General features: G+C 43.1%; 3 protein-coding genes across 4 annotated transcripts; 1 reads left to right on the forward strand and 2 right to left on the reverse strand.

Annotated features, from left to right (window-relative positions):
- The first annotated feature begins 11,524 nt into the window (after nt 1-11,524).
- On the forward strand, nt 11,525-21,780 carry C1S (complement C1s). Of its 2 annotated transcripts, none has more exons than XM_079142190.1 (12): nt 11,525-11,689; nt 12,544-12,653; nt 12,905-13,112; nt 13,320-13,497; nt 14,341-14,466; nt 15,296-15,495; nt 15,880-16,033; nt 16,402-16,517; nt 16,917-16,995; nt 18,019-18,147; nt 19,170-19,244; nt 20,635-21,780. In XM_079142190.1, the coding sequence occupies exons 2-12, from the start codon at nt 12,631-12,633 to the stop codon at nt 21,432-21,434; spliced, it is 2,088 nt and encodes a 695-aa protein (XP_078998316.1). In that variant the 5' UTR covers nt 11,525-11,689; nt 12,544-12,630; the 3' UTR covers nt 21,435-21,780. The 2 variants fall into 2 exon arrangements, with proteins under 2 accessions (XP_078998316.1, XP_078998317.1); XM_079142191.1 differs by having other exon boundaries at nt 12,547-12,653.
- Nucleotides 21,781-34,604: 12,824 nt separating this feature from the next.
- Nucleotides 34,605-44,650, reverse strand: C1R (complement C1r). The gene is made up of 11 exons (XM_079140386.1): nt 44,501-44,650; nt 43,574-43,802; nt 41,974-42,166; nt 41,522-41,668; nt 41,225-41,421; nt 40,790-40,937; nt 40,445-40,566; nt 38,726-38,804; nt 38,203-38,358; nt 35,946-36,020; nt 34,605-35,482 (listed from the first exon to the last, which is right to left on the reverse strand). Coding segments are annotated over exons 1-11 (2,118 nt in total). The 5' UTR covers nt 44,503-44,650; the 3' UTR covers nt 34,605-34,712.
- A 2,754-nt stretch (nt 44,651-47,404) lies between these two features.
- Nucleotides 47,405-60,318, reverse strand: C1RL (complement C1r subcomponent like; the record flags this gene model as incomplete). The annotated part of the gene is given in 6 exon segments (XM_079140387.1): nt 47,405-49,656; nt 52,149-52,223; nt 52,370-52,495; nt 53,881-54,070; nt 60,251-60,294; nt 60,297-60,318. Coding segments are annotated over 6 exon segments (1,230 nt in total). The 3' UTR covers nt 47,405-48,883.
- Nucleotides 60,319-67,003: the final 6,685 nt, after the last annotated feature.

Consider the following 67,003-nt stretch of genomic DNA (forward strand, 5'->3'; position numbering starts at 1 on the left):
GGGAATTGGACTACTTACTCTCTACTGTCACAAGAGTAGAGATGTCTCCAAAGAATGGTCTGAGTTCCCAGAAGGGGGAACTTGAATCAGGCCCAGTGGGGTTCTTGTCATACATAATGGAAAAGAATTTCAAGTTGGGTGTGGTGATCTGCCCCTGTGAACCTAGTGACTGTGGAGTCTGAGGTGGAAGGATTTCAAGTTCAAAGTCAGTCTCAGCAACTTAGGGAGGCACTGTCTCAAAATAAAGATAAAAAGACTGGGATTATGGCTCAGTGGGTAAAGCACTCCTGGGTTCAATCCCTGGTATTAAAAAAAATTTTTAGCACATGCCAGTGAAAGGCATAGACAGATTTATTTAGGAAAATAGTTGCATATTCAAAGAAGAATGGGGGCAATCTCAAGAGCGATGTCATTAGGATAAAGCAAAGAATACACATTCAAGGAAGAATGTGGACTACCTTGACTGGTGTGCAGTGTATTTGCAGGGGGGCAGTTGCTAGGACTAGATGTGGGACCAGGGTGGAGCTACACAGTTTCACAACAGTTTTTCCTGTGCTTGTGCATTTGAATTACAAGGCCACAGATCAAGTGTCCAGCCAAGGGCATGTTATTCTGGAGCTGCACTTGTTATTAGGTGCTGTTTGCATCTCAGTGGCCCACAGGTGTTTCCTTTGAGACTAAATTTCTCTCTGTCTCCTTATCCCAAATACCTATTTCACTACCACTGAGCTACATCCCAATTTTTTATATTTTATTTTGAGACTATGTCTTCTAACTTGCTAAGGCTGGCCTTAAATTGTAGCCAAAACTCAGTCCTTGTCCCCATTGCCAATCCAGTAATGAGGACATGGTTTTGAGGAAAAAGGAAAAGAAGGTTTATTGCTTTGCTAGCAAAGGAGAAACATAGGGAACTCCTGTCCCAGGGGCTTTGATTCTGCCCATCAGGAGGAACAGGGGGCTTTTAAAGAGGGATTCAAATACTACATTCCATGTGTTTCTGTTGGAGTTATAATTCACTTGTTAATTTGGGAGATAGTCTTCTCTCAGATCTTCTGGTACCGTCCTCAAGTGTGGATTACTTCATTCCTATGGTGGGTGAGTGCTCAAAGACAGATAACTAACTCTGTCTAGGATGGGGAAGAAAGGCAATGCATTTTCCCTTGAGATTAGGGATGGGGAGGGATTAGGGAGGAACAGAGAAAGAAATGTTTCCATTTTAAAAAGAAGTCCTAGTGGCAGAGCAGCAAGGGTTACATTCAAAGAATAAAGAGAACCACTGTTATATTTTCCCATTGTCAATTTCTTTTTCTTTTTAAAATTTTTTTATTGATTTTTTTTTTTATTTTCACAGACTGCATTTTGATTCATTGTATACAAATGGGGTATAACTTTTCATTTCTATGGTTGTACACAATGTAGATTCACACCATTCATGTAATCACACATATACAAAGGATAATACTATCTGTCTTATTCTACTATCTTTCCTTCCCCCACCCCCTCCCATCCTATTTTCCTCTACACCATTCAAAGTTCTTACATTCTCCCCTCCCTGCCAACCCCCTCGTTATATATTATCATCCACTTATCAGAGAAAATATTCAGCCTTTGGTTTCTTGGGCTTGGCACTTAGCATGATATTTTCCAACTTCATTCATTTACCAGCAAATGCCATAATTTTATTCTTCTTTATGTCTGAGTAATATTCCATTGTGTATATATACCAGTTTCTATATCCAGTCATCTATTGAAGGGCATCTAGATTGCTTTCATAATCTAGCTATTGTGAATGGAGCAGCTATGAACATTGATGTGGCTGCATCACTGTAGTATGCTGATTTTAAGTCCTTCAAGTATAAATCGAGGGGTGGGATAGCTGGGTCAAATGGTAGGTCCATTCCAAGTTTTCTGAGGAATCTCCATGTTGCTTTTCAGAGGGGCTGCACCAATTTGCAACTCCATCAGCAATGTATGAGTGTGCCTTTTTCCCCACATCCTCACCAACACTTATTATTGCTTGTGTTCTTGACAATAGCCATTCTAGTTGGAGTTCCACATTCCATTTCTATGGAAAAATGGACAATATCTCTAAGCTTTTTCCTGCTGAAAGGGGGGCAAAGTTGGGGGAAGTAACCCAAAGTCCTTTTTCTCTATCAGGTGGATTGTGGACAGTTAAGGGTTCAGCATTAGAGTAGTTCAGAGGTCCACAGTGGCTGATGGCAAGTGACTGGACAAGGCATACATAGGGCAGTGATCATGCTAAGATAACAATAAACAAGACAACAAAGCAATACTTTTTTCATAAACAATTAGCACAAAAGCAATTAGTATTTAAGCCAGTCTGAAAACCAAGAAGACAGTAACTTATAATCATATCAGTGAAAAAACAGATGAAGTTTATCAATATGAGAAGTTAAGAAGATTTGTAAGTCTATGAGATCAGGCTCAAATTAACTCAGGACAAATTTGTGACTCTAGAGTCCTTTGTGATCATTACTAGGCATTCTCACACAAGAGCTCTTCCTTTATAGTCTCCAGCTTTACTTAATTTTAGTAGAAATGACACAAGTGTACATCTTAAGTTACATTTAAACAAATCCATTGTTCTTTCTTTTAATTGTTCATGTAGGAGTGTGCTTAGGCTATATTCTCCCGCCAGGTGTTTAAGACCAAGTTTGTCAAAACTGGACTTGTTCCTATCCTTAAAATTCAGGTGAGATTCCTCAGAGATCACTCTTGAAGAGGTATGTGAAGCCTCCTGGCTCCTTTAGCTTTCTTCTACAAGTGGTGCCACCTTCCAGGATGGCTTCTCTTGGATGCATCAGGGGCATCTCCAATGACCCTTCTCTTTGCAGAATGTGTACTGGCTGACTTCCTGTTCACTGGGGTCCTCTCAACCTCACTGATCAGCCGATCTGGTGACTCACCAGAGTTTCAGGGCCCAGAGAGGGTTCCTGTCATTCTCTGGGTCCTGGCTGACCTTAGGGGGCAAGGGCAAAAATGTTAGCCATTTTTTCCTTGGCCCTTTTACTTCCTTGATTAACTCAGGTAGTACTTTGATTTTTCTTAATCCATACATGAAAGCACATGAGAGAATACAAAAAGAAAAAGGAAATGGAAGGAGATCTTGTGGACTAGTGAAGCTTTATTCAGCACTGGATGGGCATATCTTCCAGGGCAAAATGGTGGCAGGTCACTGGAGGATCTGGGTTTTATATGGCCTTAGCAGAGTCAGGTCATTGGAGGAGCTAGTTACATGTGGCAGGCCCTCTTGGCAGGCAGGGTCAAGTAACGGACAGAGTTTAGGGTAGGGCAAGAGGACAGGTAGGTAACCATGTCCTTCATTCCAGATTCTGAATTTTTGCTTAGTTAATATCATTTGGTATTTTCCTTGTAAATTTTATAACTGTTGCTGGTTAATGTTTTGCAGAGTTACTACCTGAGTTAATTTGAGATAAAAAGCCATCACCTATAGGACAGATAAGGTATAATGCTGACTTGCAATACTAATACTGACCCCAATTAAGTGATAGGGTGTACTGTAAAATTATAGATATTGAAGTTATAACCTGTTACTCCCACTGTTAAGACTTGTGAAACTGGTCTGCTGAGAGTTTAAAACCAAAAACTTGGAGACCAAAGTCAAGGTTCCATGAACCTTCTGCAACTTACTTAAACATTCAAAACTTGTTTACATCCTTAGTTTTGTCTTCTTTCATCTTGGAATTTAGCCCAAGAATATTACTTTACCAAACAAAATACTTTCTCATCCAGAAACATTTCTTTTACCATCCAGATTTCCATTCTGAAATATATTTCCAAACCTATAACTTTCTTTTATCTTTTCTGGGTTGTGGCCAGCACCTCCACTCCCCGTGGGCAAAAGGGCCTGGAAGGAAGGACAGAGGCCAGGTTCTCTTTGGTCACTTTTCTACAACTCAGGAAACTTTCCTGGGATTTTTCTTTTCCCAGTTTAGGGTTGGTGTCCTTGACCCACAGTGAGATGATCTGTGGTTGCCTGGGGCCAGGCTGAGAAACAGTGCTGGGACTGCCAGCACTGGGTTTAAAAGATTGAAATCTTTTAACCCTTTCTTCTGGTGTCCTTCTATCCTTGCACGCCAGAGGCAGTGCCTTTTGGCACCTTCAACTTGGTTCCTGATGGTTCACACCTCTTATTATGCAACTGCATAAACGCATGTACATACAGAATCTCTTTCATAAACTACCCCTGAAAGACCAACTTCAGCTTCAAAATTGTATAATAATCCAGAAAAACATTCAAAGGCCATATTGTGTTACAGTAAACTGTCTTTCTCTTAGACAGGCTTATACCCATAGGTGGCTCATTAAGCCAAGATCTCTCTGCTGAAGAGACTATTTACTGATAAGATCAATGCAGCATAGTTCATGTCTTAAAGGGCAAGTAACAGGCCAAAAAAAAAAAAAAAAAAAAAAAAACAAAAAAAAACCACACACACACACACACACGCACACACACACACAAAACCAGAAAAACCAAAAAACAAAAACAAAAATAAATAAAGCAAAGTAAAACAAAAACAGATAAGAGAGGATCACCAAAACCAGGGTTGACAGGAACATTTAAAACAGACAAACCTGCACGTAAAAATTTCTTTTATTTACTTTATGTTGGCATTGGATCTGCTATTTTGCTGCCGCCATTATTCTGTCTCCCCCATACCATTTTACAACCCAGATTGTTAGCCTGTGAACCTCCCCACCAACCATCCGTTTGTTGTTATTAGCCTGCGAAATTCCACTATTTAATAGCTCCCCCATTTTCTCGCTCTCTCCTGGCGCTCTCTCTCTCTCTCTCTCTCTCTCTCTCTCTCTCTCTCTCTTTCTCTCTCTCTCTTTCACCCTGCAGGGAGACACTCTGCCTGTTAGCTTAATAAAATCTCTTGCGTGAGTTCCCACGTCCGGAGTAGTTTCGGGGTGCATCACTTTACCTTTGACAAACCAACTCTAACTGCAATATTGTATAATAATTCAGAAAGCTATTCAAAAGCCAGATCATTACTGTAAAACATCACCTTACACAGGTTTATACCTGTAGGGGGCCCTTTCTTCAATTTACTTTACCTCTGACAGACCAACTTTAATTACAAGATTGTACAAAAAAGAAAGCCAGAGAGAAAACCAGAGAGGAGTCCAAAAACCACAGGCAACAGATGGGAACGTTTAACTTGACCAGTCAAGGTCTTTCCTGTAATATAATATAAAGCTGCTCTCCCACCCTTTACGCTGCAGTCATTTTCCCACCTCCCAACTTACAACCTAGCTTGTCAGTCTGTGAACATCCTAGCTCCCTATTGGTTCATCAGTCAGCCTGCAAGTATTCTTCTCTGTTATTGGTCCTTGTTAGCCCATGAAATTCCACTACTTAAGAATAGTTCCCCTGCCATTCTCTCTCTCTCTCTCTCCTCCTGGCTTTCACTCTCTCTCTTGCATGCATGCTCTCTCTCTCTCTCTTTTCCTCTCATTTTCTCTTACCCTGCAGGGAGATACTCTATCTGTTTGCTTAATAAACTCTCTTATGTGAGTTCCTGCATTCGGAGTAGTTTCTGGGTTCTTACATTGGTGCTGTGACTTGGATGGGCTCTTCTACCACCGCTTAGGTGGGTGGAATCCCATCTATCAACCCAGACCCCCAGATGCTGGTCTCATCTTCCATTTGCCTGGACACTCTCTACATTCACCACTGGCCTTCAGATTGGTGAGTTTTCCCCTAGGTCAGCTTAAATACTCCTCTGCTGACCTAAGACTTGACCGTTGATGGTCTGGTACCCTCAAGGTGGTTGAGGAATGGGTGGTTCCCCCATCCACAACTTTTGCAGTTACGGCTGGCCGCCTTAGTTGACCTTATCTGACAGTGGGGCCCTGATCTTTATGGTGGAGATTCTCTCTTAGGGTTGAGGCTCCACTTTGCGCTCACTCTCGTTCTTGAAAATCCTGACGTCAGGTCCTCAACTCTCTTGGCTTTTGCCTGGCCCACATTGATGCTTGTGTGATGACCCCATCACTGTGCTCCCTTCTCATCTCCAGCCCACTACTCTGACCTCGGGACACCCTGGACACTGACTCGGCTGTATCGGTCTCCACCATGGGATCCAGGTCCTCTATTCTGGCAGATTCACCCTTGGGGTGTCTACTAGACGATCTTAAACCCCTTTACCTGACCTCTGGCCTAGGTAATCAATCCAAAATGGCCACATAATGGCTCACAGCTTCTGTGAGTGAGTGGGCAGATGGAAAGGGAGTCCTTATCTTCAAGTCTTTTCTTTCTTGTGCTTTTTTGCTCTTCCTACAAACTTGAATGCTTCCTTTTGGCTTCTTCTCCCCCTCTTGATCCCTCCTCCTTCTCCAACTTTGACTCAGCTAACAACCACTCCCATACTGGTCTGCTGTGGCAGAGGCCCCCGGCCACTGCTTCTCCATCTCCTTAGCCCTGTTCTGTTTCTGCTTCCATTCTCCTACCCAGCCCACCCAGTCCTCCTGCCATGAGGTTCTGTGCACATATTCTCGCCCCCCATGGGAAGTGGCTGGTGTGGAGGGAGTAACCCTAACCAGCTCAACAGTCAGTGGTATGTCACAGTAAGGAGTATGATGTAGCAGCCCCATTACTCAAAAGTAGCGGGAGATAATGTTTCATAATTTTTTACATCCAAACCTGACCTGATTCCCAACCAGGAAAAAAGTTTAAAAGCCCTAGGTAATTCCCTCTGCCTAGCCTTGCTGAATCCTGCATTGGAATGTAGACTGCAGCTGGCTCAGTGAGGGACCAACCTGAGATTGAAGTGAAAAAAAAAAAAAAAAGTGTCCATTTTAAATTTCTCCTGGGCTGCAACACAGAACACTCTATCTCTCCCTCTCACCCCTTCTCTTTCTCACTCTCTCATGCTATAATTAATGGCCATTATAATTTTTCTTCTAGGACTCTTGTTTTTCTTAAATGCTATATTTTTTTTAGCTCACAATTTTGATCCTACATACCTAGGTTAATGATTTTTGATCAGTTCTTTTTATCCAACTCTAGAGTTATTTTTGAACATCTGTTACATTGCAATGGAGGTAAATGTTATAAGGCCTTTGCTTTTGTTTTATGTGTTGTCTGTCTGTGTGAAACTAAATATAAGCATGCATAAAATGAAAATTTAAAAAATGGAAACTGTTACCTGTTTTGCAGAGGTACTGCTTCAAGAACACAGAACCTAGGTAACTTGTGATAATAAGCCATCACCTACAGAACAGATAGTATATAATGGTAATTTCCAGTCCCAATATAGACTCCAGTTAAATAAAAGGGTAAATAACTGTAAAGTTATAGACATTGAAGTTAAAGCCCAGTATTCTTACTTTATGACTGGTGAGACTGGCTTTCTGGATGGTTAAGATCAAATTTAGAGATTGAAATTAAATACAGAGGCCAAGAAAAGCCAGTATTTGGATCTTGCCCTCAAAGTCAGCCTGAATCCAGGGAACAAGAGAACCTCTCTAAGGAGCTTTGCAACTCTGGGCCACACAACCTCCCTATCAGGGAAACTGATGAGACCACTGGAGGATGAAAAGTCAATTAGTGCACCTGCTGCAGAGGAGGGTCATTGAAAAAGGTAGACATTCCTGATGCTTCCAAGGGAAGCCACCTCATTGAGGAGATCCTGCCTAATGTATGGCACTATTGGAGCTAAGAAGCTGCTCTCAAGTTCCCCATGAGTGACCCTGTGGGAACTCAGCTGACTCTTAACAAGACAGGAACAGGTCAATTTGACTAGTTTGATCTTAGATGCCTAGCAAAACAGTTAAAACCAAAATACAGCACTCTTGGGCATTTAAAATATACACTTGTGTTAGCCCACTAGAATAAAGACTGGAAGCTACAAAAGAGATTCTTAGGCAAATGTGCCTGATAACTATCAAGAGAAACTGCCAGAGTCAGACGTTTTTTGTCAGTTTAAGGCCTACAGACCTTCCTAAGCTACACAGGTAGACTTAATCTATGTTTGCTAGTATGATTATCTAGCCCCAAGTAACAGAAATATAGAGATCTCTACTAAACACAGGTTATACCAATAAAAGGATATTTTACAAAAATCAGATGACATTAAGTAGCTTAAAGTTCCCAAATAAAGGCCTTGTCCTCTCCAGCCTTTGTTAGGCCTTGTTATGGGAACAATTTCTCAGTTCTTCCACTTCCTGGTGAGGTCTTATTGACTTCTGTCATCTTCATGATATTCATTGACATGTTCCAGATTCTGCAACATTTATTTTGTATTAATCTCATTTCAGTACTCATGTCTTTTTGTTCTTCTCTCATAGAAGCACCCACCCCGAGATGCCTTTACAACCTGCTCTTCCCCAGCCAGACTTCTACCATGGACCCCTCGATTGACCCATTTTTAAAAGGGAACTCCAAACTGCTTGCCCCACACTGCCCCCTTCCAGCTCAAAGCAGCCAGAGTGGTTGTTGCCCCCTTTCCTAAAACTAGAGGGGGCAATGAAGCCAGAATTGGGGACAGGCAGTTAGTGTAGAAATAGGGGATTGGTCAAATTGAGGAAATGTAGTCCATGAAAGCCATCTGCCTCTGGAAGTCTGGAAGTTGGAGACTGCCCCTGGGAGAATGGAATGTCAAGGATCTTTGGAGCCCATTGATTACCAAATTTCCCTGCCCTTATCAAGGACTGCAAGCAAGGAGCTGCTAATTAATGCCCCCTGGGCCCTTGCCTGGCTGAATTACTTTGGCTCTCCCCCTGTCCCATCCGTTTCTTACTTTTTACATCTCACCTGCAAAACCAGGCCTACTCAAGTAGGCAGGAAGGAGAGATAAGGGGGGAGAGAACTAGAGAACAAAAGATCTTCTTATAAAAACAAAAAAGGGGGAATATAATATAAAGCTGCTCCCCCGCCCTTTACGCTGCAGTCATTTCCCCGTCTCCCAACTTACAACCTAGCTTGTCAGTCTGTGAACATCCTAGCTACCTATTGGTTCATCAGTCAGCCTGCAAGTATTCTTCTCTGTTATTGGTCCTTGTTAGCCCATGAAATTCCACTACTTAAGAATAGTTCCCCTGCCATTCTCTCTCTCTCTCTCTTCTCTTCGCTTTCATGCTCTCTCCTTCTGGCTTTCACTCTCTCTCTTGTGTGCACACACACACACACTCTCTCTCTTTTCCTCTCATTTTCTCTCTTACGCTGCAGGGAGACACTCTACCTGTTTGCTTAATAAACTCTCTTATGTGAGTTCCTGCATCCGGAGTGGTTTCTGGGTTCTTACATTTCCCAAAAGACTACCTGTAGGATCAATTCAGTATTTGCCATGTCTTTAAAGGGGAAATAACAGATACAAACAAAAAACAAAAATATGGACAGGCAACCAGAGGGAATTCCCAAGCCCAAGGCCAACAAACAGATGAGAATTTAGGGCAGATTAGAAGGGAGTAAATATCCCTAGTTTCTCAAGTCCAACTTAATTGTGACTCCTACACCAAATGGCACCACAGATGTCCCCACAAAGAAGGACCAGATGTTCCTGTTGCCAAAAGTGTAGGCATTGTCCCTGATGCCAATTCAATAATGATAACACAGTTTTGAGAAAAAAGAAAAAGGTTTATTGCTTTGCTACCAAAGGAGAAGCACAGGGAACTCCTGTCCCAGAGGCTGTGATTATGCCCATCAGGAGGAACAGGGGGCTTTTAAAGAGGTGATTCAAAGGTTACATTCCATGCATTTCTGTTGGAGATGTAATTCACTTGTTAATTTGGGAGATAGTCTTCCCTGAGATCTTCTGGTATTGTCCTCAAGTGTGGATTACTTCATTCCTATGGTGGGTGAGTGCTCAAAGACAGATAACTAACTCTGTCTAGGATGGGGAAGAAAGGTAATCCTTTTCCCTTTGAGATTAGGGAGCAGGAGAGATTAGGGAGGAGCAGGGCAAGAGGAAGAGAAAGAAACATGTCCATTTAAAAAAATAAGTTACAGTGGCAGAGAGCAAGTGTTATATTCAAAGCATAATGTGGACCACTGTTATAAAACTTTGTATCTTCCTGCCTCAGCTTCCTGAATCACTAGGATTACAGGCATGTGCTACCAGGAGGGGCTACATTATTTGTTTTCCCTTTTTGAGTTTAGCACCAAAAACTCATTTGGCAACAAAACCTGACCTTAACAGATTTGAAATAATTTCTAATCTTTAATTATTCTTTTTACTCTGAAGATCAATATGTTTAGCTTCAGGAATATTACTGTTTGATAATAGTGTGATCCCAGTCCCTATATAGTAGTGGTCCATTTTATGCTTTGAATATAGCCCTTGCTGCTCTGCCACTGTGACTGATTTTAAAAAGGATATGTTTCTCTTCCTCTATCCTTCCTCCTCCCTAATCTTTCCCCATCCCTAATTTCAGGGAAAACAGGATTACCTTTCTTCCCCATCCTAGGTGGAGTTATCTGTCCTTGAGCACATACTCATCACAAGAACTAAGTAATGCAGACTTGGGGATGGTACCACAAGATCTCAGAAATGACTATCTTCCAAATTAACAAGTGAATTACAACTCTGGACCAAGAACACATGGATTGTAGCCTTTGAATCACCTCTTTAAAAGTCCCCTGTTCCTCCTGGTGGACAGAATCACAGCCTCTGCGATGGCAGTCCCCTGTGCTTGTCCTTTGCTAACAAAGTAATAAAACTTTTTTTCCTGTTTCTCAAAACCATGTCCTCATTATTGGATTGGCATTGGGGACAAGGATCAAGTTTTTGGTAACACCTGGAGCAAGGCAACGAAGGAGATGTTACTTAATTTTGGGTCCACATACATCATTGCCTTAGTAAAATCCTGCTTCTCAAAGCAAATCTGGTCCCATGGTCGAGAGGTAGGGTTTTATTTTATTTTTAAAATTCTTTTTAGTTGTAGATGAACACAATACCTTTATTTTATTTATTTATGTTTATGTGTGCTGAGGATCAAACCCAGTGCCTCAAATGTGCCAGGCAAGTGCTCTACCACTGAGCCACAACCCTAGGCCTTGCATTTTATCTTGACTGGTGCATAGCATCAAGATGTTTGGGAAGAGATTTTAGGAAGAGAAAAACACATCAGCCCACATCAGCTTAGGCCTAGGTATAAATCATTATCCAACCATTAAATTTGCCTTGAAGGCAGGGATGGACTGCACTTCTGACAACCCCTCTCTCTTAATTCATGATTCACAGTGTGAGAGTTGAACTTTCTGGGTTTGGCTTTTTTCTCTTAGTATCAATTCCCTCCCTTTCCCATAAGTCACCTGACTTCCCTTAAAATTTCTGAAACACACCCTTTGGCTGGAAAAGAGCATTAGGCAATCTGTGAAATTCCCCATTCCTCCTTTCTTCTCTGGAACTCGAGCCTGGGAGGAAGATGCAGTTCTTGTTTCAAAAGCAGAGGGAGCTCCAAGATCAAGGCTGAGTTACCCTTCCTCTATGTCATGGTCGCCCAGCCCCCTCTTTGTTTAGATCAGGGAATTTCGGACATGCACATTTGGTTAGGGAATCTTATGAACAGAATCAGGACAGGGAGGTCTGCCGGAGGTTCCTGCAGAGGGAGCATCCTCCTGGGAGCCAGCAGAGTTGCCCAGCATGACCACTGGCAGGAGCGAGGGGGCTGACCCACTTGCTCCCATCAGCTTCTGAAGGTAAAAACTTTACAAATGAAGAGCACAGCTTTGATGGAGGGGAAAAGAAAGGCAGAGAACCACACAGAAAGCTTTGGGGCAAAGATGGAGGGATGGAAAGAGTAGAATAAAAAAAGACAGAATTTAAGACAACCCATTTCTCCTAGGCTGATCCCATTCACCCCCACTTTACTCCACCACAGTACCATTGTTTTCAGGATTAAAAGCAATTTTGATTTTTCTAGGAACTGTGGGAAGATATCCTCTCTACTTAGTAAAGGAAAAAACAGACTGACTAACTTTGGAAGATTCTGTTTCTTGTCATTAACTGCCCCTTTTCTCCTTCCTCTTGCAATCCTATCTCAGAGGCGGCAATACTTTCCCTCTCAGACAACTTCTCTCAAGGTCCCTGCCCTCCCCTTGAAAGAATCTCATTCCTCCATCAGTGGTCATTGGGGACATCAACAGAAACCCATGCTATGCTAACCATAGTAAAGGGGACTGACTTGAAGTGATAAAAGTTTTCTCGTGGAAAAGAAGGGGAACTGTCTTAGCTGGATGGTCAGGTGGGCACCTGAAAACCTGAGTGGAAATGGGGCTATTGTTCTGTGAGGGCAGGAACGAGAATGATAAGGGGGCTTAGGGGTGAGGAAGAAAAAAAGAAGAAAACTGGGAGAAACTATTTGCTTTGGAGAAAAATTGGGAGAAGGTTCAGAGCAGCAATGGGAGAAGGATAAGATTTAGTTCCAGTCTAGAAAATTAGTTGAAGTCTGACCAAGGAGGGTGTGAGAGGCCAGGTGTCATATGGTGGAGATTAGTGGCGTGGCTCTTGTTAAACCTATGTGTTATTCTTATGGTGCTCCTCACCACCAAAGCAGGTGCCTGTGTTTGTCAGACAACTAGCCAGGCTGGCTACTGTTTTAGCTCCAAAGTCCAGAGGAACAAATAACTAGTCCAGAGACATGGACACGTCGCCAGATATGTGGTAAGTGATTGGGGGTCTACAGAGACGTTCATGGATCACTTCATTTTCTCAAGAAAAGGATTTTGATTTGACCTAGGCCTTTTCTTTATTCCAACCTAAGATTTTCTTCCATGGCTTGATGGGTGTCTTTTTCTCTTTCCCTTTCTTCTCTTTGTGACAAATGCTAGACTTCTATACAAGGCTGTTGGTAGCTGGGTTGCCCACATTACTATGCCTTTTTTTTTTTTTTTTTTTTTTTTTTTTAATTTCAGGTGCATTGTCTTGTTTTCTCTTTTGGCATGGGTTTATGCTGAACCTACCATGTATGGGGAGATCCTGTCCCCTAACTATCCTCAGGCATACCCCAATGAGATAGAGAAATCTTGGGATATAGAAGTTCCTGAAGGGTATGGGATTCACCTCTACTTCACTCATCTGGACATAGAACTGTCAGAGAACTGCGCATATGACTCAGTGCAGGTATATGATGAACCATGCAGAACGGTGATAGAAGACCAGGGCTGGGGTGGAGGAATGAGAAGGATGCATGAGGGAAAGCCACAGGCTTGCAGGGAACTGGAGTCAGGTAGTTCTATGGGGGTCAAGTTTCTACTCTCTCTGTTCTTTTTCTCTCACCTCCATGCCAAAATATTCCCCTTCATAACATCATTTTTACTCTTCTCTTAGATAATGTCGGGAGGCACGGAAGAAGGGAAACTCTGTGGGCAGAGGACCAGCAAGAATCCCAACTCCCCAATTGTGGAAGAGTTCCACATCCCATACAATAAACTCCAGGTGACTTTTAAGTCAGACTTCTCCAATGAAGAGCGGTTTACTGGGTTTGCTGCATATTATGTTGCCACTGGTAAGACTCACCCTTATATGATTTACTGATCCAGTTACAAGATTAGAAATGGTAAAAATATTGTACAATGCATTAAATGAGGATTCTATTTATAACTTTTACAAAGTATTGACTTGGCCTGACTCCTTCCATGAATTACCTTTGTGAAAGACAAACACGATTGTAATTTAGTGGTGATGATATTAATGGTGGTAGTAGATAATAAATTTTGATTTACTGAGTATCACTATGAATTGAGTACTATATTAGAAAGTTTTCTATATTAACGTAATCTCAACACTTCAAGGTAGGTGTTATTATCTCCATAAAAAGATAAAGAAAGTGAGAACTGTAAAGTTAATCACTTGCCAAAAATTACACAAGGATTATTGGATACACAAGTCAATACAAGATATGGCATTCAAACTTTCAAATTCTGGGCACTTCTACATCTGTCTCCAGGTTAAAATGAAGTTAGAACTTGTCACAAAATCAAACTTGCTTAGATCTGACAGAAGGACCAATGTGGTATAATGAGATAGATGAATCAATGATTCCTCCCTGCAGAAAACAATGTCACATGTTTAGCCTGCAGAGTTTTGTCTCTAGCATTGAAATGCTCTGTATGCAAGAAAAAAACAGGGATCTTTGGGCACTGAGAACTCCCTTATAGCAGTTCAATGGCAGGGCACAACTTTAGAATCATAGTTCAGGAAATAATGTAGAAAAATAGCACTCTAAAAGGCGGTTCTTTGATGATCTGTAACAGTCTCTCTCTTTTTTTTAACCCTTATGATTTTGGATTTAAACTCATTCCTCCTTCTAGACTTTTGTCCTTGACTTCAACCTTTTTCTACTTTACAGACGTAAATGAGTGCACAGATTTTGCAGATGCCCCTTGTAGCCACTTCTGCAACAACTTCATTGGTGGTTACTTCTGTTCCTGTCCTCCAGAGTACTTCCTCCACGATGATATGAGGAATTGTGGAGGTAAGCTTGGCATTAAGAGAGGTTCATGTTCCATGGGATTTGGAACAGATTGAGACCTCAGAAAAGGCTTTGTCTATCCTTCCAATCTTAATTAGGCTCTCCTTTCAGGCATCTATTCTTAGTTACCCATAAACTAAGGGGGAGACCACAGGAGGGGAACAAGATAAGTTGTGTTAATCATTTTTTCATTTCTGTGACAAAATACCTGAGATAAACAACTTAAAAGGAGGTAATGTGGACTGGGGTTGTGGTCCAGTGGTACAGTGCTTGCCTACCACACGAGGCACCAGGTTTGATCCTCAGCACCATATAAAAAAATAAAATAAAAATAAAGGTACTGTGTCCATCTACAACTAAAAAATTTTTTTTTAAAAAAGAGGAAATATTTGTTCTGGCTCATGCTTTCAGTCCATGGTTGGATGACTCCATTATTTTGGGTATATGGTGAGGCAGACATCATGGTGGGTAGCATGTAGTGGAGCAAAGCTGCTCACATCATGGCAGTCAGGAAGTGGAAGAGAGACAGGAGTTGGGGTTAGTTGGAGAAGAGAGATAGATGCCTGTGAAGAGTCTGCCTGAGGTTGTTCACATCCATGAAAGCTTCCATCATAAGAAAAGTGATAGAAATCTCATAGGCATTGAATATCCCTACTAATGAGCACTGAGTGTATAATTGCCCCTTGTGGGCCTCAGTCAGGGCTCCTAGATTAGTCTGAATGGAGGACTCTCAGTTTATGACAGAAGGAATCATAGATTGGTGCAGGACTTCTTTGCTTGACCATATATTTGATTTCCCCTTTCTTTTTTTTTTTTTTTTTTTCTCCCTTAGTCAACTGCAGTGGGGATGTGTTTACTACCTTGACTGGGGAGCTTGCAAGTCCCAATTATCCCAATCCATATCCAGAGAACTCAAGGTGTGAATATCAGATCCAGTTGGAGGAGGGGTTCCAAGTGGTGGTCACTGTGCGGAGAGAAGATTTTGATGTGGAACCAGCAGACTCAGAGGGGAACTGCCATGACAGTTTAGTTGTGCGTGGTGGATGATTAGTTCTTGCCCCCACCCCCATTTACTTCTTCTTGAAGACAAAACTATCCTTCTTCCTTCTCCTTATTGTTGTATTACAGTTATTATCTCCTTTACTTTTTTTTTTTTTTTTGGTAGTATTGTACAGTTAGGCACACATTGTACCCCTGAACTATGCTCCAAGCCCTTTTTATTATTCTATTAAAACAGGGCCTCTCTAAGTTGCTGAGACTGGCTTGGACTTGCAGTCCTTCTGCCTTAGTTTCCAGAATAGCTGAGATTAAAAGCATGCAGAACTGTGCCTGACTGTTCCTTTTATACCTTCCATTTAACCTTGTCCCTTTAAATTCTTTCTCTTCTGATTTAATCATTTTTTTTTTTTCCTTCAGTTTGTTGCAAGAAACCAACAATTTGGTCCTTATTGTGGTAATGGATTCCCTGGACCTCTGACTATCGAAACCAGGAGTAACATTCTTGATATCATATTTCAAACTGATCTAACAGGGCAAAAAAAAGGATGGAAACTTCGTTACCATGGAGATCGTGAGTAACCTAAAAGTGCCTTTTTGATGGGTGACACTAAAGTCCTTGAACAATGTAGGATCAAAACAAGCAGACTGTTATTTGGATAGAATCCTGGGAAACATCAGTTTCTCCAGAAGATCTAAATCTGTCAATTATTGCCAGAAATGCCTCAACATTTAGTAATCCTTCAACTGGATCTGAGAATGTGGACAACCTGGGGATTGTTAGTAATGGCATATTATTTTAGTTATCTGCCATATTGGGATGTCAGGCCTTGGAATTGAGAATAATTGAATGATTTTAGAAAGTATGGGAATTATGCAAATAGAACAGTCTCCGACAATTTAGTAAAATTATTTTTCTGTCTCAACTTTGCCCTTTCTAAGCAAACCCCTGTCCGAAAGAAGTCACTGCCAATTCTTTTTGGGAGCCTGAAAAGGCCAAATATGTGTTTAAAGATGTGGTGAAGATAACCTGTCAGGATGGGTTCGAAGTTGTAGAGGTAAAGTACCATTTGGGCTTCTCTCTTATCTCTGGCCAGATCAGGGCAAGCATACTGAAATTTTCCAGCCGTTGCCTATTGTCCCTGTTTGATTAAGGTATTAACACCTCTGCCATAGAAGAGCTCAAGATCTTCAGTCCTTTGTGAGTCATGGAGTTCCTTGGCCAGTTGGGCTTCTCTCTGCCTTCAGCCTTCCTGGGGAAGGGGGTGGACATGCTGGGGCAGAGTTGTCTCTTTCAGCCCCAGCTCCTAGGTGCTTTGGGTCATCTGCTAGGATGTTCCCAAGCTTCTTTTGGTGAGGACATCTCATTGATCCAAGTCCAGAGATCAATTCCATTTTTGGTTTTGATTTCCCATCTCTCACTGTATAAATTAAAGTTGATGTCTATTGTTCTCTAGGGAAGTGTTGGCTCAACATCTTTCTATTCGACTTGTCAAAGCAATGGAAAATGGAGTAATTCTAAACTGAAATGTCAACGTATGTGTCTCTTCAATGTGGAACTCTTTTTTTTTTTTCTCCCAAAAGGAATTGAAAAATCAGCACATAAAAATTCAAATGTATGGTTTCCTCTTAGGATTATGAGAGAGTGGGTTAGGTTTTTGAAGGGAAGCAAGTCATAGAAGATTTGTAGACCCAGCCCTTGCCTGGTCCCAGATCAGCTAGACTTTTCTTTCTTTCTTTCTTTCTTTCTTTCTTTCTTTCTTTCTTTCTTTCTTTCTCTTTCTTTCTTTCTTTCTTTCTTTTTCTTTCTCTCTCTCTTTCTTTCTTTCTTTCTCTCTTTCTTTTTCTTTCTTTCTCTCTCTCTCCTTTCTTTCTTTCTTTCTTTCTTTCTCTCTCTCTCTCTCTCTCTCTCTCTCTCTCTCTCTCTCTCTCTCTCTCTCTCTCTCTCTCCCTCTCTCTCCCTCCCTCCCTCTCTCCCTCCCTCCCTCCCTCCTTGCTTCCTTCCTTCCTTCCTTCCTTCTTTCCTTCCTTCCTTCCGTCCTTCCTTCCTTTCATTTTTTTCTTTCTCATACTGGGACTTGAATCCAATGCTGCTCTACCACTGAGCTATACTTTTAGTCCATTTTATTTATTATTTTGAGACATAGTCTCACTAACTTACCCAGGCTGGCCTCAAACTTGGGATCCTTGAGCCTCAACCTGAGTTGCTGGGAGCACAGGCATGTGCTACCATGCCTGGCTAAGAAAGGAGCTTTGGGATTGGTAGTTAATAGCTCCAAATGGGTGCCTTTTTGACTTCCATGGATCTGCCAATGACTGAGAACCAGATTCTTCCTTTTAGCTTTCAATGGACTATCTGGATTGGCAGGTCTCGATGGTCTAGAGAGTGGCGTGATGTCAGTTGAAGAGGATGGTCATGGAGAGGTGGTGTGGGGAGATTCATCCAGGGCGTGCTTATGGATATGGGGTGGGAAAGAAGTAAGGATGGAACTGACCCCATAATGCTTCCTGGGAAGGAGTGACGGTCCTGACCATCAGCCTCCTCCCTTCCTCTTGTAGCTGTGGACTGTGGTACTCCTGAACCCATTCAACATGGTAAAGTTGAAGATCCAGAAAACACTTTATTTGGTTCTGTCATTCGCTACACTTGTGAGGAACCATATTACTACATGGAACATGAAGAAGGAGGTAAGTTTTTTCTACTAGAGAAAGAGAGAGAAAGGGAATGTGAACATTTAGAGGGTGAAGAGCAAATCTTTCTTGGTTGGGGAGAGTTTGTAGAGATAACACACATTGTTATCCTCTTGGCTTAGACTCAGGATACAGTTTTCAGGTGGGGCAGAGTATATTCTCATGGATCATCCATAGAAAATCTTTTTCTTTTTAATTTTTAGATGTTGATGGACCTTTATTTTATTCATTTATTTATATGTGGTGCTGAGAATCGAACCCAGTGCCTCACACATGCTAGGCAAGCGCTCACCACTGAGCCACAACCCCAGCCCCATAGAAAACCTTAAAGGTCACCAACTCAGCTTTGCAGTTACAACAGGCATTCCCCTACAACCTTCCTTTCATATGGTTATTCACCTTTGAACCAGTTGTTCTGTGTAAAACTCACAGGAGGAATTCTTCCAGCTGCAAGTCTACATACGGTGATGACTGTTTTTTGTTTTTGTTTTTGTTTTTTGTTTTTGGTACTGGGGATTGAATGCAGGGGCACTTTATTACTGAGCTACATCCCCAACCATTTTTATTTTTTATTTTGAATTTGCTAAGTCTTGCCTCAAATTTGTAATCCTCCTGCCTCAGCCTCCTGAGTCGCTGGTATTACAGGTGTGTCTGTGCCTGGTTGATGTCTGGTTTTCTTGCAAAAGAGGCCTTGGCAGTGCTGAATGAAACACATAGTCCCTATTACATTGCTTTTCATTATATTATTAACATTTTTAAAAGTTTTATTTTCCCACTTGAAGCACTTTCCCAGTCTCTACCATAACTTTCTTCCTTCTGCTTTGGAGACTACTCTTTTCTTCTCCTTTGGCAGCATAGAGGTCTGAGGGATTATTTGGGGGAATGCTCAAGATTATTTTCTAGTTGATTTGTTCTGACCCCCTTCTCAAGTCCCAGAGGAGCCCAGACTCTGCCTGAAAGGGGGAAATGGAAGAGAGAAGATGTGGTGGTGTTGACATGTATCCCTTGTGTGATTCCAGGGGAGTATCGCTGTGCCGTGAACGGGAGCTGGGTGAACGAAGTGCTGGGCACAGAGCTGCCAAAATGTGTTCCAGGTAACCAGGGTTTTTGGTGTGGGCAGAGACTGGAGCCACACATGCAGTGGGGAGTCACCTTCTGAAAGCAGCTGTAATCCTCTTGGGAAAGGACTTAGTCCAGGTCTTTCAGAGTCCAGCACAGTGAGGTGGTGGTAACACTGGGCTGTGGGAATTCCCTCAACCACACTGAGTCAGGCCAGCTCGAAGCAAAGTAGGCAAGTCAGCCAGCAATAGTTGAGTTGGGGACAGTTGAATCTGGTGATGAAGATGAGATAAGCAGATACAGAATTGCCAAAAGCAGGACTTGAAAGTTGAGAGTGAGGAATCAACATTCAGAAAGAAGTGTGGGTATATAGCGTAGTTATTATACTAAAAGTCTATGTGGCAGCCAGGCATGGTGGTGCACGCCTGTAATCCCAGCAGCTAGGGAGGCTGAGGCAGGAGGATAGCAAGTTCAAGGTCAGCCTCAGCAGTGTGGCGAGGCCCTGTCTCAAAATAAAAAAATAAAAAGGGCTGGGGATGTGGATTAGTGGTTAAGAGCCCCTGGATTCAAGCCCTGGTACCAAACAAAGAAAAAAAAAATCTATGTGGAAAGAAGATATTGAGGAATAAAGTAAATGAGGGGTTACAGGAAGATCAGAGTTGCGTAGAAGACAATAGGGCAAAACAAGAATAATAATAATGATCCTAGTAATAACAATGCTATTGAGAATTAAGGACCAAGCTAGTTTGTTGCATTTATCCTCTCTTCCACGTCCTTCCAGCAATCCTATGAGGTTCCATTTTTTGGATGAGTGAATTCAGTTTACAGAGTTTACAGTCAATAAGAGTCAGGAGCAGCATTTGAACCCAGCTCCGTCTGGGTCCAAAGTTCATTGTGCTCAATTCAAAGTCTATTTCAGACTGTCTAGCAAGGGATTTAGATAGGCCAACTTGATCTGAAATTCAGTACTGGGGAATGGCAAAGCAGTCTTACCTGGAACCAGCCCATGGAGAGGGAGAGGTTAAGATCAAAGAAGAGAACCCTCTTTTTACATCCTAGCTTGACCTCTGGGTTGCTAGGAGGGAGTCAGGTGCAACTAGGACTTCAGTAAAGAAGGCATTAAATAGAGGTTTCATCTGGGCATCAGCAGAAGGTACAAAGCACTGGTTCCCAGTTGGGTGCCTGGCCTCACATGCTGAGACTCTTTTAACTGCTCTTCTATGAGCCTGCTATGGCATTGGCAAAGGAGGATGTTTAATGTTTAGGGAAGGCTAGGATATGTCAGATATGGAGATGGTTGACCAAATAGGGTTGACTGTCTCATGCTGGAGAACTCTGCAGCCAGTGGTAAAAGTATTTGAGTGGCTGGAGGATTTTCAGGAGTCCAGTATCATTTCCTGTCCCTCCCATCTTATTTTTTCCTAGTTTGTGGAGTCCCCAGTGAGCCCCCTACAATCCAACAGAGGATATTTGGAGGATTCCTTGCAAAGATCAACAATTTCCCTTGGCAAGTCTTCTTTAAGCATCCATGGGCTGGTGGGGCTCTCATTGATGAGTATTGGGTGCTGACGGCTGCCCATGTTGTGGAGGGAAACCCTGACCCACCTATGTATGTTGGGTCCACCACTGTGCAAACCTCACATCTGAACAATGCCCAGATGCTGACCGCCGAACGTGTGATTATTCATCCGGGTTGGAAACCCGTGGATGACTCGAGCTCACGAACGAATTTTGACAATGATATTGCGCTGGTGCAGCTAAGGGACCCTGTGAAGATGGGACCAAATGTCTCCCCCATCTGCCTGCCAGGCACCACCTCAGAATACAACCCCTCACTGGGAAAACTAGGAATGATCTCAGGCTGGGGTCGAACCAAGAAAAGAGATCATGTTATCCAACTCAGAGGGGCAATATTACCTGTAGCTCCCATAGAAAAGTGCCGAGAGGTGAAAGGGGGAAATTCCAAAGTGGACGCAGCTGCGTATGTTTTCACTGACAACATGATCTGTGCTGGAGGACAGAAGGGTGTTGACAGCTGTCAAGGGGACAGTGGTGGGGCTTTTGCTATTCAGGACCCCAATGAAGATAACCCCAAATTCTATGTAGCTGGCCTGGTGTCCTGGGGACCCAAGTGTGGGACCTATGGGATCTATACAAAGGTTAAGAACTATCTTGCCTGGATAAAGAAAACCATGCAGGAAAATAGTCCTTCTATTAAGGATTAATCCATGCATACACCTCCCACTTCTCCAATGAATATGATCCACCCACTGCTTTCAGTTCCTCACAATATTCTCATTATTTCACCATGACTGAGAGAAGACAAGGGAGTATCATTGAGATAGAACTTGATTGTCAAGGTGCCTGACTGGATGGTAGAACTGTGTTGGCTATTCACTTGTGGCCTGAGTACCTGTTACAGATCCAACATGGAGGGGCACACCTGTCTTGCACTCTTCGGCAGGGATACCTTAATTTTTTTTTTTTGGTTCTTCTTTAACTGAAGTTGCATTTGCTTTATCATTCTCAGTGTCCATTATCTACTTACAATAAAGCATGTTTATAATCCAATTCTGGCTGACTTCCTTTATTCTCTATCAGTACTCCAGGACCGTAGGAGGGGAATGGAAATTAAATATGAATTGTTTCATTGTCACCTGAAAATAAATATTCTTTAATATTCACTTGTATAATACAATATGATGACTTAAAAAAGAAAAACTAAAGAAATTCAGAGATCTGGGTGTGGTGGGTACACCTATAATCCCAGCAACTCAGGAGGATGAGGCAGGAGGATTGCAAGTTGGAAGGCAGCCTTGACATTTCTTTCTCTTTCTTTCTTTCTTTCTTTCTTTCTTTCTTTCTTTCTTTCTTTCTTTCTTTCTTTCTTTCTTTCTTTCTTTCTTCCTTTCTCTCTCTCTTCTCTCTCTCTCTCTCTCTTTCTTTCTTTCTTTCTTTCCTAGGAATTAAACCAACGAATGCTTACCACTGAGTTACAGCCTCAGTCCTTTTTATTTTTACCTTTTTTTTGTACCAGGGATTGAACCCGGGGGAGCACTTTACCACTGAATCATATCCTCAACCCTTTTTATTTTTTATTTTGAGACATGATTTCTCAAAATAAATCATGCTGAGGGCCTTGCTAATTTGAAAAGGCTGACCTTGAACTTGCAATCCTCCTATCTCAACTTCCCAAATTGCTGGGATTACAGGTATGTACCACTGCGCCCAGCCAGTCCTGACAATTTAGCAAGACCCTGTCTCTAAATTAATTAAATTAAAAGGGTTGGGGCTATTGCTCAGTGGTGAGCACTTCACAGCATGTTGAAGGCCTTGGGTTAGATCCAAATACTGCAAAAGAAAAAAAATTCAGGATTTTCTGTTTGCTTTTTTGGTAGTTTTGATTGATTTTTCAATAAGGGAGAAAATTTGACTGGATTCTGTACTAAGATATTGTTGCTGAAAGTTCACTGATGATGGACCCAGAGGTATTCCCTGTTATTTCCTAGGGAAAAGAAATTTAGCAAAACAAAGCAAAGCAAAATGTAACAAAGAACTCCTCTTCAAAGAATAACTTGTGCCGGGGTGGGGGTACACACCTATAATCTTAGAGGCTTGAGTTTGAGGAAGGAGGATTCCAAGTTTGAGGCCAGCTTCAGCAATTTAGCAAAGCCATGAGCAACTTAGCAAGACCCTGTCTTAAAATAAAAAAGGTTAGTGGTTAAACACCCATGGGTTGAATCTCAGTACCAGCGAGAGAGAGAGAGAGAGAGAGCGAGAGAGAGAGAGAGAGAGAGAGAGAGAGAGAGAGAGAGTTAGATTTAGATTTAGATTTTTTGGGAGGTGGGATGCTGGGGATGGAACCCAAGGTCTCACACATGCTAGGCAAGTGCTCTACCACTCACCTACATCCCCAGTTCTGAGACTTTTTTTTTTTTTTTCTTTTCTTTTGGTACGGGGGATTGAGAAGAGTTCTTTACCACTGACCTACATTGCCAGTCCATTTCATTTATTTAAAGTTTTGAGACAGGTTCTCACTACGGTCTCACTAAATTGCTGAGACTGCCTTAGAATTTACTATCCTCCTGCCTCAGCCTCTTGAAGTGCTGGGATTACAGGAATGTACCACCATGCCTGGCCAGATTTAGCATTTTTAAAACTGGAGACAGGAGAGCTATCTTAGGTGATGATCATCCTAACAAGGGATCTTATGGAAACTGAAGATTGAAAATAAGAGTTCAGGGGAACTCTGGCCTGTTTAATGTGACATTTGGCTTCAGGAGAGTACATTTCCCAGAAGTCAATAGGGGTGTGTTTGGGGTTTATCAAGAAAGAACTCTGATCCTCCATACACTGAAAGGGCCAAATTCAACAATTGACTTTGGACTGCAGGGTAAACACAGGATGAGGTAACCAAAAGAACTCTGATAGAAGGGACTGAAGAATCACAAGCAATCACCAGGAGTCTCTGGAAGGATGGCATTGAGTCAACCAAGTGGCATAAAACCACTGCCTTGTCCCTTAACTGTACACCTAACTGCCTGTCATTGCAGATGCAATGGAATTGATAGCATATCCTGGACTACAGTGATTTGGGTGACAGAAAGAGGATTCTTCTGGGGAAAAAAAAATACATTGGAGAAATATTAAATTGAGAAACAGGAACGTGGTAGAGGCATTTTCTTTCTTCTAATATTTGGGATAACAGCAAACAAGAAACCAGGAATCTAACAAGTTAACAGAAAAAGGAAATTCATGCCTTCCAGAGAGAATCTTCAGTCCTTTTGGATCTGTCCTTGCTGTTAGGCTGAGTTGCTGGTGAAACAATTTCTCCTTTGCTGCTGCCTCATATGGGTTTGGGTTTTGCCTGGTTAACTGCACTGCAAGATAGTTTCCCTGGGTGGCAGGAAGAGGATTTACATTAATTATCACCAAATTTGAGCTGGGCAGAGGTCATCTTCAGGCCTAGAAGGGCTAGCATATCAGGTGGCTTAAAGGATATCAGTCAATCATACTACTGCCTTGAAATTTGCTTAGGAAAAATGTGTGCCTGCATCACCTGAAACTAAGGAAAACAACAACAAAAAATTTGTGTGTGTGTGTTTTTAATTATTTTTTTATTTTTACAAACTGCATTTTGATTCATTGTACACAAATGGCGAATATCTTTTTGTTTCTATGGTTGTGCACGATGTAGATTCATGCCATTTGTGTAATCATACATGTACATAGGGTAATGATGTCTGTCTCATTCTACTATCTTACCCCCGGTCCCTCTTCCCTCTCATTTCTCTCTATGAAATCTAAAGTTCATTCTTTTCTCATCCCTCATTCCTCCACCCCTATCATATATCATCATCCACTTATCAGGGAAAACATTCAACCTTTGGTGTTTTGGGATTGGATTATTTCACTTAGCATGATATTCTCTAATTCCATCCACTTATCTGCAAATGCATAATATTATTCTTCTTTATGGCTGAATAATATTTCATTGTGTATATACACCACAGTTTCTTTATCCATTCATCTGTTGGTAGGCATCTAGGTTGGTTCCACAATCTAGCTATTGTGAATTGAGCTGCTATGAACATTATTGTGGCTACATTACTATAGTATACTAATTTTAAATTCTTTGGGTATAAACCGAGGAGTGTTATAACTGGGTCAAAAGGTGGGTCCATTCCAAGTTAGGAAAACAAATTTTTTAAAAATTTTAATTTATTTTTATTGTAAACAAATGGGATACATGTTGTTTCTTTTTCTACATGGAGTAACAGCATACCATTTTTGTAATCATACATTTACATAGAGTAATAATGTTTGATTCATTCTGTTATTTAGGAAAACAAATTTTTAAAAATATATTTTTATTTTTTATGGCACTGGGGATAAGACCCAGGGCTTTGTACGGGTTAGACAATGTTCTACCACTGAGCTAAATCTCCATACCTTTTTATTTTAATTTTTTAAATTTTAAAACAGGGTCTCACTACAGTGCATGGGTTGGCCTTGAATTTGTGATCATCTTGCCTCACCCTCTTGAATAGCTGGGATTATAAGCAGGAGCCTCTGTGCCTGACTGAGGAAAAAATCCTTTTTTTGGGGGGGGTGTACTGGGGATTGAACTCAGAGGCACTCAACCACTGAGCCACATCCCCTGTTGTATTTTGTATTTTATTTAGAGACAAGGCCTCACTGAGTTGCTTAGCGCCTCGCCTTTGCTGAGGCTGGTTTTGAACTCGCAATCCTTCTGCCTCAGCCTCTTGAACTGCTGGGATTATAGGAATTCACCACAGCACCTGGCTTGGAAAAAAAACTTTTTAAAGCAGATGAATTGTCAGTTTTCTTCAGTTAGAAGAAAATGGACCAATGGATTATTGTGTTAGCTTTCCATTTCTCTAGTAAAATGCCAGACATGATCACCTAAAAAAGAGGAAAGGTTTATTTTGACTCAGTCTTAGAGGTTCCAGGCCAGGATCAGGTGGCCTCATGGAGAGGCAGTACATCATGGTGGGGAGTGTGTCAGGGAGCAACTGGCTCCCCTCACGGTGGCTGGGAGGCAAAGAGAGAGAGTGGAGGGGCTGGGGTCCCCATCCCCTCAAGGTTACTCTACCTAACTTCCTCCCACTAGGAAGTGAATATCCCCCACCTCATAAAGGCTCCACTGCCTCCCGGTGGTGCTATGGGCTGAAGACCAAACCTACAACCTGTGAATTTGGAGTGACATTCCAGATCCAAATTGTAGCAATCCGCAACTTGGCTAGGGAGGAAAGATAGTGCCTAGTGGTCAAAAGAACTTGATGGAAGGCTGTCTCTCCCTCTGGAGATGCCCACATTCTCCCTTGAATATGTATCTATTTTTCTAAATAAACCTCTGTATGCTTTTTGGGGGTCGGTGGGGGATAAAAAAAATCAAAAGGACTTCATGGAAAGGAACGTAGTTGAAACAGGATGAGTCCAGAATGGGCAGGAAGGGATTCTGGAACTCTTCCAAGTTGCCTTCGTGATTCCTAAAATAAAACATATCCTTTGAAAATGTGACTTTATATTTTCTGCATATCTGTTCTATTTTTTAAAATTAAAAATAGGAAAATAATAAATATAATTCAATGTTTTTTATTTAAGAAATTAAAAATAGGAGAGAACTTTAATATTAATTAAATCCTCAAACTCTGCCATTATTTTTTATGCTGATATAACAAAAGCCCTTTCTTTTGAAATGCAGATTCACCAGAAGTTGCAAAGATAGTACAGGGAGGTGCTGTGTACCTTTTGCCCATTTTCCCTAATGGTTACTCTTTTTTTTTTTTTTTTTAAACCTAGGATCTCTATTGGTTGCATCTTATGCAATAGCAAAAGCACGATACATTGGTGCAATGTGTGTGTATGGTTCTGCATCATTTTTTCACATTGGAGTTTTATATACCTTCACTGCAATCATAAACAAAACTGTTCCATCACAGATTACACTCTAGCTACCTCTTTATAATCATACCCTTTCACTTTTTAGTGTCTCTTACAATTATATAAAGTTACTTTTGAAAAGTCCAGCACCTCTCAGTTGTGCTAGGAGGATGAAGGTGGGTATGTGCACTGCCATAGGTTGATTCTGGAATGTCCCCTATAAGGCCTGTCTTGTAGGCTTGGTCCTCAGTTCTGTGCTATTGGAAAGTAATAGAATCTTTAAGAGGTGGGGCCTAGCAGGAGGTCTCTAAGTCACTGAAGGTGTGCCCTTGATGGGCATTGTGGCCTACCGGTCTCTTCCTCTCTTGGTTGCCCTGAGGTAAGCCAGTTTGCTCTACCACATGCTCCATGCTGCGTTGTGCCACTTCTCCACAAACCCCAAAGCAGCAGGGCCAACTCATCATGGACTGAAACCTGTCAAACCAGGAGCCAAAATAAACCTTTCATTTTTTAAAAGTTGATTATCTCAGGTATTTTGTTACAATAGCAGAAAGCTGATTAACATGCCCTCTCTTGAGCAAGAGAAAAGGGCAGACAGGATACATTGTGGGGGCAAGATGAAGTTTGGCAACAGAAGCCAACAGTAGGGAAACTCTGAAGGAGGGAGCATCAACTTAAAAGGAGAGTCTCCTAATGGGTCTTGTTGCTTGGGAGTACAGCTTTTGTTTTACAAAATCTTTCTCCTTCTGCAAGGGAATGCAAAGGACATAGGAGACTAGCAACTGCCTGTTAGAAGCTTGTTCTAATTTTAGCCACTGTCTTCTGTCTGACCTCCAAATAGGCTGTTTGCAATCTGCATCTCCCTATGTTTAATGTGAAAGCAAATTATTTCTTCTTTTTTCATTGCTGACTGTGAAATATTTTTGGCATAACATGTTCAGGTTTTTCTGGGTATCTGCCATTCATGAATAAAATTAAAAAAAATTTTTTTGATCTCTGTTAGAAAGCAAGAAGAATCTAAGGTTTCCAACTGCAAAAAGATAATGACTAGAATAAAAATTCACAGATGCTAGGATAAAGGTAAAATGTGCCTGAATACATAGTGGAGGGAAATCTCAGGACAAAAGAAAACAGAATCCTGGGACTCCTAGAGGTGAGTACTGTCAGGCCTTGAATAGGACTGGAAGAACCCAAAAGGAGAATTTGGTTTTCTCCTGCAGTGAAGTACAGGGAAGGGCTGAGTCCAAGAAGCTCAACTGAGGTTCTCTGAGAGAGCTTTTGGAAAACATGAATCATGTTGGATGTAGGTCAAACTATGTGCTCTGAGGTTCTCTATAGGTGACACAATTCAGTGTGGAGATTCCCCCCCCCCCCGCCCCGCCCAGCAATTTGCAGAGCTGCCTCAGTTTGCTGCAGGTGACCCTAGGCCATTTCAAGCCTCCTTCCTGGTCTTGGGCTGCTTTTGGCATCTTGTGCTGCCCTCACATCATCATTCATCCAGTGCGAGTGGACAGATCAACCCATGAGCCTGACCAAAAAAACCTGAAGCTCTTTGCTTTTTGTTAATGGCACTTCAATCAGTCAGAAGTATTTTGGGGTGGGATGGCCTAAAATTTTCTTGGGACTCTGAAAATCTGTATCTTTAAAAGTAGTACTTTTTTTTTTTTTTTTTTTTTTTTTTGGTACTAGGGATTGAACCCAGGGCTGCTTAACCCCTGGGCCACATTCCCAACCCTTTTTATCTTCTATTTTGAGACAGGGTCTTGCTAAGTTGCTTAGGGCCTCCCTAAATTGCCGAGGCTGGCCTTGAACTTGTTATCCTCCTATCTCAGCCTCCTGAGTTGCTGGGATTATAGGTGGGCATGGTATTACTTTTTGTTGTGGTATGCCTTAGTCTTTTTTTTTTTTTTTTTTTTTTAATGCTATAGGAGAATACTACTAACTGGGTAATCTATAATGAAAAGAAATTTATTTGGCTTAGGGCTCTAGAGGCTGGGAAGTCTAAGATAGTGGGGTTGCATCTAGTGATGGTTTCTTGCTGCATTCTAACATGGTGAGGAGCATCACATGATTGTGGAAGGCTCATCTTTTCATCAGGAACCACTCCTAAAATCACCAACCCACTCCCATGATAATGGTATTAGTCTGTGAATTAGGCATGGTCCTCATGACCTAATCGCCTCTTAAAAGTCCCAACTCTCAATAATGTTGCATTGGGGATGAAGAGTCCAGCACATGAACTTTGGGGGACATACAGCATATTATAGCAAAAGGACTACAAAGTGTGTTGGAAGGGAGAAATTCACATCCACACAGATCACAGTCACAAAGAAGGATCCTGGAGCTGAAGAAATAGCTTGTTTTGGAGAGCGCTTGCCTAGCATGTGCAAGGACTGCAGTTCAAATCCCTGGCCTCCCAGGCGGGGAAAAATAAAACAACAACAACAACAACAACAAAAGAAAGATCCTGCCTTCTGATGTGGATGTTAAGGCTGTGAGGTACTTGAAGGACATCTCCCCAGAATTGCTTACAATGTGCTTGGCACTGTGTTAAGCCTGTTACGTGTATCATCCCACTTAAATCTTTAATATTTGTATGAGATTGTACATACTATAATTACCCCCATTACTCTCAGAAGAAGAAATTGAGGCTCAGAGAGGTTAAGTAATTTGCTCTTATTCTTGAAAGGAAAGTATCCAGGCAGTTCGACCACAGAAACAGTTCTCTGAATCACTGTGTCCTCCTGAAGCTCTCTCAGTTAGTTACTATTTTTCTCCCATAGTCTCCACTCTCCTGGGCCTGATGGCATGTGGTCATTCTCTCCCTCTTCTCCCAACCTCTCGGTTTTAAAGCTCATATCATCAGAGTGTATTTTCCACATCTCCTCATCAATGTGGTCCTCTCCTGAAACCTAGTCATTCCTCTCATTGCTCAGTAATCTTGGTTTCCAGTTCAATGTCATTCTCACACCATTCCTATCTTGATTTGTGGCAATTTCATTTTTATATATAGGTGATTCTTCTAAAACGCTGACCTTTTGATCCATGAAATATCTTCCAGCAATTCTATTTTCCACTCTGTCTCAGACACACACTTCCGTGATTGTGGCTAGATAGTCCATCATATGGACAACAACTATTAGTAGTCTCAATTTCACACATCCTATTCTCTTGCCACTGCCCCCTGTTTTTCCAGGCTACTTCCTTAAGGCTACACTTATTATTCCCACACCAGGACCCTCCCCAATACATTGACCATTGACCTACTGCGTATTTGCATATTTACTACATATCTTTCCCTTAAGTACTTGATCTCTATCTCTCTCTGTCTCTCTCTCTGTCTCTCTCTCTCTCTCTCTCTCTCTCTCATACTAGGGATTGAACCAGGGGCATTCTACCACTGAGCTATATCCCCAGGCCTTTTATATTTTTTATTCTTAGGGCTTTTCTAAGTCGCTCAGGCTAGCCCGGAACTTGAAACCCTCCTGCTTCAGCTTTCTGAGTTGCTGGGTTCACAGGTGTGTGCCACCACACTTGGCTTGATCTTCTCTTTAATTAGCTTAAATTCTGTATAACTCTCTTGCATACACCTTGAACTCCCTTGCTTTTCTGTGGTCTGAATATACTCTCTCCACCAAATCGAACCTTGTCTCCTAAGTGCCTGTGCTGGTGTAGCTGTGCTAGTGACTGGGGGAAACATACAGTTCAGCTCACAACTGTCTCAAAACAAGAGAGATTGTCTCACAAAAGAAAATCCTCAGGGTCTGGGGCATGCCTGGAAGCATTCCAGGACACTCTATCTGGCTCCTGCAGGTGGGGAGGTTTCCCCAGCTACCCAGCACACAGTACAGCGGGGTCAAGCACCAAGCCAACCTAATTAAAGCTCATTACATCAGCCCATCCTCATTAACAGGCTACCCACGTGCAAAGTTGCAGAGTCCACTCTGCTTCCCAAACGGGATCTCAGTCACCAGCCCCAGGCCTGGAAACTCTGATCAGTTTATTAAAGTGCCCTCCCTGTCTGGGACCATTAGGCACATAGCAACAAGTCAGTGGAGGAGCCAAGACTAAAACTCTTGAGTTTGATCAAGCTCATCAAAGAAAATAAATTGCAATTGGGCTGCTCTGTTCTGGGCCTTTGAGGATAAGGCTGATTGAACATCAGTGATCCAGTGAGCTGTAGGATGACCATGGATGCTAGAGAAGGATTAGGAGTGACCTGTCTACCACAGAGGGCACAGAGTTGGCACCCGTGGCTCCATTAAGTGCAAGGCCTGCACAGTCACTGCTTCAAAACGGAGTCGTCTCTTCAGAAACAAATCCTGCATGGTGCCTGGTCCTGCATGGTGCTTGTTAGATATCTATGATTGAATGAATAATGCAATCAAGCCTGAAGCTAGTAAAATGTATCAACCTAAGTGAAGAAGAATTAATATTCATGTGGAAGAAGACTGTGACGATAGAAGTGGTCTGTGACAACATCCTTGAAAGAGGTGTTCTTTTAATACTTGTGAGTTCATCTCTAGAATTCCCAAGGGAAGTGAAAAAGTGCCTCTTGAATAAAAGAAAAAAATTCTCTCACTTTTGATCCATGAATCTCAAATGAACCTTTTATTTTTTGAGGGACTGGGGATGGAACCCAGGTCCTCGAGCATGCCCAGGAAGCACTCTACCACTGAGTCACATCCCCAGCCCTCAAGTGGATACTCAATGGTCCTAGCAATCAAAATTTCCTAATCCATTCTCAAAAATTATTTCATTATTTCTCTCTTCAAACACCAAAACTTCTTCATCCTCACTGTCAGCTGGTGACCTTATTTTCTACTTTACCAAGACAGAAGACTAGGACATCTATATGCTTCCTCCACTCCATCAACTACTATACCAACATCTGTTCCCTTATTCTCTGACACCCTCCAACCGGCTCGCCCCCCTCCCCCTCCCGCCCACCACACACATTGTCACCATTTTCCCTTTCTTGTGTAATTCCTCTCAGTGTATAAACATGGCGTTATTCCCCTAATCTCAAAGTAAACTTCTTTTGATCACAGTTCCTCCAACAGCTTGCCCAAATTCTTCCTTCCTTCCTTCCCCATGCAGGGAATCCAACCCAAAGTCTTCTGAAGACAAGGCAGCGTTCTACCACTAAGCTACACCCTCAGACCTGGTTTACCTTATTTCCTTCTTCCTTTTTGTAGTAAATTCCTTAAAATCATTGATTATAGAGAACTTTCTTCTCTCTCTCTCTCTCTCTCTCTCTTTTCTATAATGGTACTGGGGATTAAACCCAGGGGTTCTCTACCACTGAGCTATATTCCTAGCACTTTTTATTTTTTTATTCGGAGACAGGGTCTCCCTAAATTGCTGAAGCTATACCCGAACTTGCATGCATGCCTGTAATCCCAGTGACTTGGAGGGCTGAGACAGGAGGATCATAAGTTCAAGGCCAACCTGGGCAATTTAGTAAGACCTTGTTTCAAAATAAAAAATAAAAAGGACTAGGAATGTAGCACAGCAGTAAAGTGCCCCTGGGTTCAATCCCCAGTACTGGAAAAAAAACCAAAACAGTATTTTTCAATGTTTTATTTTGTTTTCATCACCTCTATCTCCTCCACTCCTGCTTCCAGGGGAATCCTGGAAATGCTTCACTTCTGGTAACATTTCTAACCTTTAAAAAACTGCAGTTACACTCATCAAATGTATTACACACCATTTGTATATGCTGTTGTGTAGACTGTGAGAAAAAGTTTTCTTCTATCATTTCCTGATATCCAAAATGCTCTAAACACCAGAAATGTTTTTATTAAGTTTGGCAATGAAACTTAATTAGTGGTAAAATCTGACCTGAACTGATGGGTAACTTTATCTCATTTACTGTGAATATTTAAATGTGTTTCCAAGGAATCACTCATCTGTTTTTATTATGGGTGCTATCCTGAAACCTGCAGGGAATATTTCATAACAGTGTATTTCATTCCTAAAACTTATGGAATCTTGGATATTGAAAAGCACTTGGCTCTGAGGGGTTGAATAAGATATTATAGACTGGCAATGGATTTATAAACTCATCCATACTTGGGACTGTTTCAACACTGCAATGGTTTTAATGTGTTAGACCATGTAAAATTGTTCAAACAAGTCCCCAGTAGTTGCTTGTACAATAACACATTTTTTTTTTGATACCAGGGGCCCTTAACCACTGGGCCACATCCCCAGCCCTTTTTATGTTTTATTTTGACACAGGATCTTGCTAAATTGCGTAGAGCCTCACTAAATTGCTGAGGCTAGTTTTGAATTCACAATCTTCCTGCTGCAGCCTCCCTAGTTGCTGGGATTATAGGCATGTACTACCGAGTCCAGCACAAAGTGTTTTGTTATAAAGATTTGGAATGCTTATTACGAGTTTTGCACTTTTCCATGATCTTTAAATATATCCTTTTTTTTTTTTTTTTTTTTTTTTTGGTACCAGGGATTGAACCCAGTGGGGCTTTACATTGAGCTATATCCCTAGTCCTTTTTATTTTTTGAGACCGGGTCTCGCTAAGTTGCTTAGGGCTTTGCTAAGTTGCTGAGACTGGCCTTGAACTTGTGACCCTCCTGCCTCAGGGCCCCTGAAAGTTGCTGGAATTACAGGCATGCACCACTGCACCTGGCTCTTTAAATAAATCTTAAAGAATCCAAGTTATTGCCAGGCAGGGCAGTGTGCACACCTATAATTCTAGCAATTTGGGAGGCTGAGGCAGGAGGATTGAAAGTTGGAAGTCAACCTGGGCAATTTAGCAACACCCTGTCTTAAAAATAAAAATTTAAAAAGGGTTGGTGATGTAGCTCAGTAGAAAAGTGGAAAAGTGCCTCTGAATTCCATCCCCAGTACCACAATCAAACAAGCAAACAGACAAAAAAAACCAAAAAACAAAACAAAACAAAACAAAAACAACAACAACAACAACAGAAATCCAAGTTATTTAAAAACATTGTTAGTGATTCAACTTGGAGACAAAAATTTTATAACTTTCTCTAAGGAATATGTAGAGTTTGGAAGGTGAACTGTTAAAAAAGCTGTTACATTTCCAACTCTGTATGTGGGAAAATTAGGACTTCCTTCTATAGTACAATCAAAATGAAATTCAGAAATATATTGTTATTCTTCCTGACTTTTTTTTCAGTGGTGCAGTTTGAACCCATGGCCTTGCGGGTAGTAGGCAAGTGCTTTGCCACCAAGCTAAGTCCTGAACTCCCAGGACATTTTTATTTATTTATTTATTTATTTATTTTTGGCACTGGGGATTGAACTCAGGGGCACTCAACCACTGAGCTACATCCCTGCCCTATTTTGTATTTTATTTAGAGACAGGGTCTCACTGAGTTGCTTAGCACATTGCTTTTGCTGAGGCTGGCTTTGAACTTGTGATCCTCCTGTCTCAGGCTTCCAAGTTGCTGGGATTACAGACGTGTGCCACTGTGCCTGGATAATATATTGTTATTCATAACACTAACTGTAAATTGTTCTTATTGTGTTCTTAGGGTAAATATTTTAAACACGACCTTACTAAATATTTTTGTGTTAATTAAATACCACTTTTGATTCATTTGATGCTGCAGAATATCTCAGAAATTTTTATTTGGAAAGGGTTTTATTTAGTTTCCCAATGGTATAAAAATGAAAATGAAAATGTAAGTAGAGATTGATAAGTATATTCTCTATAATCCTTGGACAAATGAAAGGCATTCTTTGATTTGTTTCAGGTGAAGAATGTGGTTGGTACTATAAAATAGAGAATTTATAGGCTGGGGGTGTAACTCAGAGACAGAGCATGTGCTTTGTACCCTTGAAGTTCTGGGTTTGATCTTCAGCATGGTAAAAAGCCAAAACCAAAACCAAAAGGCAATACAAAAACAAAACAAACACGATAAAGTTAGAGAGAGAGAGAGAGAGAGAGAGAGAGAGAGAGAGAGAGAGAGAGAGAGAGAATTTCATAATTTCATGGTGTCTTTCTGCATCAGCGGTTTTAATGTGGATTCTTAACGGTCATTACCTACTGGTCAGATAACTTTGTTTTACTGCACTCTGGATTCTGACCTAGTGAAGTCTGGGCTCAGACTTCCTCTCCGATCTCTTTCTTGATCCAGTCCACATAGTTGAGTAGTTTGGTGTAGAAGCCATATCCTTTACTGCATCCAATGCCCCAGGATACTATGCCTGTAGCCACCCAGCGATCTCTCTTGTGGTCCCTCACTGCAAAAACACCTCCACTGTCCCCCTGGCAGGCATCCTGCTTTAGAGATGGGTCCCCCGTACAGAACATGTTTTGAGAAAACACATCGTTAGTCTGTTTTTTCTGGAGCCACTTCTCACATGCTTCTCGATCAGCTACAGGTAATCGGACAAACCTGAGGTTTTCAGCAATCTTCTCCTCTGTTATCCCAAAGCCACTGACATAGCCCATGAGACCTTTCTCATAAAAGGTCTCATTGTCAGGGAGGCAGATGGGGAGGAGGTTGGGGCCCAGGGTGACGCTGTTTTCAAGCTCCAACAGGGCAATGTCCCCCTCAAAATTGTGAGACTCCTCCTGACGGTAGTCTGGGTGAATGATAACCCTGTGGACAGGGTGATTTCCCAATTTCTGGATCTGCTCCACATTTGTGTGGCCCAAGAACACATCCTTGGTGACATTTTCCTGTACGTTGAAATCCTTGGGGAAGAGAGTGTGGGCAGCTGTGAGGATCCAGCGGTCTCCCAGCAGGGCCCCACCCCCTGGCCCATGGATGATGGTGTACGCCTGCCAGGGGAAGTTGCCGGGCTGCGCTTGTTGCCCTCCAATGATGCGCTGCTTCTGTTGCACGGGGTTGGTGGGCTTCCCACACACTTGAGAAAAGAAACAGGGAGGACAAGACCAGTCAGTCCTGGGTCCTGCCCCTCCTCCCTCTTGTGGTCAGTCAGTTCCCTTCCTCCCTACTTTTTGGCTCATGCCCTTTTCCTTTCTCCTCTGTTCCCATACCCCATTCTTGGGCCTATTGTGGGTAGCTTCTTCTCTTCTTGTTTATTTCTTCCTGGGATTTCTTGTGTATTTATTCCCTGATTCTCCATCTGTGGAAATGCTAGACCATCGGACTGGGCCCAGTTTTCTGTGCCTCTCTTCCTTTCTCCTGGTACAATCCTTCTTATCTCTGTATTATTCTCCTTTCCCCTTATTCCTCATCTCTGGTTTTTACTTCCAGCTAAAGTATCTCTCTCCTCACTCAGTCTCCTTTCTCTATGCCATACTTCCTCTGAGGTTGTGCAGGGCTGCTTCAGATACCAACAATGGCCCCAGAGGGTTTCCACTCACCTGGCAAACACCGAGGAATTTTCTCACCTTCCTGGTCATTCTTCCAGATGCCCTGGGCTGTGCAGGTGTATAACCCTGAGGGGAGAAGGGGCTATGATCAGGATGGGAGGTCATGGGCAAGAAAGCCAGGTTGCAGAAGCCAGTGAGCCCTGAGTGTGGTGTTACACGGAGATGGGAAATAAGGAACCAACATAGACAAGGATGAAAGTTAAACTGAGCAAATCTATAAGGATAAAATACCAAAAGTGTTAAAAGGCTCTTACATAGATTTTTGTTTTAAGGTCAAGTGGAAAAAAATTATAATACTTAATTATGTGTTTGATGTAAGGCCTATTTGTGAAAGTAGTCATAAAACCAAAGGAATATATCCAAAACTTATCAGTGAGGCTCTTTTTTTTTGTACTGGGGATTGAATCCAGGGCACTTAACCACCAAGCTACATCCCCATCCCTTTTTATTTTTTAGTTTAAGACAGGGTCTCACTAAGTTGCTTAGGGCCTTGCTAAATTGCTAAGGCCAGCCTCAAACTGATCCTTCTGTCTCAGCCTCTGGGATTATAGACATGTGCCACCATGCCCAGTTAGTCACACATCTTGGTAGTGGGATTGAAGATAATAATGGTAGCTACATTTTTAAAAATTTCATTTTTGATACTAGGAATTGAACTCAGGGACATTGACCACTGAGCCATATCTGTAGTCCTATTTTGTATTTTATTTAGAGACAGGGTCTCACTAGTTGCTTAGCACCTCGCTTTTGCTGAGGTTGGCTTTGAACTCCAGATCCTCCTGCCTCAGCCTCCTGAGCTGCTGGGATTATAGGTATGTGCCACCGCGGCTGGTAGTAGCTACATTTTTTGCTTGTTGACAATGTACCATTCTTTTGGTTAAGCACTTTGTCTGCGTTATGTCATTTAGTGCCACAGTGACACTTTCAGGTATGTATTAGCCTCAATTTATAAATGAGGAAACTGAGTTTAAATAATTTGCACAAGGTCAAAGTACTCTTTTATTTATTTATTTATTGGTATGGGGATAGAACCCAGGAGTGCTTTACCAATGAGCTGCATCTCTAACCCTTTTAATATTTTATTTTGAAACAGGGTCTCACTAAGTTGTTTAGGGTCTCATTAAATTGTTGAGGCTTGCCTCAAACTTGTGATCCTCCAGTCTCAGCCTCCCAAGTCTCGGGGAACACAGAAGTGTACCACTGTGCCCAGCATGGGCACAGAATTTCTAAGCACCAGAACTAACGTGAATAGTGAGGGTTGTCTTCTGACTCCAAAGCCCATCTCTTAATGAACATCATATATAACCTATTTTTTTACACATTTCAAACCTGTTTTAATGAATGCAGTTCTTTTTTTTTTTTTTTTTTTCTTTCAGTGCTGGGAAAGGAATCCAGGACCTCACACATTATGTAAGTTCTTTACCACTGAGCTACACCCCCAGCCTTGATTTTTTTTTTTTTTTTTGTTAATTGAAAAAAGTTTTCAAGATACCCAAAGATAAGAGAGTTTGAGAATTATTAAGTAAACCTATATTAAAAAAAAATAACAACATTTGCCCTGAGTGGGAAGAATGGAGGGGCTAGTCTCACTGAAATTATAGTGGTGGTAATGGTGATGGTGGTCACAGTGGTTGGTGATGATGGTAGTAATAGTAGTATTGGTGGTGATGGTGGAATTGGTATTGATAATGGTGGTATTGGTAATGGTGTTGGTGGTGCTGATAGTGTTGATGCTGGGAGTATTGGTGTGGTGATGGTGATGGTGTTTGTGTTTGTTTGGATAGTGATGGTAATGATGATGATGGTAATAATGGTGATGCTGGTGATTGTGGTATTGGAATTGGTAATGATGGGTAGCATTGATGTTGGTAATGGTGTTGGTGGTAATGGTTTCTGTGGTGATGGTGGTATTGGTGTTAGTAATGGTGGTTATGGTGGTGACTGTGCTGGTGTTGGTGCTGTTGTGGTGATGATGGTGTTGTTACAAGTAGTGGTAGTGACTGTGGTGATGATAGTAGTGGTGGTGAGAAGGAACCGACAGTTTATGAGGTTTGAATCTTTTTCTTTGCATCAGCTCAGGTGCCTCCTTCTTCAAAACTACTAGATTCTTCAGACTGTAACTTCAGAAGTCAGTTCCCTGGGAAGATATGTTAGCATACTTTCCCTAGGGATTCCATTGGAAGACATCTCAGAGGATATCCCAAGAAGATGTGAAGGAGAGAAGACTGTCATTGGCATCAGTTCCTACCTCGTGTGGACTTGTTGCTGCCAGCTCTGATCTGCATCTTGTAATATGGCTCATGGCAGTGATACTGGATCTTGGCCTCATAGGTGTTCACTCCCTTTGTGGTGATGTAATGGAAGTCCCCATTAGGCAGTCTTCGGGGCTGCCCACAGTCCTTGACTGGGGGAGAACACAAGGTTGTGTGAGAACTGAGAATTGACTGTCCTGGAGCTTTAGTAGGGGGAATGTGAGTTGTTTGCCTGCAGAACAGGCCAAGAAACTTAGAGAAACACAGTCAGTGAGGAGGGCACTTGCAAAGGACAGGAGCTGGATGGATTGAAATTTGGTTCTGGTAGAGCCCATAGATCTTGTGGAGATGTGGCTCAGTGGTTCCTGAGATGGGCCATAAGCTTCAAAGAGCACATCAGGGGTAGGGTCTCTTGGAAAGAGTGGAGCCTGTACCTCCTCTTTCCTTCTCAGCTCAGATCCCCAAGGCTGAGGGATGGGAGGTCCCCAGGGGAAGACGGACCCCTGAATTTTGACTTACTCTTGCACCTGGGCATGGCACGATGCCATGTGCCATCATCCTGGCAGACGGCTGTGAAGGAGAACAGCACCTGGTTCCCCTGTTGGAGTAGAGGTGAGAGGTGCTGTTAGTACCAGGAGACAGGCAGCTCTCCTCCCCTGCATAGGAGCAGTAGGGAGTTCCAAGTCTGCTTTTGAGCTCTCAGACCTGGGCTTCCCGACCAGTGCCCATCACAGCTTCCTTCTTCCTTCTCTCTAGCCAGACCTCTCAGTCCAGAGCCACAGATGGGATACTGACTCACACAGCAGAAAGCTGGACCCAATAGTCTTCTCTCTGGACTCTAACCTGTTCCCACTAAACCCTACAATTTATAATTCAAAACAAGAAAACCCACCAGCCAGGATGAGTGTTTTTGTATTGAAAGAAAAAAACTGTGCCCTAGAGCAGACCAATGCTTCTCTCTCCCTGGAATGCCCTGTATCACATTTTCTCTCCTAGATTATAGTATTTATTTCTTCTCTTTTCCTTTGTTTTATTTTCTTTCTTTTGGCACTGGGGATTAAATCCAGGGTCACTCTTCCACCAAGCTACATCTCCAGCTTTTTAAAATTTTTATTTATTTTGGTACTGGGAATTAAACCCCTGGGGGGGGGGGGACACGTCATCACTGAACTACCTCCCCAGTCTTTTTTTAATTTTTAATTTTGATACAGGGTCTTACTAAGTTGCTGAGAGTCTTGTTAAGTTGCTGAGGCTGGACTTAAACTTGTGATCCTCCTGCCTCAGCCTCCTGATATGCTGGGATTACAGGTGTGCCCACACCATGCCCAGCCAGTTATAGATTTTATTTATTATTATTTTGGGTACCAGGAGTTGAGCCCAGGGTTGCTTAACCATTGGCTACATCCCTAGCCCTTTTTGTTTATTTATTTATTTTTTAGATTTTTTTTTAGTTGTGAATGGACCTGTATTTTATTTATTTATTTACATGCGGTGCTGAGGATTGAACCCAGGGCGTTGCACATGCCAGGCAAGTGCTCCAACACTAAGCCACAACCCCAGCCCCTTTATTTATTTATTTTTTTTGAGACAGAGTCTTGCTAAGTTGCTGAGGCTAGCTTTGAACTTGTGATCCTCCTGCCTCAGCCTCCTGAGTTGCTGGGATTACAGGCACACACCATCATACCCAGCGAGAGGTGAACTTGTTTATTTTTAAAAGCAGCACCAGTTTTTTTTTTTATAATGGTCAATTGAAATAACCACATTCCCTCTTGAATCTGCAAAACTGAGGACAGGTCAGTGGGTATAGGGTGAAACCATCAATGTGCAGAAAAGAGCCCTGGAGCAGAAGACAGATTTGGGTCCCAGTCCCTACTGTACCAAATCATTACATGATGCTGAATAAGTCACCACATCCCTACTCTGCTTTTTCTGCCAAGAGTTATTGGACTAGATCAGTAGTCCTTAAACTTGGCTGTATATCAGAATCACCTGGGTAGATTTTTTAAATAATCCTGATGCTCAGGGTGCACTATAGACTCATGGAATCAAGGGTCCCAACATTGGTATTTAAACAACTCTCTTGAGTGCTGTCAAGTGTGAGAGCTAGCAGACCAGGTGACTCTTCCAGCTGAAACCTTGATGATTAGAATTGTGTGTGAGCCTAGGGCTGCTGCAGACTTACCCACTGGAATCTTCCTGAGACACTGAACTGCTCTTTCCTCAGCCTGGGACTCTTACCTCCATGAGCTGGTAGCCTTGTTTGCAGGTGGCGATGAAGTAGTCACGGAACTGGTACTGAGGCTGCAGTTTTTGGATGATGGTGAACTCATCCAGGGTCTTAGGCTGGGGGCACTTGATGACTGTTGGGGAGACAAGAAGGCATGGTTGTTTCAGAGCCACTTGATTTTCTTTCTCCCCATTCTCTCTCTGTCTATTGCTGGCCAGTAAGAGAGGTCCCACGAACCTTGTTTTTTATTTTTTGTTTTTATTTATTTATTTTGGTGCTGGGGATGGAACCCAAGGCCTTATGCAAGCTAAGCACAAGCTCTATGCTGAACTCTAGCTCCAGTCTAGGAACCTTACTGTCAGTGGTATAGTGCAGCTTCCAGCCCCTGCTGTCCCCTGATTCATCTGTGAAGAACAGCAGATCCACGGCATTGCTGCTGGTGTCAAGATCAGGAGGTCTTTGATTCCCACAGAACTCGCCCATGTTCTTCCCATTCGCGTAGATCTGATGGGGGAGGAGGGAGGATTATTTCTCCAGCTAGCACATTTTTAGACAGGGCTGCCTGGGTGTCAGCCTCGTGACCAGGAAGGTGGTGGTGGTGGAATCCTGCCTTGTATATGTTTTCACCTGAAGGTCACTTCCCGATTTGTGGGAACCCACTCAGCCTTTGTAAGATGCTGGTCATCCCTGCCCCTGTTCCCAGGAGATCCAGGAGAAAACAGGGACAAGAAGAGCCAAGTGGATATGGGGAGGAGAGAAAGGGGCCTTTCAGTGGGGTAGGGTGGCTGTACCTGGAGCTGGTCATAGGGGCAGTGTACTTGCTGGTGGTCGTCAATTTCAAAAGGCTCTAGGAACTTGAGGTGAAGGTTGAGGCCCCGCTCTACACGGATACTGTAGTTGCAGCGCAAGTCAGGGGGATAGGGCTGGGGATACTCCAGGCTGGAGATGTAGCCTGATGGCTCTGTGTATAGCCCGCTGCTGCATTCGGCTGTGAGATCAGAGGCAGAGGGGTCAGCAGGGTCTTGGGTTGGAGCAAGCTGCTGCTCAGTCCGTCTCCTTGTCAACTTCCCATGCCCACCTCACTTTACCATGGCAGGAATGCCTATCCTTCTGAAGCTCATAGCCTGGACGGCAGGAACAGAAGTAGCCACCAATGTAGTTGTGACATAGGTGCTGGCACTGTGGCTGGGAATCCTCTTCCGCTGAGTTGCGCTGGGAAGCACATTCATTGAGGTCTGGAAGAGATTCCGGAAAGTAGGGTTGAATTTACACCAGGAGACCTCTGTGGTGACTCTGGTCTTAGAGAGGTCAGTCACCAGAGGCCTAGAGATATAGTCAGGCACCTGGACCTCCAGGTCTTTCTAATGCTTTCTAGGAATTACCCAATGGGAACAGAGCCCAAGTTGATAGGCCTCTTCTGCATAAAGCTCTCTTGAGAGGAAGAACAAGGAAAGCCAGGTTTTTGGCTCCTTTGAATTCAAGATTCCCTTTTTCTGTCCCCCATTCAACATGGCTGAGGCTGGAATCAGGGGCCACTCACCCACAGCATGGTAGTAGGCCAGGAAGCCCTTGTAGAACATGCTAGTCCCATTCTCCTCATTGGAGAAGTCTGTGTGGAAAGTCAGCATCATCTTGTTCCCTTGGGACAAAAATTCTTTCTTCCCTGGGGGGTTGCCCAGTGCAGACCCCAGCTGCCCACAGAACCTCCCCAGGTCTTTCTTATCAGCTGAGACCTGGTGGAGGAAGGACACGGGAGAGGAAGAAGCCCTGTTGAAAAGTTGCTTCCCATACAGCAGGTCAGGGAAGGTCCTCCTCTCTTGCTCCAGAGAGAATCATGCCCCACAATGGCTCCAGCTGGTCACTACTTGCTGGGCTCTGGCTGCTGCAACGTCCCAGGTGACTGATGTTGATATGTCTGCCTGAGTCTTCCTGTGACTAACTCTTTACATGTCTTGTGCCTAGTACCTTATCTCTCCTGTTTTATGCTCCCCCAGTGCGTTGCAGGTCTCTCTTCATTCCTGTGTCTTTCTTCCACTCAAATCCTGGTCACCTCTGCCCCACCTTTATCATCCTCCTTCATTCCTAGAGCCCACACTGGTCTTTACTTTCTGTCTTCTAATTTCACCTTAAATAGCTGGGTGCGGTGGCACACACCTGTAATCCCAGTGGCTTGGGAGGCTGAAGCGGGCAGATTGTGAGTTCAGAGCCAGCCTCAGCAAAAAGTGGGATACTAAATAACTTAGTGAGACTGTCTCTAAATAAAATACAAAAATAGGGCTGGGGATATGGCTCAGTGGTTGAGTGCCCCTGAGTTCAATCCCTGGTAGCTCCTGCTCAAAAAAATTATTTCACTTCACCTTATTCAAGCCATTCACACCCAGCCGTGCCTCCGGATATACCCAGTTGAATACAAGCTCCAGGGCTCACCAGCCTTAGCACTGGAAGCATTGTCTTGCTTCCCTATCTTTTTTCCTTATAGATCTTCCAATCTCTCAAAAGCAGGAGAGGTCCCTCCCTCTATCCTTCACCGTCACTGCCACCAACCCCTCTTTCCCTCACGGACTCACCAGGTCCTCTGTGCTAGGAAGATGCACTGTTTTCATGTTATTCTCTCATATCCTAGCACCTGGGAATGGTAGTTACAGGAAATTCACAGGTTCTACTCAAATCCTGCATCTTATTTTTTGTTGGATATAGAAAGACTGAGAAGGAAGCCCCCTTGGTTGCAGAGATAAGGGGACTGAGTCCACTGTTCTTGCTGAAGGCTGTGCTCAGGCTGTCATGCACACATTTCTTTCCCCATAATGATGAGGCAGGCAGCCACAGCAATATCCTCTATGAGAAGGGAGGCATAGCTGCTTCCCAAAGACTCCCAGCTAGCCAGTGGATGGGAGATTTGTCTGACTCCTATAGAAAATGAATCTCCTGAGAGTGGGACTGCGACTCTGAGGGCCTTCCAACCTGTGGGTGCCCCATCTACAGAATCACCTGGTTTGCAGAACTCCACTTGGCCTCTGCTGTTACAGGGCTGGGGTGGTGTTGGGGGTGGGCATGCCATCCAGGGTGGTTAGGGCACAAGCCCTGAGCATCCAGAAGGGGTTAGTGCCCTCTGCCCTCTCCCCTTCCGACCTGACTCCTACCTTGACATAGTCATAGAAACAGCCTTCAGAAGGCTCCACGTCAAAATGCCAGAAGACAAGTTTCACCCTGTATCCCTTGGGGACTGTGATCACAGTGGTTGTCTCAAAGTTGTTGGGGTAAGGCTTGGGATACAGAGGGGAAGTCACTTCCCCAAAAAGCTTCTGAGGGATGAGGATGGAGCCTCCTGCTCTGCAGAACAGGGCTGGCACCAAGAGGGAGAAGAGCCACCTGCCGAAAAGAAAGAGGGTGTCTGTGGCGCTGGAGGGGTGCAGCACCCTTGCTTTTTGGGCATTAGCTGATGTGGGGGACAGGATGGCCATATTGCTCTGCCTTCTTCACTTTGCCCATTTCTAGACCTAATAGAGATGTTGTTGGTGGGGGTGGGTGGGACAGGGAGCCGGGCCTCTGCAGCTGTTGCATCGTGCATCCCTCCCTGAGCAGTGTCCAGTCCAGAGGTCACCACATTCTCATCAGGCTCCCTCGCCAGCCTTCTCCTCTGCCCTGCCCCCTCCATCCCCTTCTCTTCCCGGAATAGGACTGGCTTGGAACCAGTCAATCGAGGGTGAGGGTTTCCAGACATGGCTCTCTGAAAGGACTCCCAAAGGTTCAGCAAAGGCCTCTGGGAGAAACCTTTCACGGAGTCTGAGAAACACACTTGGGGGCTCCTCCTCCTAGGAAGATCCCAATGATCCCAAAAACAAAAGAAGGGGAAGGTCACATTGGCTCACATATCTAAGGACTCGTCTGATTCTCTAGAGGAGGGATGAGGGTACGTGTTCACTGCGTATATGCGTGTGTGCATTGGGGTAGATGAGGTGTACAGGTGGGGAAGGGTGTTTCTGTCTCCCTGAGCAAATCTGGGTACAGGCTTGCCTCCTATGCCCAAGCTTCTCCCTCCCAACTCAGTGCCCATCAACCTTACTCACATTTCTCAAGGCCCGTTTGTGTTTGGGTCCTCAGCTCTCCTGACAGCGTCTTCATGCACTGTGTGTTGAGGGAGAGACAGTCATGCAGAGGCGGGAAGGGGGAGGGAATGATTGTGGAGGTGGAGGGGGGACCATTCCCGGAGGAATGTTGTAGGGAATGAACTATTTGCATAAACAAAAAAATCTGAGTTTCCACTTTGTTTGGTTTTGGTTTTGAAATCACTGGTAGTGGTGCCACCTGCTGGTATATTTGGGGAAGAGCTGTGGAGGGGGTGGGTCTGAATTTTTAAGGATCAGGAAGACTTTGGTTGGAAATCCAGACTCTTCATTTTCTAAATCTGATCAGTATTTCTTCAAAGACTTTCTAGGGGCTGCTGCTGTTTTTTCAAAATTCTCATCGAAGAGGCAACAGGGAATCACAGGCTGCAAAGGACTCCTTTTTCTGGGTTGCCCTCCCTCCCTCCCTCCCTCCCTTTCTCCCTCCTTCCCTCCCTCCCTTCCTCCCTTTTTTTCAGGACTGGGGATTAAACCCAGGGCCTTGTGCATGCTAGGGAAGTGCTATATCACTAAGCTATATCCTCAGTCTTTTTTTTTTTTTTTTTTTTTTTTTTTTTTGCGGTGCTGGTGATCTAACCCAGGGCCTTGTACTTGCAAGACAAGCACTCTACCAACTGAGCTATCTCCCCAGCCCATTCAGTCCCTTTTTAAAATTTTATTTTGACACAGGGTCTCACTAAGTTGCTCAGACTGGCCTGGAACATACAATCCTCCTGCCTCAGCCTCCTGAGTAGCTGGGATTACAGGCGTGCACCACCACACCAGGCTGCCCTTTTCCATTGACCCTGTTCTTTCTGTCCTTATTTACCCAGCAGCCCCTGTCCAGGAGTGGCAGGATTAAATGCCTGGAATGAAGTGACAGGAACAGTGGGGTAGTGGAGGCCTGCAGGAGTGGCCAGAGGTAAATGGGTTTGTTTTGGGGCCCTGGCGTACTTTATTGTGAATGACACTTATGTTTAGAAGAAGGGTTATTGTATCAGGTGACCCTAAAGCAGTATTAGGTTGTGAAACCCTCCTTTCCACCTCAGTGATAGCAGGCTTGCCAATGAACTTTGCTTTTGGAAAAACCAGGATATGGAGGAGCAAGAAATGTCCTCTTTCCTTAGTGTCTGGTCAGGTTTGAGCCCTGAAGGTTACAATTGCTTAGTGCTTAAGCAAAGGGTGTGGCAAAGGGTGTGGCTGCAGAGCAAGAGCAACTTGGTCTTTTTTGAGAGGAAGCCAGGCCTCTGGGAGAGCTCCCATCTACCAGGATATAATGTCCTGCTTTAAATTTTTGCTTTTTTTGGAGAGCCTTTCTTCATCAACTCTGCATGGCTCCAAGTACCTTTGTCCCATAGGAGGCTCAGCTTGCTGAGCAGGCCCTCCTAGTTCCTATACCTTTGTAGGCTGTCCTTGTTTCCCTTATGAGATTGACCCCTCCATCACTCCACCCATCTGCCCACCTACTCATCCCTTGTGGGTTACCTACTTAATGTGCCAATCACTTTGCCAGGAAGTAGATTGCAAGGGCTCACAAAGATGGGGCAGTTGCCTATTTGGCAGTGACCAAGTCATTACCAAATGAGAGCAGGCACACGGAAAATGCCAGCATAACCAAGGTTTAGAGGTTTTACACACCAGGCTTATGTGCTGGAGCTGAGAACTGAATCTGGTAGCAGGGCTGATCTGTGATTTGATGATGACATGATCCATGGGCTTGTAGGGTCAGGAAAAACAAAAGATAGGGGAGGAGATGGTCCAGATCAGAACATGAGAAGAAAGGAGAATTTTATCCAGGTAAGTGCACATTAGTATCCTCACAGCAGTGTGTGTGTTACATGTTCATAATGGGGGCAGAGGGAACAGGTAAGGAGGGGACAATACAAGAAGGTTATCTTAGCTGAAGTTCTCTCGTCCATCCTAGGAATTCTGATTTCTGCCTTGGTGCCATGTAACATCCCAGGGGTTCTGAGTTCTGTTCTATCATGCAACATGACTGTAAAGTGACAAACCTGGATCTTATTCACTTAGGCCCCACCTCCACTCTGCCTACCTGTTCAAAATAACCTTTTCTTACATGTTTTTGTTATACCTTTGCCATATAACAAGAATAGAAGAAAGAGCCATATGAAGATTGCTCCTGCACTTATTTAAAACTGGAATGGAAGACATTATTATACTGTTCATTCCTTTTAGGATTTGGTTCTAGGAGAAATAAGTTGCTTTTTTTTTTGGTACTGGGACACTTATCACTGAGTTATATCCCCAGCCTTTTTAATTTTTCACCCTGAGACAGAGTCTCACTAAGTCACTGAGGCTGGCCTGGAACTTGTGATCCTCCTGCCTCAGCCTCCCCAGTCTCTGTGATTACAGGCATGTGTCACTGTACCCCACAAAAAAGTTTCTTTCTTTGCTGTGTTTATATTTCTATATCTCATCATCTATTTCTCTAGATTTGGATCATCTGCACCATCTTTAGATATAGTTTTATATCTATAGATTTGGAGCTAGACATAGACCTAAATCTACATTTACAGATATAAATAGATACAGATCTAGACATACCCACACGGATATAGATATCTATTTTTGCCATGGTAGGAAGAAACTCATATCATTTTCTAGAAAATGTTTTGTAGTTTTGGACAGAATACCTTTATTTTATTTGTTTATTTACTTTTTTATGTGGTACTAGCGATTGAATCCAGTGCCTCATACATGCTAGGCAATATCATTTTAAATAAAAATTTTAAAAACAGTAAATAAAAGAAAATAAACAAAAATGATACATGCTCACTATAAAATTTAGCCAATAGAGAATGGGGGGAGAACCAAACAGCCAAAATCATATCACCTGAAACAGCTCTGTTTCATATTTTGAGTTTTTTTTTTTTCCCTCAGTATTAGGGATTGAACCTGAGGTACTTAGCTTCCTATCAGTCTCTTGAATAGTTTGGATTAAAGGCATGGGACACCATGATCACCTGAGAATATTTTTATTGTTTTTTGTACTGCCTGTAGGTTTATAAAATAGAACAGAAGCAACCACATGTATGTACAACTTTGAACCCTGCTGTTTTGCAAGGCTAAATTTAACCTTTGACCAAATGGGAACTTGACCTGCAACATTAATAAATTTGTTCTGTTTATGTTATGCATTTTATATTTCCACTGAATAATTGTATTTTATTTTTGTATTCCACTATAAAGCACCCCAAATTATTACTAAAAATTAAAGAGTTGGTCTTCTCAGGGGTAGCTGTACCCTCAGGATGACAGGGACACCAACCAGGCTGTCTTCAGGAATTTCCAGTCCAGTGCCAGGCTCACCTAGGGGTCTGCATGGGGACTAGGCAGGAGGAAAGTGTGAGCAGGTGATGCCACCTGCACAGAAGCAAGACCTCTCAGGGAGGAGGAATCTCTGAGGATGTAGGGACCAGAACAGAGAGGTTCCTGTGGTACGTCTTGAGGAGAACTGAGAATTATCTTGGCATACTAGGAGGAGAACAGCCTCTGCAGCCAAACACCAGCTGTGGGACTTATACAAGTCACCATAGCTCCCTGAACCTCAGCTTCCTCATTTGTAGGATGTGGATAATAGCACATTCTTTGCAAACATAGTGTGAGGACTAAGCGAAATAACAAGTGAAGCCTGACATAGAGAAGACTTCAAACAAAAAAGGAGCTGTTATGATAATTGCATCTAGGAGTTGTGGTAGGTGGTAAAGCCCATAGCTTGAATAGTCGAAGGTCAATTAAAGGGTTTTTGGACTATTTCAGGAACAAAATTTGGGGGTGAGGGCTGGGTACCAGGGATTGAACCCAGGAGTGCTTAAACACTGAGCCACATTCCTAGCCCCTTTTTACATTTTATTTAGAGACAGGGTCTCACTGAGTTGCTTAGGGTCTTGCTAAGTTGCTGAGGCTGGCTTTGAACTTGCAATCTCACAAAATGCAATTTAGGCCCTTTCCTCCATATTCCTCTGAACAGGGGTGAGATGGTAACTCTTCCACATGTGATTACAGGAGAGGCTGCATCTACAAATGAAGCATGGGAAGGGGATGCTAAAGACATGTCAGGTGAGGGTTGAGAGATGTACAGGGCTTGCTTCCCTGGCGCAAACATGCAGGAAGGTAGAGGGTGAGAAGAAGCGGGAGGTGGGGTGCCACTTACTTTTTGGGATGGGTATGTTGATGGGAGAGGATTTCTCTCCCACATGGTTGACTGCATTGATGACTTAAATAGGGGTTACCTGCTCCTCCCCCCAGGGCTCAGTCCTCATTCCCAACCCTCTCTTGACTGCAGCCTCCACAGTGCTGATTGGTCACTGCTCAGGTGCTCCAGGGTCAGTCCTTGCTGTCCATCACTCCTTTGATCCAGTCCACATAGTTGAGCACTTTGGTGTAAAAGCCATATCCCTTGCCACACCCAATGCCCCAGGATACAATGCCTGTGGCCACCCAGCGATGGGTGTGATCATCCCATACCACATAGACACTACCACTGTCCCCTTGGCAGACACCGTTCGTTTGCATCTTATCCCCAACACAGAACATGTTGTCAGAAAACACCTCAGTCCGGTGCCTCTCCCGGAGCCAGGCCTCACAGGCCTCCCTCGGAGCTACAGGCAGCCTTGAGTATTTCAGCTCCTCAGTTAACCAGCCCATCTCCACACCAAACCCACTGACATAGCCCCACAAGCCTTTGAGGTAGAGGCTCTCGTTGTCAGGCAGACAGACTGGGAGGAGATTGGGGCCCAGGGGGATGCTGTGCTGGAGCTCCAGAAGGGCGATGTCTCCATTGAAGTTGTGGGACTCATTCTGGTTGTACTCTGGGTGCACAAAGACACGGCGGACAGGATAGTTTCCCACTTTCAGCATCTCAGCTATGTCTGTGTGACCCAGGAACACATTCACGCTCTGGTTCTTCTTGAGGTAGATGCTGTCTTTAGGCTGGATGGTGTGGGCAGCAGTAAGGATCCATCTGTCTCCCAGTAGGGCCCCGCCCCCACGTCCATAGATGCTGGTGAAGGCTTGCCAGGGGAAGTTGCCCAGCTTAGCTCTGGAAGAACCCAGGGTCTTTGGGTTCTGGGCAATGGGGGTGACTGGCTGTCCACAGACTGGGAGAGAGAGAGGGAGGAGGGAACAATCAGCACTGAAACCAAACACATGGATTAAAGTGCTGCTTCTGTGAATGCTGCAGTGGATGCATGAAGAAGGCCCCAGGTATGGCCTTGCATTGGGTCAGGACCTTATTCTGGTACAGACCCATGAGTGTAGACCACAGGGACTGATGGAAGCAGTGAATCAATTCTGACACTACTGGGCACATAACCTGCATGGGACTCAGGACAGTGGACTGAGAGGTGGGGAACCTGGATGAGCACATTTGGGGCTGGCTCTGTGGGGCCTCCTTTCCTGCCTCCTTGGCCATCTTTAAGCCATTCCTCTAGACTCTTGGAGGGACCATCCTTGAGCCACATCATGGTACAAGCAGAGTTTGCCTTTAGTACCAGTTGCCCATTTTCTGTGTCATATCCTAATTTGGAACTGTGCATTACTGTCCTCCAACCCACTCCCAGAGTAGGAAACTTGGGACTTTCCCTGTGGTTTTCTGTGCATCCTACAGGGTTGGAAAGGTAATGCTTTGATTGGAAAATATGGCCAGGTATAGTGGGGCACACCTGTAATCCCAGCAACTCAGAAAGCTGAGGCAGGAGGATCACAAGTTCAAGGCCAGCCTCAGCAACTTAGTGAGACCCTGAGCAACTTAGCAAGACACTGTCTCAAAATATAAAATAAAAAGGGCTGGGGATATGGCTCAGTAGTAAATCACCCCTGGGTTCTATCACCAGTACTGGGGAAAAAAAAGTGAATACAAGTGATGGATTTGAACCTTTATATTGCCAGTGAGATGTAAAATGTGGCAGCTGCTATGGAAACAGTTTGGTGGTTCCCCAAAAAGTTAAAGATAGAATTATCATATGATCCCACAACTTCACTCCTGGGTATATACTCAAGAGATTTGGAAATATATACAAAAACTTGTGCACAAATACTCATCCACATTAGTATTATTCATAATAGGCAAAAGTGAAAACAAGGTGTTGGGGCTATAGCTCAGTGGTAGAGTGCTTGCCTAGCACGTGTGAAGCACTGGGTTTGATCCTTAGCACCTCATAAAAATAAACAAATAAAGGCATGTTGTTCATCTACAACTGCAAAAAAAAAATTAAAAATAAAAGTTTAAACAATCCACATGCCCATCAATTGATAAATGGATAAATAAAATATGGCATATAAGTACAAAGGGATATTATTTAACTATAAAAAGACTGAGGGTCAGGCATGGTGGCACATGCCTATAATCCCAGCAGCTTGGGAGGCTGAGGCAGGAGGATCTGGAGTTCAAAGCCAACCTTAACAAAAAGCCAGGCACTAAGCAACTCAGTGAGACCCTCTCTCTAAATAAAATACAAAATAGGGCTGGGGATGTGGCTCAGTGGTCGAGTGCCCCTGAGTTCAACCCCCAGTACCTGCCCCCCAACAAAAAATGAAGTACTGCTATGTATTATACATATTATAACACAGATGAACCTTGAAAACATAATACTAAGGGAGAGAAGCCAGATACATTGTGTGATTCCATTTGTATGAGAGGTTCAGAATAGACAAATCCACAGAGACAGAAAGTAGATGAGTGGCTTCCAGGGGATGGAGGAAAAGAGAGTGACAGGTACTAGGTTTTTCAGATGGAGGATGATGGAAATGTTCTGGAATTAGTGGTAATGTTTTTACAACATTGTGAATACACTAAATCTACTGAATTGCATGCTTCAAAGTGGTTAAAATGGTGAATTCTGTCTCAGTTTAAACAAAAAAAAAAAGGTAGAGGACTGGGGCATAGCTTAGTGGTAGAGTACTGCCTAGCATTTGTGAGGCCCTGGGCTTCATCCTTGGCACCCTTCCCAACACACACACACACACACACACACACATGCACACACACCCCTACCACAGTGTGGCATCTAGACAGGAAGATTTTGGGGGGCAGTCAGAAAACCTGCCTGTATCTTTAAAATACACTAAACATACAAAGAGTTTTATTTTAACTTTCCTGTCCTTCCTCCTTCATTTTCCCACCTGATTATCCTCTTGTGCTTTTCTTTTCTCAGCCATACTTTGACCCTTAAAGAATAAGGGACAAGCTCCTTGCCTCTTCTTTTCTGGGCCTTCCTAATTTCCTTTTTCCTCCTTGCCTTCTGCTTCCACCACCTCCCTGCCTTTTTTGTGGTACCGGGGACTGAACCTGGGGGCACTTTACTACTGAGCCATATCCCTAGCCCTTTTTATTTTTTATTTTGAGACAGGATCTCGCTAAGTTGATCAGGACCTCACTAAATTGCTGAGGCTGGCTTCAAACTTGTGGTCCTCCAGTCTCAGCCTCCTGAGCTGCTGGGATTACAGGCTGCACCACCACGTTCACCCACTCTCATCTCCCCTTTCCACCCCGAGGCTTTCCTTTTACCCCGTGTGTCTCACAGGTCCCAGTTACAGCTGAGGCTTGTTTGGGAGTGGCCATAAGAACAGCACTGGGCAGGTAGCTACTCACCAGGCACACACTGAGGAACCTCCTCCCCATCCTGTCTGTCCTGCCAGGTCTTCCAGGCTGGGCAGCTGAGTGTCCCTGAGGAGCAAAATGGGGGTTGGGGGCAAAGAAGCAGATTCAGAACTGGATGGTGTTGGGCTAACAGATTAGGTGCTCAGAGGGCCTTAGGTCTTGGGGTAGGAGTGAGGCAATGGAAGTTGCTTCTTCAGCAGGTGGGGACTCACCTGCTGGCACTGCCTGATAATACGGTTCCTGGCAGTGTCTCTGGATCTTGTAGGAGTTGGCTGCCGGTGAAATAATAGGTTCAGAGCCCCTGCTGGCTGGGCTCATGGGCTGACTGCAGCTCACGACTATAGGAAAATAGCTGTCATTAGGCCTCACACAGACTTGTAAACTGGAAACTCAGGAGCTGATTCTGGCCATAGCTATATTTCATTTGACCTGAACAGTGCTTTTTAAAAAATATTTGAAGGCTGGGTGCCGTGGCACACACCTGTAATCCCAGCAACTCCAGAGGCTGAGGCCGAAGGATGGCAAGTTCAAGGCCAGCCTTAGCAACTTAGTGAGACCATGTATCAAAATAAAAAATAAAAAGGCTCAGTGGAAGAGCAAACCTGGGTTCAAACCAGTACCCTGCACCCCCCCAAAAAAAAACCCACAAAAACTGGAGCTAGTTTTTACTGATTTGATTGTCAACTTGCAAAGAGTTTGAAAATAACTATAGTAAGTGGGGTGTGGGGAAGGCAGGTACTTCCAAACACAGTTAGTGAGAATGTAAATTATTAAAACCTTTATGGAGGGGAATTTCACAGTACCAAAAATAAAAATGCGGGTTGGGGTTGTGGCTCAGGAGAGCGCTTGCCTAGCATGTGTGAGAGGCACTGGGTTCGATTCTCAGCACTACATGTAAATAAATAAAAATAAGGGTTCATTGGCACTAAAAATTTTTTTTTAAAAATGCAAATCTTTTTTGACCTACCATTTCAATTTCTAAGACTTAACCCTAAAGATGTTTTCACACACGCACACAAAGATGTATATGCAAGATATCAACATCATCACTGTTTATAGCAGCAAAATATCTTTCAGCAGAAAACTAAATACATTATGACATATCAATCAAAGGGATATTATGTTGTCATTAAAAAGGAATGAGTCAAAGCTAACTCTATGCCTATGGGATGATCATTAAGATAATAGCAAGTGAAAAATGACAAGTTAAGAACATTGTGTATAGTATGCAACACATACACACACACACAATTTATCTTCAAAATGTATAGAATATCTTTGGAAGTATACCCAGGAAATAGAGAGCAGGGTGTTTCTGGAGAAGGTAACCAGGAACTAATGGCCAGAGAGCAGAGGAAGACTTACTTTTTTTTTTATCATACCATGTACTATCCTTTTTTCTTTTAATTTATATTTTTCAAAAAAAGTCTGAGTCATCATTTGAAAATCTAGAATTTCATTTAAAACTCTTTTTGACTTCTCTTGATCTGTAAATACTGGGACTGTAAATCTGCCTGGAAACTATGGCTGGAGCTGAGAAATGGTTTCCTCTTAATTAGGCTGCTTGCCAGTAGGGTCAAGGGTGGGGCAAGGATGGGGTCAGCCCAGATGTCCCTAAGCCCCCATCCTCAGCTGTCAGTGAAGCTTCCACTTGTCCCTTCAAGATACCAGGACCATGGCTGGGGACAGAGGCTAACTCCCTGCAACCAAGGAGGACACTCACCCACAGCTTGGAAAAGGGCCAGAAAGCCCTTGTGGAGATGGATGGTCTTGTCTTTGGAGGAAGTGTGTGCGTGGAAAGTCAGCCGCAATCTCCTCCCTGAGGACACAAACTCCCTCTGACCAGGGGTGCTGGCCAGAGGGGAGCCCTGTTTACCACAGAGCCGGCTCAGATCCATCCCACTAGCTGAGATCTGAAAGGAAGAGGCGGAGGAGTGAGAGAACAGGTAGGTATGGGGTGAGTCTATACCACCGGTTATCACAGGGTTACCTCTGGCTCAGTTGGGCATGGCTCCAGCCCCATCTAGAAGATCTGTACATCTCTGGAGCTCAGAGGCCACTCTTGATGGAATCTTCCTCAAGTAGTTGTTGTCATTATTGGTTTCCAGAGTTTCTTCCAGAATGACTACATATTAGAATCTCTCTTTGACCTACCTTCATTAGCTTGTAAAATTCACCATTTTTTCCTTCTTTCAAGAAGCTCCTTGGGAACACCAGGGTTCCTGTATGGTCACAGGATTGCAAGTTCTAAGAAGACAGAGACTATATCTGTTTTGCTCACCATCAAGTCCCTGATGGTCGTTATGGTGCTTCTAGCACCAGTGCTTTGAATCAAAGAGCCCCTCCCATACAGCTTCTCCCCTCCCCACATCCCGCTGCCTTCCCCTTTTTCTAGTAACTTTCTATGGCCAACATCTGTGAAGCGATTGAAGCAATAAGATACTCTGCAAAGATGGAGCCCCTGGGGTGCCTGCCCTTTCTTGTTTTTCTCTCCTGGGGACACCCCTCCTCTTACCTGTGAACTGTATATGGAAGCCCTCACAATGTGTGGAACCTAGGGACCGGAAATGTGCAAAGCATGGGCACGCTGGATGCTGATGCTTAACTTGCTTTCGTTCTCCCTGTTCCCATTCCCCAACACCCCAAATCCTGTGGCTTCTCCAGTATCCGCAGTAAGAGCATTGGTGAGCAGGGCACTACATACCTGCTCATTCAAAATTCATTCTGTGTAGGAAACCACACGCAGGGTGAGATTAGATTTCACTCATTCTTTCATTAATTCCTTCAACAAACATTTATTGGTCACGTACCATATGTGCGATGCTGTGCTAGGTGCTGGGGCCACAGACATGATAAAGTCAATCTGTTACTAAGGAGTCCACAGTCTGACTGAGGATAATGACAGATAAAAATTGAGCAGATTATAGTGTGTGGAATTCTGTATTTGAGATGAGTGTGACTTATACTGGGAAAGAGGAATTCTGTTCCCAAACTTGAACTCCCTCCATGACAAGGGAAGACTTAGGCCAGGTTTAAAATTTTCCATTATTTAAGTGGAAAAGGGCTCATGGTAGCTACTTAACAGACATGGGCTGAATCAAATAAAATGTCCTGACCTGTTAAATCTGAAGCATTAAATAAAAGCATTTATTTCCTTTCCCATCTTAAACCCTACTAAGATGCTATTAAAGAGATAAAATGGTATACATAAGCAAGGACAAAAAAGTGAGAGATGCCAGGTGTGATGACACACACCTGTTAACCAGTGGCTTGGGAGGCTGAGGCAGGAGGATCACAACTTCAAAGCCAGCCTCAATAATTTAGTGGAGTCTTAAGCAGCTTAGTGAGACCCTGTTTCAAAATAAAAACGTAAAAAGGGACGGGGATGTGGCTCAGTGATTAAGCACCCCTAGGTTCAATCCCTGGCACCAAAAAAAAAAAAGTGTGAGATGACAGCAGGTAACAGGTGTCAGCAGCATTTTGGACAATGGAACGAAGACAGACAAGGGGCAAACTAACTTTGAAAGGTGAAAGCTAACATAAATCAAGCATGTTCTCATGGCAGAATCCTGAAAAGTTTCAGGAATTGGGGGAACCAAGGGCCCTTGGGGAGAGGGAAGGCTGTCAGAAGATCTCAGATCCTCTTATCCAATCCTGTGAATCTCGGCAAACTGTCTCTAACCTGCCCTGGCAGAAGACATGAACTTGAACCAGAATCCTGAACCTGGGGTTCCTAAGTACACAGAGCAGGTGAAGGACAGCAAGGGAAAACAGGGATTAAGGGAAAGTCTGCTATCAAAGAGTGGAGAAGTGTCCTCTTCTCCCAAACCCTGTTCTCACTGAGAGCCAGAATTCTGGGAGCCTTGAGTAGGAGTCTCTGAAGAAGCTGACTGTCCCAGAGAAAATTCTTCTACATGCTGGGGAGGTCCCCAGTAGCACATCTAAGTCACTCTGTTGGCAACCCTATGCTATAGTTTGAATGTCTAATCCAAATTTGTATTGAAAAAAAGTTTTTTTGTGGTAGTAGGGATTGAACCCAAGGTTTCACACATTCTAGACAAATTCTCTACCACTGAGCTACATACTCAGTCCTTTAATTTTTTATTTTGAGATAGGGTCAGGCTAAACTGCCCAGGCTGGCCTTTAACTTGTGATCCTTCTGCCCAGCTTTCCAGAGTAGCTGGGATTATAGGCATGCACCACCAAGTCGGGTTGACTCATACTGAAATTTAATTTGCCATTGTAATAGTGTTAAGAAGAGGTAAGAAGCTTTAAGAAGTGATGAATGGATTTATGCCATTATTGTGGGAGTGGATTCTTGATAAAAAGGATGAATTCGGCCCAATTCTTCTGTCTCTCACATGCTTGCTTGCTCTTCTGCCACATTATGACACAGTATAAAAGTCATTGCCATCTCCAGATGTCAGTGTCATGATCTTAGACTTCCCAGACTCCTGAACTATGAGTCAAAAAAACTTCAAGTGTTTACAAATTACCCAGCCTGTGGAAATATGTGAAAATGTACTAAGACACCCTGTTTCAAACCTATGATTTGACAAGTTTTAGCTATCCACAGAAAACTTCAAATCAACATTTTTAGTGCTTCATTCAAATGTGAATGGACAGTCAAGTATTATCAGACATTGTAGGAGAAAGATGAAAAAACAGATGAAAATAGCAAAAGAAACTCGGGTGAAGTAGAGATAATTCAGGGAGGCAAAAGAAACACTTAAAAATAACCCAAAGAAGGAAAGAGTAGATATTGCATCTATGAAATCATATTTTATAAAAGGCACGTTAGAAAATAAGAACAGGGGTTGGGGTTGTGGCTCAGTGGTAGAGTGTTTGCCTAGCACGTGTGAGACACTAGGTTTGATTCTCAGCACGGCGTGTAAATAAATAAAATAAAGGCCCATCAACAACTAAAGAAATAATAATAAAAAAAAAAGAAAGTAAGAATAAATCCTTAGAAGTGAAATATGTTAGTAGAAGAAAATGTTTGGGATTTATTATTTATTTATTTTTGGTATTGGGAATTGAACCAAGAGGCACTTTACTAGTGAGGCACATCCCCAGCCCTTTTACTTTTAATTTTGAGGCAGGGTCTCACTAAGTTGCTGAGGCTGGCCTTGAACTTGCAATTCTCCTGCTTCAGCCTCCCAAATTGCTGGGATTATAGGTGTACGCCCACTGACCCAGACAAAAGTTTGGAATTTAAAGATGAAGAAATTTGAGATAGGGTAAGCACTTGCCTAGCATGTGTGAGGCCCTGGGTTCAGTATCCAGCATGCCAAAAAAGAAAAATTAGGAAATCTCCCAGAAGAGAAACAAAAGATAAAGAGATGGAAAATAGAATAGAAGAGATAACAAAAAGTAGAGAATCAGTCATGAACATACAACAGTTGAATTATAGCAGTTTCAGAAAGAGACAATAAAGCAGACATCTAAAAATTTAAAAATAAATAATGCATATTCCTAGCATTGATGAAATAGATTAAAATAGTCTGTAGAAACAGTAATTCCAGTAAATACCTGTAATCCTAGCGATTCAGGAGACTGAGGCAAGAGTATCACAATGTTGTGTATTTTTTTTTTTTTTTTTTTTTTGGTGGTGGTGATCAAACCCAGGGCTTTGTGCTTGCAAAGCAAGCACTCTGCCAACTGAGCTATCTCCCCAGCCCTAAGTATCACAATGTTTAAGCCAGCCTCAGCAATAAGACCCTGTCTCAAAATAAAAATAAAAAGGACTGGGGATGTAGCTCAATGGTAAAATATCCTTGGATTCAATCCCCAGTACCAAAATAAATGAATGAATGACATGATGACTAAATCTCTAGATTAAAAGAAATACGCATAGTAAAAAACACCTTAGTGTGGCACATCATTATAAAAGTTCAGAATATTGGAATAATTAAAAAGTTCTAGGTAGAAAAAATGAAAGAAAGATCAGGAATGATAATGGCCTCAGACTTCTTAACAGTAGTAGAGATAGAAGACAGTTTCATCAAAATTCTGAAACAAAGGAGCTTGCAATCTGAGATGTTACGTGCAGATAAACTATTCACCATGAGGGTAGAGCTAAGATATTTAGGGACATGTTAAGATCCTTTAAAATCTCCTCAGAGATATTCTTTCTAAGGAAGCTATTGGAGAATGTGGTCCTCCAAAGTGAGGGAGCAAAAAAACAAACAACAACAAAACCCCAGAAAGACATGGGATTTCAGGTCCAGCACAAGACAGGTGAGAGGGAGAATTCCACTTAGATGTGGAAAAGGAGAGAGAGCAAAGAATTCAGGCTGTGGAATAAACCATCAAGATATCTAGGAAGGATGCTGCTGCTAACAACAAAAACAAGACTGACAGGTTGAACTTTGTGTTGGAGGATTTTGAGAAAAGTTGTGCATTCCTGGATAAGAATTTGGAAGAAATTAGTGACAGGGAGAACTAAGTAAACTAAAAATTGAAACAAAATCAAACAACTTTCACCCCCAAAGAACTCAGTGTCCTTACTGATTCCTGAGAAACCCAAAAGTTGGAGAAGGAAATATAATTACTGAATATCATGTGCACAAATGTGAATATTTAATAGTCATAACAATGCAAATAAAAAATATAGATTCAACTAAAAATGATAACATTGATAAACTGGGACCATGGGGCAAGGGAAATGTAGATGGTGAAAGTCTAAGAAAGATAAAACTAGTCCTCATTTTATATGGCTGGAATTAATGGAAAATGAAAATGAGAAATAATGAAAAATGAATAATAGACTAAAAATTGAAAAGTGAATAAGAGACCAAAATGGAAAATGCATAACAGAATAAGAATAAGCATTATTTACATATATGAAACAGCTACATGAACTGGAAATGATTGCTCCTGGGGAGCAGCATTTAAGGGTGAGAGGAGAGGACCTCAGACTGCTGTTTCTAAATAGAAGCCTTGAAAGACCCTGCTTTAAAAAAAAAAAAATGTGCATGTCTTATTTTGATATAAACAAAATTTAAACCAAAAGACAATGTAAAGTACTGTCCTAAAAATGACCTTATTCTGAATAATGCCTTTGCCCTAAGAAGTCTTGTGGTATCTTTGCCAAGGCAAACTTTTCCCAGGTATTCAACAATACCTAATGTGTGAGTCCCTGATCTTTTACTCTAGAGCTACAATATCTATGTGTCCCTTTGTAAGTATTTAAAATGCAGGGCCTGTCCTGCCCCTTTCTCTTTTGCCCTGCAGGACTCAGATGGTAGCCAAGGACAGAGATACTGGTGGGAAGCCATGTTTTGGGCAGCTGCCACCTTCCTGAATGCTCTTCATCCCCGCCCCCTCTAGATGGGTGATTCAGGGCAGATCCACCCCAGGTTCCCTGCAGGCCCTCTCCTCCAGCTCACTGTGATAGAGTCCCCTTTACAGTCTGAGGATGGCTCCAGGTCCAGTGCTGGAAGACCAGCCTTACAGCAAAGCCCCCTGGAGCCTTGATGTCAGTGCTGCTACCCAGAGGATGTCAGCTTCTGGGGGTGTCACTGGGCCAAGAGCACAGAGCCCTGTGTGGGGCAAGATGAGACCACATAGCTGTGGCCTGAGGCTGTGGATATATGAAGGTTAGGGACAAGTGACAAGAAGGAATAAAGAGGCCAGGCAAAAGCAGGGGCCAGCAGCTGTGGCCTCTGCCCTTGAGGCCTGACCACTTCCTGTCTACTCCCTTTCCTCACCCAGTCCCTACAGTCTCCCATTCAGCCTGAGCCTCAGAACTCAGAGTTTTGCACCCTCTGAGGACACTGTCATTGCTCCTCTCCCTGGAGACTCTCGTCTGCACTGGAAGGCTGCCTTCTGCCTGGATCTGAGGCAGCAATAAGGTACAATAGAGGGACATTTAAATGTTTCCTGTTCAGAGCGTTAAACCTGGCCAGCTCCAGGGAAGAAGGCTGCTAGAGACCATAAGCAAATTCCAGCTCCCTCTGGACTAACTGCTCTGTGAGTGCGTACAGAGGGTGAGTGCACGCAGGGGGTGAGTGCACATATGCTGGGTGTGTGTCCTACCTCCCCCTCTCCACACCCTTTATCTCTTCCAGGCCTCTCCCGGGCACACTCACATCTTGCCTGGGCAGCTTGTGGAGGGAGGACTTCTCCAGAGATACTCCCCAACTCTGGGACCAGACATCTGGAACCTGCTAGAGGACTTGGCCCAGGCCAGGGAACAGGAGGTGGGGCTGCATAAAGCTCTGTGGGCCCTGTGGGGAGGAGAAATTACTGGAAATGAGTTGAGCAACTAAACTAGTTCCTTTTCTAATTCTCTGGTTTGAGTGCCACCTGCTGTCCAAATCAAGAATAGCACAACTGGGAAAAACAATCTCCAAAACCATGCTGGCCTTCAGGGATCAGAGTGGGGAGCACCACCTCTTGACTCTTTGTTCAATTTTTGTACAAGTTAAAAAACTAATTTTTACTGTGTGTGTATCACATGTGACATGATGGCTTGAACCGTTAACCAGTCATCTCTCTCCCTCCCTATCCTTCTCACTCAAATTACCAGCCCTAATCTTGAAGAATTTGTGACTCATGAACTTGAACCTTCTCTTCTTCTCCCTTTTCACCAAAGATGGATTGGGGTCACTCACTTACATAGTCTTTTATTTAATTTATTTTTTTGGTACTAAGGTGTTTCTCAACCAGTGAACTACATCCCCAGCCCTTTTTATTTTCATTTTGAGACAGGGTCTTGCTAAACTACTGAGGCTGACCTTAAACTTGGGATCCTCCTGCCTTAGCCTCTTGAGTCCTGGAATTACAGGTGTGTGCTGCCTGGGCTTAGATAGTCTTTTAAATCCCTCCCATTAACTTTGCATGTTCCTTGTCTACTATGGTCAGGGCCATAGTCCAGCCCAGGTACCCCACTCCCCAGCGATCAGCTGGCTGTCACTCAGAATTCCTTAGGCAGATGCCAGGGGCCACAGTTGGGGTCAGAGGCTCCCTGACTACACCCCAGGAAGGACTCTCACTCATGGCTTGATAGTGGGTCAGGAAGCCCTTGTCGAGGTAGGTGTGGAAGGTCTAGACACCACTTGTCTGAGAGGAATCTACTATTTCTTTCATTTTGCTTGTAGTAACTTGACTTTTCACAAAGGCAGCAAGTTATAGGACCCTAACGGGGTATCTTGGTTTTTCCAGATTAAAAGAGGTTTGGAAGAGCCACAGTCTATAGCTAGAGGGGGATGGCAGAGATGGTCAGGACACACCTGATGTCCCAGACAAAGTCTAGAGATCTGCTCTACCCTGGGTGCCATGTCCAACACACCTGGGGATGATCTCCCAAATTCATCCTTTGGGGATGGGCCCTTCTGGCTGGGATTTCTTCCTTTCCCCGAGTACACTGAAACCTACCCTCTCATCTAACTCTAAGATCCCATAGAGCACCTGGAAAGCCAGAGATGCTTCCATGGGGTGCCAAGGATGCCAATCCCACAACCCATCTGTGGGAAGAAACCAGTGGTGGCTTAGCTCAGGACTGGGTCAGTCCACCCCTACTCACTCTCTTATTCCCCCTGACAGTCAGTGAGGGACAGAACTATCCTCTGTTTCTGACCTAGTCCAAGAGGGGTGGGAACTGGAATACCTGGGTTAACCAGTCTGAGAAGACTTCCTTGGAGATGTTCTGGAGGAGTGGAGGGGAAAGGCCTTTAAAGGAGACTCCAGAGCAGATAGGAGTACCCACTAGTCTGATGTGCATGTGACTGAGGGATTTCCTGGGACATGGGGTTTTCAGTTTTAAAACAGCAAGTTCTGGGCAAACCAGGATACTTGCTGCCCTTCATGGACAGGGTTAAAGAGCTGGGTGGAGTCTGGGTGGAAAGAGGACAGGAAGCCAACAGAATGAAGAGACAGTGAGACACCTATAGCTGGAGTCTGGGGCATTCTGGGGGCTGATGTGTTGGTATCTGTTTGAGGGAATCTGATACCAGGAATATAAGGGTCTGCTTTGTTCTCACTTAAGAGTGTGTGACTCCAGAGTGTTGGGGTCCAGGGGACAAAGCCTCTAGGGACTTGGGCCTGGAGAAGGAACCTGACAACTGTATATAGCTGGTGGTGGGGGCTGTGTGGCTGTGCTCCCGTCCCGTTTTCAGCACCACCTCCCCTGCACCAAGGCTTCCCCCTCAGCTCTACAGTTTCTAGCCTGAGCAGGAGAAGCGGAATGGCTACCCAAGTAATTATGGGCATAGATGCAGACACAGACTTTTCAGGGCTGGCATGTGGAATTGCACACTTGTCCATGTCTGGGAGTGGGGAGATGGGGAAGATGAGAAGCTGATGATGTAGGTTTTGGAGCTGTGGGGAGGGAGCAGGACTAAGGGAGAACTAGGGCTCCTTCCTTAATTTCATCATGAGCGGCTTTTGCTCACCTTGTTTAGTCTAGGGTCACAGGTAGTTGCTGGATAGACTGTGAAGGCTACAGCATTGAGCCTCTGAGCCACTCCCTTGAGCTCCAACCTCTAAAAGTGGATTTCCTCTCATTGCCTGATGCTTGGCTCATAACCAGGCTGGAAGCAGCTTGAATATATCAGATATTTCTACCTTTACTTCTCTAAATAATGCATGCATGGAACAGACTCCAGTGAGCCTAGCTAAGACTGAAAAGATCTGAACTTACATTTGAGCTATTGCTCATCTCAAGACAGTTTGTAGTTTAGGGTAAACCCAGTTAACAGCCTACTCAAAACACCCCCCCCCAACATTACTCTTTTCATGAACATCACAAAATCCATAGTTTTTATAATCTATCAATCACCATGTTATAGCTAGAACGTGGACCCTAAAAGTTTATGTGCTGGAAACTTAATCCCTAAAGTCATAGATTAATGGTATTTGGAGGTTGGGGCCTTTGGGAGCTAATTAGGATTAATGAGATCAAGAGCATGGGGCCCCCATGTTGGCATTTGTGGCATTAACAGAAAAAGAGACCTGAGCTAGCATATTTGCTCTGTCTCTTGATGTGATGCCTTCTGCCATGATATGATTCCTAAGAAAGCCCTTGCTGGTGGCCAAGCAGCTGCTGGCACCATGGTCTTGTACTTCCCACATCCAGAACTGTTAGAAATACATACATTTTCTTTATTAATTACCCAGTCTCAGGTATTTTGTTGTAACAAGAGAAAATGGACTAAGACGTAGCACGTTCAGGATACAATACAAAATTACTCAAAATGAAAAGAAAGAGGAAAAACAAATCATGCTTATGAGAAAAGACAATTAAGAGAGACCATCCTCCAAAGGACCAAGGCGTTGGAGTCAGTGCACAAGGATTTTAGTACATAAAGATGCAAAGAAAAATATATTCATACTAAGGAAAAATAGGAAACATAAGCAGAGAAATAAAACTTAATAACCAGGCTTATCGATCCCCTGGTGTTTACCCATTTGTCTACTGTGATGACCTGCAATCTGCCAGCATATCGACGCCTTTTTTGAGAGCAGATTGCTCACTGTCAGGCGTCTATCATCCACCATTTGACTGCCTCTCGCCTGTCCATCACCTGCCTTACCCCTATCCATCACCCAACGCTTGAGGTTCACCTCCCGATCATCCGACAGCTGCCAGCAGATTGACCACAGACCGCCAGTGGAGAACCAGCTGCCTGCTGTCGCCTGGAAGTTCACTGTTACAGTACCTGCAGGTTTGATTACACGTGGCTGCCGCCATTTTGAGACAACTGCCAGGCCCTGTAGGACCCCTGACGGGACTGACTGAGCCCCATCTCCAGGATCCCTCAGCCCGACCAATCACTCCCTGCCTCTGGGGCCCTCACATCTACTGACTGCTCCCTGCCACCAGGACCCCCAGACCAAATGACTGCGCCCTATCACTGGGAACCCAGACCGACTGATTGCACCCGGCCTCCAGGATCCCACAACTACACCAAACACACCGGACCTCCAGGACCCCTGCCAGACCAACTGCATCCCGTCTCCAGGACCTCTAGCTGACCACGTCCACCCCTGAGCTGCAACTCCCCATTTGCCAACACATTTCGAAACCAGAGCGGCCATCTTGGATAATCCTGGAAGCCTTAACTCCGATCTTTAGGTGGTGCAAAACCCATCCTGAGATGCCTGCTGGAGGCTTGAAGCTCATTGTCAGGTACCTCTCATGCATAAGGCTACCGAACACTGGGAGGTTTCATTAGTATATGACTGTATACAGTAGATTTTCTTTTTTCTCCTTTTTTAAAAAAAATTTAAGTTTTTATTTTTTTACTTTTCTTGCTTTCTTTTCCTTTTGTTTACCTGTTCCCTCAGAGTCTCTTTCTCCCTTTTTTGCATGCTAACATCCAATTTCTTTTGATTACACTCTCACCCTTCCTATTTTCTAGAACTTCTGTATATTCTTTTATTATCCCATTAACAGCCACATTCTACATCCCTCTGCAGCCTCTTTGTCCTCCATTAGAAACTGCAGACCTTATTGCAAATCTGTTTGTTTTACTGAAGATAACATTTGAACTCATTTTGTTTATTTTGACAATTTTGTTATTGTCCCCATAGGGGCTATTTGATCTAGGATTGCAAAGTGTCTGATTTGGGCACTGCTAATATTGATCTCCCCTTAAAGAAAGGGTTTTGGAAACCAAGGGTTTTGGGCCACTATAAGACTATAGGGGGAAATCTGCAATACCCCAGATCTGCACTGCTAGAGGGGAAGATACATGAACAACATGAAAAAAACAAGGGAAGAAAATGATCCAACAAATCTAGATTCTATAGTAATAGAATCCAATGACAGTATGTTAGAAGAAATGTCAGAAAAGGACTTCAGATTATACATGATTAAGATGATTTGTGAAGCAAAGGATGAGATAAGAGAGCAAATGCAGGCAATGAATGATAATACCAATAAGCTGAAAGAGCACCTGCAGGAAGCAAAAGATCATTTAAACAAAGAGACAGAGATTCTCAAAAAAAACCAAACGGAAATCCTTAAAATGAAGGAGACAATAAACCAAATAAAAAACTCAATGGAAAGCATCACCAACAGACTAGACCACTTGGAAGACAGAATCTCAGACAGTGAAGACAAAATATTTAATCTTGAAAATAAAGTCACCCAAACACAGAAGATGGTAAGAAATCATGAACAGAATCTCCAAGAACTATGGGACATCATGAAAAGACCAAATATAAGAATTATTGGGATCGAGGAAGGCACAGAGATACAACCAAAGGAATGAACAACCTATCAATGAAATAATATCAGAAAAAGTTCCCAAACCTGAAGATAAAATGGAAAATCAAATACAAGAGGCTTACAGAACACCAAATGCACAGAATCACAACAGATCCACACCAAGCCACATTATAATGAAAATGCCTAACATTCAAAATAAAAATAGGATTTTGAAGGCCGCGAGAGGAAAAGCATCAGATTACATATAGGGGAGACCAATACGGATAGCAGCCAACTTCTCAACCCAGACTCTAAAAGCTAGAAGGGCCTGGACCAACATATTTCAAGCTCTGAAAGAACATGGTTGCCAACCAAGAATCCTATACCCAGCAAAACTAACCTTCAGATTTGAAGATGAAATAAAATCCTTCCATGATAAACAAAAGTTAAAAGAATTTACAAAGAGAAAGCCTGTGTTACAGAATGTTCTCAACAAAATATTCCATGAGGAGGAAAATGAAAAAACAACAATGTAGGTCAGCAAAGGGAGGAACTACCTTAGAGAAAAACCACTCAAAGGAGAAACCAAGCCAACTTAAAAACCAAAAATAAGCCAAATGACTGGGAATACAATCATTCTCATAATAATCCTGAACGTTAATGGCCTATAAACTCATCAATCAAAAGATATAGAGTGGCAGAATGGATTAAAAAGAAAGACCCAACAATAGCTGCCTGCCAAGAGACTCATCTCATAGAAAAAGACATCCACAGACTAAAGGTGAAAGGATGGGAAAAAACCTACCACGCACATGGACCCGTAAAAAAGCAGGGGGTTCCATCCTTATATCAGATAAAGTGGACTTCAAGCCAAGTAGTCAGAAGAGATAAAGAAGGACATTTCATACTGCTTAAGGGAACCATAAATCAGGAAGACATAACGATAGTAAATATTTATGCCCCACAACAATGGTGCATCCCTGTACATCAAAACAAATCCTTCTCAATTTCAAGAATCACATAGACCACAACACAATAATTCTGGGTGACTTTAACGTACCCGCTGTCACCACTAGATAGATCTTCCAAACAAAATCCAACCAAAGAAACCATAGAACTCAATAACACAATCAATAACCTAGACTTAATAGACATATATAGAATATTCCATCCATCAACCAGTGGATACACTTTCTTCTCAGCAGCCAGTGAACCATTCTCGAAGATAGACCATATGTTATGTTACAAAGCAGCCTTTAGGAAATGCAAAAAATAGAGAGACACTGCCTTGTGTTCTCTCAGATCATAATGGACTGAGAGTAGAAATCAATGACAAAGTAAAAAAAGGAAATACTCCAACACTTGGAGACTAAATAACATGCTATTGAATGAAACATGGATAACAAAAAACATCAGAGACAAGATTAAAAAACTCTTAGAGGTCAATGAGAATGATGATACAACATATCAAATCTCTGGGACACTATGAAAGTGGTATTAAGAGGAAAATTCATTGCATGGAGCACATTCCAGAAAAGAATGAAGACTCAACAATTAAATGACCTAACATTATAGCTCAAAGCCTAGAAAAGAAGAACAGAATAACAGCAAAAGTAGTAGAAGACAGGAAATAATTAAAATCAGAGCTGAAATCAATGAAATTGAAACAAAAGAAACTATTCAAACATGA

This window comes from Sciurus vulgaris, assembly GCF_902686455.1.
Source record: "Sciurus vulgaris genome assembly, chromosome: 5".
NCBI lineage: Eukaryota > Metazoa > Chordata > Mammalia > Rodentia > Sciuridae > Sciurus > Sciurus vulgaris.

Coding starts and splice junctions, on each gene's coding strand:
- C1R (XM_079140386.1), bottom strand. Junction 42,167..43,573: donor GTTTCTATGACTATGTCAAG/GTAGGAGTCAGG, acceptor TTCCTCCACCAG/GTCTCAGCTGATAAGAAAGA. Junction 36,021..38,202: donor CAGCAACAAGTCCACACGAG/GTAGGAACTGAT, acceptor TTCTCCCCTCAG/GGTTATACACCTGCACAGCC.
- C1S (XM_079142190.1), top strand. CDS start 12,631: ATGGACACGTCGCCAGATATGTG. Junction 13,113..13,319: donor GCGCATATGACTCAGTGCAG/GTATATGATGAA, acceptor CTCTTCTCTTAG/ATAATGTCGGGAGGCACGGA. Junction 19,245..20,634: donor GCTGCCAAAATGTGTTCCAG/GTAACCAGGGTT, acceptor ATTTTTTCCTAG/TTTGTGGAGTCCCCAGTGAG.